We start from the raw sequence: 72,089 nt of genomic DNA, 5'->3' as shown, positions 1-72,089 counted from the left end.
CTCACTGCACTTTTTATTATAACCCCACGTCTATTCCTTATTTCTATAATACTGACTTTCAGCTGGACACACAGCCACACTCAGGTAGAAAGTACATTTAAAGCCTCTCTTCTAACTAGCTGCAGCCACACAGCTGAGTTCTCCTCACCGATGGAATAAGAGATACACGACTTGTGTCATTTCTCTCACACCCAGCCTTTTCTTTGGTCTTCCCTCAGATGAGAATGGAGGGGGAAGCTGAGTAAGCTTTGAGCACACAGAGAGGATATTTCTCTACATTGTGGAGAAAGATATGCAAAGGGGTATGGGCCTCTGAATGAACCGTGAGGCAGAGATCTATCTGCCCTCGGCCACTGGTCCACCTGTCACCTGTGCTCCTGACAGTCTATGACAATCGATGATAGACAAATCATTTTAGTCTACGATCTATCAACACACTCATTCCTAAAGTTAAGTGACCAAATTATTTGGTAACAAGTCAATGTGGAGTGTGTGTGTGTGTGTGCATGTATATATATTATATAATAAATTTGAGAGAGAACAAGGAGTAGTATATAGGAAAGTTAGGAAAGAGAAAAGGGAAGGGACAATGTAATTATATTCTAATAGCAAGATAAATAAATAAACATACATTAAAAAGATAATATCTTTAGAAAGAAGATGGATAGGGAGGCAGAAGGAGTCTAGGATATCCAGAGGTGAAACACAGAATTTGAAAGCAATTCAGTTATAGGGATTCTAGCACCCTCTTCTGTCCTTTAAGGATACCAGTAACACACATGATACACATACAGAGGTGCAGGCAAACACTCATCACAGAAAATAAAATTAAATACTGTGTAAACTGTGACTTTAGAAATAGTACTGTGGGTACTAAACAAGTTACCATACTGAAGGCTTAGCACTGTGTCTCAGAGTAAAGTTCCTCTGGAACTTTAGCTATATATTTTTTTCTTTTTTGGAAGAGCTTAAATTGCAATGATATTTTGTGTAAAACTGACTTTAAAAGTTCAAATATCCACCAGGTGTTGGCACACACCTTTAATCCCAGTACTCAAGGCAGAAGCAAGTAGATTTCTAGTCTAGGACAGCCAGGGCTACACAGAGGAACTCTGTCTCAAAAAACCACCACCAACAACAATAATAGTAATAATAATAATAATGATTTCTTTACTTAATAGGTGTCAAAAATTACCTAATTCTACAGTCAGTTGAATAATATGTAAACCATTTATACCTTGATTACATGGTAGTAGCTATGGACACCTACCTTGATGGTCCTGGTAAGAACTAGCCTAATTAGATAGATGTTAGAAATCTATCTCACAGAAGACATGAAAATTCTGTCACTTAAAGTCTGAAATTGCTCACGTTATATCAAAACAAAACAAAGTTTATATTTTAGTACCAAAGTTGATCCCCACAGAGGAAGTACAGCTAGGCTATAGAGTCAAGTTAAAAGCTGAGAGATGTTTAAATGGTTCAGCGAAGTGGCAGTGAACGTGGTCAGAGGCCAATGCTTGGGCAGACCTTTCAGCTAGATAACAGCTGACAATACAGTCCTTCAGCTGCCCACATTCATGATGGCTGTTAGCATTCTGATGATGCAAAACCACTCAGCTGTCCTTCTCCTAACCTAAAAAACCAAAAGTTCTGTTTAAGTTCTGATATCTGTTTTGATGACTGCTCCTAAGAAGAAATCAGTATGTTATATGTGCATCTTCACTGTATCTTTAATATATTCAGATATTAATGTATAACATGCTCAGGTTTCTAGCTCATCGTTTGCAAATATATACAAAAAGAATTGTTCCAAGTTATGTATACAAATCTGATAAATGTCACTGTAACTTCTTTGACAACAGTATTTGTTTGTTTGGTTGGTTGGGGTTTTTTGTTTTTGTTTCTCTGTATAGCCCTGGCTGTCTTGGAACTCACTCTGTAGACCAGGCTGGCCTCGAACTCAGAAATCCGCCTGCTTCTGCCTCCTGAGTGCTGGGATTTGACAACAGTATTAATGGGCTTCGGTTTGCTTATAGTAAAAGGACACGCATTTAGGAACTTTGGCTATTTAAAATGCTGAGGGTGACAAATTTCTCCCTGTGACAAAGGTTAAAGTGTCAGCCAGAGGATTGACAGAGGCATAGAGACTGGATACATCTAACATAGGAGGGCATGGAGATGTAAGGGACAAGCACACACTAAACTCTAGGCAATAATATTGAAATGTTAAACCATCAAGAATAAGCTCTTGCATGGCCCCTCCTATCTACAAATCAGAGATTTACTTATATTATGTTTTACTGTACACATAGGTTTTTTTTTTTTTTTAATTAGGTCTCTGAGGATGTGACATGTCTACTCCCATCGTTCACCATGTCCTTGATGAGCATTTTAATTTTATATTCCTATAAGTAAAAATATCAATGAAAGATTCTTGAGGACTATACAATAACTATGTCTGAGTCAGAACAAAAATATTTTCTCTCATTACTAACACCTCACCAAAATATTTCAGTGTACACACAAAAGAGGGTTAAATTTTAATATTCATTGGTTATGTTAACTACCTCTGATATAAGGAAGTATGTGTAAATTTTTTCAATATTAGACATGTGCATAAATGTTATTATCACATAATTGGGTAGTAGATAGATGTTAATAGTTTTATGACCTAAGCTGGTAAAGAAGTGAATGTTTTGTTTTTTAACACTATTTAAATATTCTTAATATATTGATTTTTCAAATGGAAAAATTTATTTTCACACAGAAATTGGTAAAAAAATTCAAAATTAAAAATTAGTTTTCTTTATGGCAAAAATTTCCCCCAATATATAATAGGATCATGTTTGTTGAGTTAATCTCAATATTAAAATTATTCATGGCTCCTTTTCCCTTACAATAAAGGCAAGTCATGAAGTAATAACATTTTTAAATTAAATATGCTATTTACCTAAGTAAAGATTCTCCCCTCTCTCCGTTATACAGGCTACAGATGACAGTCTATGTTTCTATCCTCCCACAGGTCAGAATTCCATGTTCTGAAGGTTAGAGGAAGAGAAGGGGCAAGGATCTCTAAGCATGAGATACTTGAATCTATGAGTCCATTTGACCCAAATTCTTCAGGATGCCTACACTTACAATAGCCAACCTAGAGATTATAATAATCAAAACCTGCAAACTAATTTCAAAGAGCAAAAAGTAATTGAATGTCAAATGAGTAGGTGTTTGTGACTTTAAGTATTTAGAAATATTCTACAGTGAAGATGTATCAGAAAGTCGACTTTAACTTGTCACACAGCATGGAAAGCGGACCAAGAAAATCCATCCTAAAGATAAGAAGGTGCCAGGGAGGAGGAACAAAGTCATCATGAAATTATCAATTCTTTGCTTTATTGCATTCCTTCCAACTCATTTTCCTTATCATCTTTTTGACTGGCTGACCACATCTAGCACTCGGGACACCATGTTCTCTTAAACTTTACTAAAAGATTATCTTTCTTTTCCTTAAACAGCGTGAATTTCAGTGGGAAGTGGGTGGTGCTATCCTTGAGAGAGAGACACACATTACTCAGTATTCTCTGTCTTAGTCTGCAGACTGCAACATCCACAGGACAAAGACATAGCCACAGAAAAACAGTATTGACAACTAAAATGGTGTCAAAAATTGGGAACTACAGTGTATCTCTTATTATAGCACCTTTCATTTTTATCAAATTAAAACGACTCCACAATCTATTATAACCCCAAATATCACAAGGATTTATCCTGTAGAAATGTCTCATAGTTTTACTGTAAATACAGAAGCCGGATGAATAAAGCCAGGCAACACCGTATAAAACTGCTGCTACATATTATTTTCAAGGCAGTGTCAGATCTATACATGAAACGCAAGGTATTTCAAAATGAAAGCTATTTGGTGCCTTTAAATTTCACAGAATTAATGTTGAGACATTTCCCAAATCCTAGCAAACCTACGTATCCACACCAAGATGCCATTCATGTAGGCAGTTCACGGCAAGCAGATGTATGGACAACCACAGAGATAAGCTAGTAAATAGTCAGTCATTCTCCAATATCATAGAGCACACACCCCGCACCCCGTCTCTGACAGTAAGAGAATAATCAACCTGCTCGAGCTGGAATCAGATTCATTTTCCTCTTCACTAGTGCCATCGTCCACTTCTGGTCTCTCCAGCCAGTGTGCACCAGCACAGCCTTCTGCTGTAAACTCAAATGCAGGGACATCTGAGGTGGATGCCATTGGCCAAGAAGGTGAATTCTGGAAATCCAGTTGGCTGGACCTTCGGTAACCAATGGAAGCCAAAGGCAATTGTAGGTTACACGGATCTAAAAACTTTCTCCCACCGTTTGCTCCGGTCTGTCCTCGGTTCCAAAATTCTCCCTGCTGGCTGTCAACTGAAGAGTTAGACGATGCTTGATGGCCAAACCACCTCCACCTGATTTTCAAAATCTGTTTCACGTCAAACTCTTTGCGAGAACCAGACATCCTCAGAGAAACCGAGTGATCGTCTAGGCAACGGGCAAAAAACACGGCGCACAGATTTGTGCATCCAACCAAGACAAGAGAAGTATATTCCCTGCTGTACCCAAAAAATAGCTTTAAAAGAAAACAAATCGTTCAAATATATATCTCCATTTACTTTCATCCCAATATATCAGACTATGAAGAACAAAGGGTAATGAATAAAGATGAACGCGGTGGAACACTCCGCTCGATCAGAGCAAACTCTGATCCACCTATCCTGAAGCAGCCCCAGCACTTTCCCTGCTCCCCTTCCCATCCAGACCCTGGGCTCGCACAAACACTGACAGCATTCATTAAAGTCCTTTCAAATGCAGAACACCACCCCCTTCTCTGAACCACAAATGACAGAGACTGAGAGCACTATCCCGGCTGCAGAATCGAATCGCAGCCTTTATGCTCGGTGCATTAACTCTTTTATGGCTGAAACAAGAGCCGTTAACCCAGAGCATTTCCCTTTGTACTTAAAAACCACTTTTTCACCAGCAGTGGTTCCTGCTTTTAAACCAAGTTCTTCGGTGAGATATCACAGAACACGTTTTTTAAAAAGCATTTTAAATGAGATTTGAGAATTCTTGAGCCGTGTTGGGTGGGGATGAGGAGGAGGGTCTAAGCTGGGGCTCTGGACTGGTGGCCCCTATCCTCCTGTCTCCTCCCTCTCCTCCCAGGATGCACAGTGACATCCTTGGGTAAGAGTTCATTTGAACAAGGGATAATGAGAAAAACTAGACGAAAAAGTTTGAAAACTACAATGGACCAAAATATGTCAGTACTAACTCTTTAAAAGAGATACCCTGACACCAATATCACTCACTCTAATTCAAACAGGGCTGCTTCCCCCAGTTTAACACTGAGATTTCCTATTGGAGAGGGATGGTGGGGCTCAAGGCTTAAGATTCCTTAGCTGCAGAGAGCACTGGACTGTGGCCTCTGTGGCCAACAAGACAGAGCAGTGCTGTGGACACGCTCACTGCAAATTGATAAGGAGAAAAAAATTAAAATTTAAAATACTAAATAGTTACTTTGAGTATTCTCGTAGGCGTGGTGGAAGACAGGAATATACACATACTAATGTCTAACCTCCAAAATGAGTAAATATAGTTACTGAAGTGAATAAAAGCACTGATTAGTCAAAATATAAAATATTATAATAGTGTAATATTAAGAATTTGTGATTTAAAAGTGCAGAACAGAATTTAGATTTTCAGTACTGAACCCCCTGTCAAATAATTTCACATAAAGCTGTTTTGACATTGGCTGAAAAGTCTGTTTTGGAGACTTTTGGCATAAAAATACCACGAGGCCTGTAGCTTAACCTCATGTGGCCCCTAGAACTAAAAACTGTTCAGAAAAACAGAATAAGAGGCATGAAAAGCCGCGTAGAGCTCTGTACTGCACACTGTGGGGGAACCTCCATTCAGTTCCCTTAGCTCCTGGGTAGGAATGGTTTAGGCTGAATGACGCTGGATTTACATAAGCTGGGATGTTAAAAGCAGGGGAGGAACACTGACAAGGAGGGGTTCAGTCAGCTAGCCATACCTGCTTAACTTTAAGAACAGGAGAAAGTTACGTGCAGGAAGGAGACAAAACGTCCTGAGCACAAGGTCAAGGTGACACCAAGTAGGGTGCCTGGGAGATCAATGCTTTGGAGCTTTAGTGTGGTGGGAGCATGCAAGCCGTGAAGTGACACCCCTGGCTCTGCTTTCACCTACGTCAGACAACTATTACATCACTGAGTCCATATGATGTCATGCCCTCTTCTACAAGGCTGTTTGAGTTCCAGTTCCCCTGGCTGTCAACCCTACTCCTCTCTCAAGGTTGTACATCTCGAGAACATTGTCACACTCCATTTCTCTGCGCTTGTGGTTCTTGATGCGGGCAGCAAATCTCCTTCCTGACAAAAGTTTCTGCACACTGGGGATGTAGCTGTCAGCAGCTGGGATGACCAGAGAGTGCTGTAAGCCTTGAGAGGACAGGTGCCAAAGATGACATCTTGGCAAAGCACAGTATACACTGCCACAGTGGGAAATGTCACAGCAGTGGTGCATACGGACTTTACCTTCAATTCATTCAAAAAGAGCCTGCCAACTACTTCTACACAAAGGACGCAAAGGAGAGATCATGGACATCTTAGAGCTCTCAAAGATGTTTTTAAACTTATATGCTGACAAAGGAAAGGACTGTTACAAAAAGAACAATTTGTGTGGTGTGTGTGTGTGTGTGTGTGTGTGTGTGTGTGTGTGTGTGGTGCACATGTGCAGGCCAGAGCTAAACAGCAGGTGTCTCTCTGCCATGCTCTCCATTACTGACTAAGACAGGGTCTCTCACTGACCCAGCTAGCTGGCTGGCCAGGGAGCTCTTGGGATCTGTGCCCATCCTCCTGCCCAGTGCCACTGTTCCAGTTATGACGCCTACAGTCATGCTCAGCGTTTTACATGGCTGGGGATCCCAACGAAGTCCCTGTGCTTACCAAACAAGCATTCTTACCAGTGAGCCATCTCTCCACAAAATAAATTTTAATAAATATGAATTTATATATGTGAAATTTTAAATTGAATTGAATCAATGTGAGAACACTCGCCAGTGCTCTGAATTCCAGGAAATGCTGTTTTTTTATAGGTAGAAGTGGTTTGATTGTTATCTTGTCTGGTGAGTCATTGAAACCTGAACTCAACAGTGGCTTTCATTAAGGACCACTGAGACATGAGCCATTCATTTCTCAAAAGTAATTCTCCATCAGGAGAAATTCAGACTTAAGGAGCCATGGATGTTAAACTATGAGGTCACACCCCTACTGCTAAAAGGATTCAAAGGGCCTTTTATCAGAAAATTGGGCTATACATTGAATGTATGCCTGCTTACAATAGTAGCTGTTCTGAGCAGGCTATCAGACAGGCTCCACGGTTTGAAAGGGACACCAGAATTGGGTTGCAGAAGGACAAACAGCAGCAGTTAACTGCTGCCATTGTGACCAGAATTTAATTCACCCCTCTCTCACTCATAATGCCACTGTCACACATTTATAAGAATTTTGATTATTGCTAGAAGAAAGATCATACTATATATATACAATTGAACATTTTTCTTTTCTTTTTGAGAATATTTTAAGTTATGTGTATGTGATTGGATGCACATTTGAGTGCAGGTGCCTTCAGAGGCCAAAGGATTCAGATGTTGTGAACCACCACCCTACCTGGGTCTGGGAACTGAACTTAGTCCGCTGGAAGGGAACAACAAGTGCTCTTAACCACTAAGCCATCTCTCTAACTCTGCATGTTGCTTTGCTTATATAATTTCATACACACATGGGGATACTAACTAATAAACCTCTTAAACGGTTTTATGATATTTCATAGTTGTAAAACAGTTCATTACTCTCTCTCTCTGAGGTGTGCATGGTGGATCAGACTGTACATTTCAGAACTAAGGAAGCTGAAACAGGATCACTGCCATGAGTTTGCGGCCAGTCTGGGTCACACCTCAAGTTCCAAGCCAGGCTTGTCTATATTGTGAGACTGTGTCTCACACCAAACCAAACCAAACCAAACCAAACCAGACCAGACCAGACCAGACCAAATCAGACCAGACCAGACCAGATCAGACCAAATCAGACCAGACCAAATCAAACCAAACCAAACCAAACCAAACCAAACCAAACCAAACCAAACCAACAGCACCCATCTTGCAAATAATAAGCTTTGAGTTGTTTTCAAGTGCTTGTTTGCTACTAAGGGCAACACTGAAGTAAGTGTCTTGGGAGGCTCTTACGCTGACACAGCTTAGTTCCTAGGAGAATCGCTGCATTGAAGGTATACGCACTTCAAATTTGAGTAGTTTAACTTTCCTCAAACCCACATTTCAACAGGAAAGAACCACCCTCCTCTCACCTCCCTCCGCAGGCCTGACACTGGCAATGAGACTGTAATTCTTTTGGCTCTAGAGGACGTATGGCCTTGAGCACATTTTTATAGGCCCATTGACCATTCCTGAACTGGCTACATCTATTTTTTTTCCTAGGTCATTTGTCTTTGTTTTACCATTAAGGAGAGACTTGCTATATAGTATACATTTTTAGAAGATATTGGTCTTGTTTTAGATTTTGTTTCTGGTCAATTTCCGGATGAACAGCAGCTAGGTTTTGTACCTTTAGAGGCATGCTAGAGTAACAAGAGTTTAAATCATAAGTAGAAGGCACAACGTATTTTCATGACAGGAACCAACCATGTAATTTTCACTAAGGTCCAGGGACAATGACAATTCATGCTCCTTCCCAAAGGGAGCCACAACCTTTGGCATAGGCTCCTTTTCTCAAACATATTCCTCTGTCCATTAGTGTCCTAAAATTAATTCATAGACTGGGGCTGGAAGTTTAGCACATGTGAAGGTTCAATTTCTCCCACTGCCTCCAAAAACAGTCAGTTGTCTGAGCCACTTGATGAATATATGAACTATGATATTCCAAACACACATACATATACATATTAATATAGTGTGCATATGAAACATAGGTTATATACATACGTGTGTGTGTGTGTGTGTGTGTGTGTGTGTGTATGACCACTAAAATCCCTTCTGTTGGTGACAAGACCATTGAGTTGTTCCTGGTTTTAAACATTTGTCAATACTGCTGCTATGTACACTCTTGTATATCATCACAGTTATGTGGGGGCTATTACATTATGGGAACACATGTGCTCCACTCTGGCCTTTGCCATCAGTTCACTCACCTAAAGCAGTGCCTGAAAACTCCGTCTATCCAGTCGACACTGGCAATATCAGTCTTTTTTTTTAAGATTTATTTTGTTTGTAATTGTGTGAATATGTATGTGCATGCAGTGTCTGCAGAGAACAGAAGAGGGTGTCAGATTCCTTGGAGCTGGAGTTAAGGTGCTGGTAAGAAGCCTACCGTGGGTCCTGGGAATTGAACTCAGGTTCTCTAAAGAGCACTGCACACAGGTTACCCCTGAGCCACATCTCCAGCCCATCAGTCCTTTTATTCTTGGTCTTTTTTTGTGGGATATAGAGAGTTTTGTTTTTACATTCCATTTGATTATGAGTGACAGTGAGTGGCTTTTCATTTGAATTTATTTTTCAGATATCAACATGGATGTTTAAGACCTCTTCCTCTGTATTCTTCCCATCTTAGCTCATCCCCCCTCTTTGTGGAAGCTATTACATCTCTCATATTCCCTTTATGATAGCCTGAGCACTACTGTTACTAGGCCATGAAAATCAGCATCTGTTTGCTCATGAGACAGGGTCTCACTATGCAGCCCTCGATGACGAGGAACTCAATATGTGGACCAGGCTGGCTTCTAACCCCCTGAGCTCCACGTCCCCCTTAGTGCTGGGATTAAAGGTGTGCACCACCACACCCAGCTGGCAAGCATTTCTGTTAATAATACTTTTGTTTCTGACCCATTGGCTTTTACTCCTCAACATAAGACTGTTTCAACCAAACATCCAGGTCTGGAGAGAAGCACTCACTAGGCTGGAGGAAGGGCTCAGGAGTTGAGCACTGGCTGGGCATATAGAAGACACTGGGTTCAATCACAAGGACTTTCCCCGATACACCTTAGCGTTGAATGATCAGAATGGGCTTCACTAATTAATCTATGTGCGTAATTTCAATCCCTTAAGCCCCATCCCCTAACTTTCCTATTTCGTCCAAGGCGCTCACTACTGCCTGGCATTGCTCTTTGTTTACAGTCTATAAGGTAACTCCCAGTAGAACTGTTTGTCTGGATTCATCACTATGGCCCAAGCACTTGGCAAGGAATCCTGCGATAAACAGATCTCCAGTGAATGAACCCAGCAAACACAACAACAGAAGCATGTGTCTAAGCTGCATATTGCAACTCTAAGGTAAATCAACAACCTATTATTTTAAAAATATGAGAGAAACATTTACCTTTGATGACAAAATCTTTTAAAGACTGTCTCAACTTGCGGGGGAAGTCACAGCGTGACGTTATAAAAATGTCTTTTTTCCTGTTTCATTCTTGAGGTATTACACTTTCATCTAACGGATTAAACTTTGTACCTCTTTTTACCTCAATAGCTTTGCTTTCCTGCAAGTTAAACTTGAGATACCAACATTGGTATATTGTTTAAAACAGATAATGAATCTATTATGAATACATTTTTCAAAAAGTAATTAAGGACCTGTCTGAAACATCTGCTTTAAATCTGCTCAACTGTCAGACTGTGAGTTCCTGTCTCTACCCAGTATTACAAGGAAAGCAAGAACATGTCATTAAGACAGAGTGCAGTGACCACTCTTGGAGGGGTGGCATTTGGAGCTCTGCATTTGGAGTCTTCCATGCCCGGGCCTTAGATGTGGAATAGAGTTTCTGTGTTCTTTTCCCATCATTGACTTGTTTTTAGCTCTGGTTGGAGCCAATCATTTAAATCACTAATATCTGGTCTCTAGCTTACACAGTAAATCATTATCATAAAAATCTCAAGACAAACAGTCAACTAACCTGATTCCTTGGGAGCTCCCAGAGATTGAACCATCAATCAAAGAGCATGATGGGCCTAGGCCCCCTACACATATGTAGCAGATGTGTAGCTTCGTCTTCATGTGGGTTCCCCAACAACTGAACAGCGACTGACCCTGACTCTGTTGCCTGCCTGTGGATCTTGTTCCCCTAACTGGGCTGTCTTGTCTGCCCTCAGTGGGAAAAGATATGCCTAGACCTGCAGTGACTTGAGGTGCCATGGTGGGTTGATGGGGGGGCACCCCCTTCTCAGAGATGAAGGGAGGAGAGATGGGGGGAGCTGCAGTTGGAATATAAAGTGAATTAATAAGTAAGCAAATAAATAAATGGGAAAAAGTCAAGTGGAAGGTGATCTCACATGAATGGCTTACTGAATACTGACTAATCAAAGACTGGGTCCTGCAGTTGGGTAAGGACTAGGATCTAAGGAGATGATTTAGAGACAGACCTCAAGATGATTTTGAGAATGGTGAAAATGGTTTTCAGAGGGAAGATGCAGTGAGCAGAGAAAACAGACCATGACAATGTGAGAAGCAGTTTAAACTCGGAAGCAAACAACAAGATTTGAAAGGGAGATGAATGTTAAAAACATAGTATTGTCGAGACTGGCTTAAGATGTTTGTGGCTAATCAAGAGAAGTTAAAAAAATTAGTATTTTCAGGCCTGCATGGTTGGGAAAAAGGATGCCGAAGACGAGAAAACTGGGAGGCAGATTTGGAACGACCAAAGTGTTGCTTATTTTAATTATAAATGTAGGAACTGCATCAGCCAGGGTTCTCTAAAGAATCAGAACTGATAGGATGAATATACACATATTAAAGGGAATTCATTAGAAAAGTTTGCAGAATGTGATCTGGAAAGACTGGGAACCTGGGATTTATGCAGTCTACAAGGTTGGATGTCTCGGTAGTCTCAGTCTGGTGCTAGAATGCGGGAGAGCTGCTGGTCTTCAGGCTATGCTGGAATCCAGAAATAGGCTCTAATACCAGTGAAGAAATAACCAGAGCAAAGGGACAGACAGACTTGGCAACAAAAGTGAGGGCAAATACTCCCAAAGCAAACTGACTTTCTCCTATGTCCATTTATCTAGGCTGGTCTTCTGGCTTCAGAAAATCTGATCAAGAAAATCTTTCACAGCTGTGCTCAGAAGCCTGCCTTTTAGTTGATTCCATATATAGGCAAGTTGACAACTAAGATTAGCTATCACAAGTCTACCACTTGCCAAGTTGACACAAATCACATCTTATGCCATGATAAATTTCCAATGAAAACAGTAACAGGACATAATTTTGCCTAGCATGGCATGCTGATCCCATGAACAACTGCAAAGGCAGCATGTGCTTTAGAACAGGTAGCAAAGCTTGAAGAATGCTTAGTCTTTCAGTCTCTCAAAACTTAAATATGGCAGCCAGCCATAGTGACACACCTTCAATTCCAGCACTCAGGAAACAGACAGACACGTCTCTGTGAGTTCCAGGACAGCCAGGGCTACATAGTGAGACCCTGTCTCTAAACGACAACAACAAAACCCTCTTAAATATGATAATATAGACTTAAAACATTTAACCACTGATATTTTCTCAATTGATGTTACATTATACAATAAATAGAGGGGAAAAAAGAAATAAGGAAAACACAAATATTGTCTTAATGTATGCATATATTCACAAATGTGTTTTTAACAAAAAATAGAACAAACAGTCTCATGTCAGTTATAGCTTATTTCTGCTGGCCTTAGCTGGCATTCATAACTACCTTCCTCTACTGCCTGTTCTTCACTTCCTCCACCCTTCACCTCAGCAGGTCTTGGCTCTTTCTCTGGAGAATAGAACAATGCCTTCATTCTGGAAGGATCCCTTTGCTGTTCTGCATGGATTACGCTGTAGTTTCCCACTGACTTTAATCACAGGACATGGTAGCACAACAGACACCCTAAAGGATCTCCTGTATTTCAGACACATCTTCCTTGCTTCAGTCACCTCCCCTAACACTGCTTATTCCTTTCTTAGCCTGTTGGCTTCCAGCATCAGAAGCTCAGAAGTGGCGGTGGGGGAGGGGGTGTTTGTTTTACCTTCTGACAGAAGTGCTCACCTGTCTGGAACCAAAACCTCTAGGCCAGCAGAAGTTAAGGTCACCGGAACAGGAAGCACAATTTTCCCAGTAGTCACTAGGGATGATAGTGAGCGGACCCATCCTTATTCCCAAGCCTTGGTCCCAGGACCTATGAATCCTGGCCATGAGAGAAACAGTACCATATATCACACACTGATTCAGAACATATACTTTTGGAGAACCATGCTTCAGCCTGCCAGGTTGCTGCCACCTCATTGCCCCTGTAAGTGAGTCATTAGAAGGTCATTCTGCCATTCTACCAAGGCAATTTTTTTTAGGGTGTTAGGGAACACAGTAAGACCAGGGGATTCCATGAGCATGGGCCTAATGTCACACTTTTCTGGATGTGGTCAGAAGTGATGCTATGTGGAATGCTAGGATAGCGGCTAAAGCATTCTCTAAGTCCATAGATGGTGGTTTTGGCAGAGGCATTACATGCAGGAAAGGCAAAGCCATAACAAGAATAAGCATCTATTCCAGGAAGGACTAAACATTGCCCTTCCCACAAAAGTTCAATGTAGTAACCTTGCCAGTAGGTTGCAGGCTGATCATCCTGGGGAATGGTGACATAGGGGCTCTGTGTTGGCCTCTGCTGCTGGTATATCTGGTACTCAAGAGCAGCTAGAGCCAAGTCAGCTTCGGTGAGCAGAAGCCCATGTTGTTGAGCCCAAGTTTAACCTTCTGATTGGTGCCTGCACATTGTACAGAGCCAGCCGGTCCCTAGTCTTCTCTTCCTTAGTTAATCACGGTAGGGCACATCCCATGAGGCCATAGGTGCATTCTTGGGAGCAGAGGCACTGCATCAGGAGTAGAAGAGGCATTTAGGAAGCTTCTTCATGTAGCTTGCTGGTGCCCTCAGAACCCACCTTGGCCCTATCATGTGTATCACTTCCATTTGATAATGGGTTGTTGCTGAGCACACCCTACTTTATGGCTTGGTGGATCAGATAATACCCTAGCTCATGGTGGACAGCTTAGGTCTCATTGTCAAATGCTGTTTCTACCGAGGCTCAATAGCTGGCTAAGAGCTGACCCTCAAATGGTTCCCTTTAGCAGACGGTGCTAAAGCTATGCTCCAAAATCCCAAGGGTCTATGTTTTGATTCACCTATAGGGGCTTGCCAGTGACTCTGAACAGCATTCCTATCTGCCTGTGACATGGCAGGTACCAGTAGGTCTCTTGGATGGAGCAGTCTGTACAACTGCCTGGGCCTGCTGAAGAGTCTTTTCCTGTTCCAGGCACCATCCATGGCTAGCAGCTTTCTGAGGCACTTAGTGTGTGCTGCCCCCAGAATCCAGAGAGACCCACTAAACACTGCTGCTTTCTTGGTGGTGGGAGGGGCCAAGTTTAACAACTTATCTTTCACCATAGAAGGAACATCTCTGCATATCTCACAGCACTGGCCTTCTAGAAATTTGACAGAGGTGGAAGCCCCTGAATTTTGGTTGGGTTTCTCTCAAAATGCACAAATGCACAAGTCTAAAGAGGTTGCTGCCTCCTGTTCACTTGGTTCCATCGGCATATCGTCATCAGTTATGTAGTACACCCGTGTGATACTTTTATGGAAGAGACAAATAATCCAGATCTCTCTGAACTAAGCTAGGACACAGAGATGGAGAATTAATATATCCTTGAGGTACAGTGGTCCAGGTGTACTGCTGGCCTCGCCAGCTGAAAGCAAAATGGCTTCTAGTGGCCCTTAAGGACAGGTACCACCAAGAAGGAAGGCATTTGCTAGATCAGTAGCTGCGCTCCAGGGAGTGGAGTGTGGCCTTTTGAATAAGAAATGTCCCCTACGATCGATCTCAGACCTTTGAACACTTGGTCCCCAGATGGAGGAACTGTTTGGGGATGTTTATGTGGCACAGTCTTGCTGGAGGAAGCACATCACCGAGCTTTAGATTAAAAGGCCTGCATCATTTCCAGTTCACTTCCTCTGCTTCCTGCCTGTGGTCCAAGATGTGAGTTCTCAGCTTTCAGTTCCTGCCTGCCGATTGGTGCCACGTCTCCCTGCCATGATAAATTCCTATCCCTCTGGACCCATAAGCCCAGAAAGATTTGTCATGGTATTCTATCACAGCAAAGAACAGTAACTAATACGACAACCAAATGGATACAGATTATAGGGATCTATAGTAGAACCTAGCTTATCTTTCAAGATTAACTGATTTAAGAAATAAAAGCTTCAGTATGTGCTTTTTGCTTTGCTGCAGAGCTGAGATTGAACCCAGGGCCTTGCACACACCAGGTAAATCCTCTGCTAATGGTCTGCATCCCCAGCCCTTGGTTTTTGACAAAACACCTTACCACGAAAGTGAAAGTGCCCTTCAACTTTCTGTGTAGCCTAAAGAGGCCTTAAACTCACAACTGTCCTCCTTCTTCCTCTCCTGTGCGCTAGAATTACAGGCCTGTGTCCAGATACCTTTGAAACACCAAATTAAGATTGATATTACAGTGATAAATCACCCCTGTTAAAAATAATTGGGGGATATTTCTCATTTAATCAGTAAATAAAAAAATAAAATAAATATGAACTTTTAGTTCTAAGGGATTTGGTTTTATAAGCTCCCTGGCACATCAAAAGCTCAGCAGTTAAGAGCCCTGAGAGAGAATGAAAAACAAAGTGTGGCTTCATGGTTAGGCCCATCCAATAAGGGATTTACCCAAATAAAAGCACTGTAACACATAACTATAAGGTTAGGGTGGAAATGGAAGTGAAAGAAACTTTAACCTTAAAACTAAATTATGCCCTCATGCCATATGATGCTGTCATATCCCATAATAGTTGCTCAATTACCAAAATTGCTTATTTAATACATTTTCTATGATGATGACAGAAAGGATTATAGCTTTCAAAGCATCTATAATTCAGGAGCTGGTATTTAATTTAAAAGTTGCAATACAAGGGATGGAGAAATGGCTAAGTGGTTCAGAGCACTCAATGCTCTTCTAGAGGACTTGGGTTCAGTTCACAATGGCTCACTACCTCTGTCTGTAACTCCAGTTCTAGTGACCCAATGCCTTCTTCTGGCCTCGTTAGGCATCAGGCTTTCAGTGTGGTACACACAAATGTGTGAAGGCAAAACACTGATACACATACAAATAAATGCATCACAAAGAATTGCAGAACAGTAGGATAAAGACACTCAAGGCATGCAGGAATATGCTAAGACAGTTGCCGGGGTCAGTGGTAGACTACTGGTCGACCTGAAGTCCTTAGTAGAGGGCAAGCTCCCTTACCAGATAAAGCTGATGGCTAATGCTTTAAATGAAAATGTCAGCTATCATAAAGCTACATTTATGTGCCATTAATGACATTGTCTTAATTTGAATGTGTAAATGCACACTCATTCACTAGTCTTTTTGTATAGAACTAATGCCTTGCATTCAATATTCATCTCATACTGAGAGTGGTCTTATTGCATAAGCCGTATATGATCTATTATGTATGATTTTTACTTATGGTTTGTATAATGGAGAACTTAAAAGTATTTCTGAAAGAATATGAATACAGAGCAACCTGGTCATTATGAAAAAAAAATCTCATGTCAGGCAATAAATTAAACTCAATGCTTCTTTAATGGAGACAATGCAGTTAGTGATGTAGTCCATTTGTATTCTCGTCTGAGCCCCTTATTCTTTTGACCAGGCAGCTTGTTCATGGTCTTTGACAGGGACAACTTGGGGCTTTGATGACTTTTCTCTTCATCATTTATAATTATCTAGCCTTCATTAAATTTGACAGCAAACTTCAAACAGCTCATTTATACTGAAACATCTCAAAGCACTCAACTTAATTTTTTATGGAATTCTTTTTACAGTCATTAATTTAGATGTTTACTGATGTTACCATTACTCTAACTTTGCAGCTACTAAAGACGAGCTTGTGAATGAACACAATCAACTTTCAGATTAAGTGTGTACCCAACTGCACAGCTAGGGGAGGAGGGTGTGTGTCTACTCAGGAGCAGCCACTGGAGCCTGGTGATCCCTGGGCCCTCAGGATCCGTGCACACATTTCCTACAGGACATTAGGTTGAAGCAGGGAGTCAGCTCAGCCTGTTATTTTCTGACATTATCACTTAATGGTAGACAGAGTCTGGGTCGATAGCTAAACCAGTCACTTTGGGCAACTTACTCCCTTGTTTCTTAGTGTGACTACAACTATCTCCTAAGCACCTATTTCCTAGAGTGTATGTGTGTGGGGTAAGAACAGGCATCCCCTCCCCATCTGACAGATGCAGCTGCTCAAGCGAGGCTGACTGGGTTCTGGTGAGTTGAGGGTTCCATGCTTTGTATTTCAAGTGGATTATGCTGTCACTTGCTGCTCATAGCTACTCCATGGGCAGGTAGTTATAAACTCTACTGTGTAATCAGTCCTTGGCTACTCAGTGGGCTCTTCTTTCTTCCAGCCTTCTCTGCCCCTTTTCTTCCACCCATTCAATCCCCCAACACTAGATAGGAGAGAAAAAAACAGCTAGAGGGAAAAGGGGCATCGCTATCATTAGACCACTCCCTGTCATTATTCGTTCCATGAGGCAAGTTTGATCTCTGCTATCAGGACATCTAATTTCTCCTTGTTTCTTCTTTGTGCACAACTACTTAATAAACCACAACCCACAACAACTAACCTCTTGGGCCTTATTTATATACCCTCGGAAAAGTCCCCAGAATCCCAAACATCACACAATCACAGAAACGATAAGCAGCTGGCAAAGCATGCAGCCCTGTGAAGAGCACAAGGCAAATCATAGTCACCTGCTGTGGATGATCTGAAGCAGCCCCATACCCCGCACCTGGGATTAAAATGAAAACTATTCCCATAATGTTTGTTTTTAAAAGTTCTCAGTACACGACTATACCAAACATGGAGCAGACTCAGAGTATGGCTGACTTGTTTAAGCTCTGTGTGCAGCAGAGGACACTAAACTGAACTGAAACTGGTTGCCAGTGCGATCAGGTTAAACTATCGGTAAACAAGGCAGTGTAGCCCTGGCTGCCCTGGCCTTGCTTTGTAGACCAGGCTGGTCTTGAATTCACCAAGATCTGCCTGCTTCTGCCTCCCAAGTACTGGACTAAAGGCTTGTGCTGCCACAAGCCTGGCCTTAGTTCACGTTTTTAAAGAAGAGGGAGAGAGAGACTAGTTTTCAACTGCCTGAAGAATGTATCATTTCTTAGACAAAAGCACTTATGCAATTCCTCACAGTTGCAATTAAACAGGAAATGGCACTAATGTCCAAACACAAGTCCTCAACTTCTGTTACCTTCTTCCTCCCAGTTTTTGGTGTTTGCCTATGAAACAAAGTGTTCACCCATACATCAGACTAGTTTCCATTATCTGTCTGTCCTAATGTCTGGTAGGAAAACAAGGAGCAACTCACAGAACTGGCTGTTATGTATCCCACTCCCTTTTAAACTCGTCTAGAAAAAAATCACAGCTGATACTATAATAACTGCTTAATTATAACAAAATATTTGGTTTTGAAAATACCCTTTTAAGGCAAGTGTGGTGACTCATGCCTGTAATACCAGCAGTTGAGAGGCTGAGGCAGGAGGACTGACATGAGTTCCAGGTCAGTCTGTGATTTGTCACCTAATGAATTTCAGATCAGCCAGGGCTACAGAGTGAGATCCTATTTCAGAGGACGAACAAGTCTGTCAGCCAAGCGTGCACTCCTTTAATCCCAGCACTCTGGAGGCAGAGGCAGGCGGATCTCTGTGAGTCTGAGGGCAGCCTGGTCTACAGAGTGAATTTCAGGGATCCAGAACCACACGGTGAGACAAGCAATCTAGCAGATGAAAAATAGTCTTTTATGGCTGGAGGTGTAGCTAAGAACATGTTCTTAGCACATGTGAGACCCTGAGTTCAGGTTTCAGCATTTGGAGAAGAAATCAGAAGAGTCTTGGGTAGCTGGTAAAGGGAATGGGTTTCCTTGGCACACACTTCTCTTAGTTTGCGCATAGACACATTTTCAGGGCACAAGGATGGAAGCTGAGAGGCCACCTAGATGGAGAGAAACATGGCTAACTTCTTGCCTGATCCATGATTTGGCAAATGTGCTGTGGCACCCAAATGTCTTATGTGTCATAAAAAGCTACAGCGTGAGTAACTGTGATTTTGTCTTTTACTGACCTGAACCAAATCCTGAAGTGTTTCTGTTCCCTTGAAGCTTTACAGCAATGGAGATGAGAAAGGTAATCAATCAATCAGCACCCTTCAGGCACAAACACAACACCAGGTGTCTGTGGTCTCTGAACACATAACGGGAAATCGCAGACAGACTTGAGCTGAGGCAGGATCAATCAAATTTTCCAAGTGCTTATGTTAGAACAGCATACAGTTGGTAAGGAAATGGGAATAAAGAACAATTTAAACAACAGAGGGGAGACAAATGTGATGGCACAGGGAGAGACAGAGAGAATGAGTGTGAGTTAGAACCTGAATGTGAGGATAGGGATGAACTAACAGAGCCCTCACCTAGGAAGCATGAAGCCCTGGGTTTGATCTTCACCTATTCATTCATTCATTCATTCATTCATTCATTCATTTATTAATTTATAGACAGCCTTGGCTGTCCTGGACTTGCTTTGTAGACCAGGCTGGCCTTGAATTCATCAAGATCCTTCTGCTTCTGCCTCCCAAGTGCTGGGACAAAAGGCTTGCACTGCCATGCTCAGCCTTAGTCCATTTTTTTTTTAAAGGAGGGAGGGAGAGGGAGAGGGAGGGGGAGAGGGGGAGGGGGAGAGGGAGAGGGAGAAAGAGAGAGAAACTAGTCTTCAAATGCTCATAATTACAAATGAGTTCGTTACTACAAATGTTAACTAAGCCAATGTCATTCAACAACTCTCTGGCTTGCCCTAACATGAAACTTAAAAGAATAGCAATTAAAAAAAAAAAAGCTGTTTTATAGTTCCAACTAAAAGCACAATTGGACAAGGGAGTGAATGAAATGGCAGATCAATGGACATCAGCAGTGACTAGAATCTCTCAGTGTTAAATGTATCTTAGGCTAAACTCAATGTTCTTTTTTTTTTTTTTTTTTGGTTTTTCGAGACAGGGTTTCTCTGTATAGCCCTGGCTGTCCTGGAACTCACTTTGTAGACCAGGCTGGCCTCTAACTCAGAAATCCGCCTGCCTCTGCCTCCCAAGTGCTGGGATTAAAGGCGAGCGCCACCACGCCCGGCTTAAACTCAATGTTCTTAAGAGGCTCTTCATCTGAGTGCTGGTGGCACACGCCTTTAATCCCAGCACTTGGGAGGCAGAGATCGGTTGAACTCTGAGTTTGAGGCCAGCGTGGTTCTACAGAGTGAGTTCCAGGACACAGAGAAACACTGTTTCAAAAATACAAGAGTCCCTTCAGGGTGGTCTTCTCAACCTCCAGCGGGGTCTGGGGGTGACAAGAAATAACTTGGACTAGCTAGTGAATGTAATCACAATACAGTGCATTTATGCACAAAACTGTCAAAAATTTGAAAATATAATGAATTAAAAAATAAAAAAGAGAGTTCCAGGACAGCCAGGGCTATACAGAGAAACCCTGTCTCGAAAAAACCAAAAAAAAAAAAAGAAAAGAAAAAAAAATAAAAAAAAAAATAAAAAAGAAAAGACAAGCTGGGTCTAGCCTCTTTGAAGGACTGCTGAGACTTTCCATAATTTTAAGGTCCTGTAAGATGCAGAATTGATTAGCCCGTCTTTCCACAAATAGCAGGAAGAAATGAAGTAGCCCTTCTCCAACCTCTCCACTCTAGCCTTCACAGGGCAATCACACCTTCTAAAGGACGATTCTTGACTACACCATTATAGCTAAAATCTTCATTCATTTTCAATCTCCTACTCAGTCATAAAAGCCAAATTGTTTGGCATGGCATTCAGAGTTTTTAATGTCTTAGTCGTCCCACCAGCATCATACCTTACTATCTATTCATCTATCTCATACTTCATCTATAATTAAAAATAATTAAACACATAGATCAAATCAAGGAAAATAAATACTATTGAATACTTCCAAACGAGCTCATACACTCACTACGGACATTTGAGTTAGCAAACCTTTCCCCTTGTACATTTAAAGTTAACTCTCTTAGCTGTGTCCCTGCAATGGCAATCTGTAGAATTAGGTATGTTAACTACATTCAAGGTGACATTGCTCCTAGTAAAGATGACTTCCCGGGTTACTCAGCTTGCATTTGGAGTCATATAAAGAAACCCCAGCTTTGGGGGGCTCTTATGATAATTCATATCCTTTCCACGATCCTGGAAGCTAAGTTTATGGAGCTGTAAGAGACTTCATGTGTTGAAGGACATGGAGTTTTAAAGCTAGTGGCTTCGGTGGCCCCCTAGTTGAGCCTCTTTTGAGATATTACTCAGATGGTACAAGCTGCTTGTACGGACTTCTGTGAAGATCACGTCTACCAATCGGGAACACCAGCACAGGCCTGCTGATAAGCTGCCGTCACTGTAGGACTGTCTTCTGAACAAGGAAGCTTCTGGTAGTTTCCTGCACCACACTGTTTAGATGAGTCCACACCCATCCTGCATTTACACAGCGACACAGGCGTGAGGACATTTCAGAGCCTCGAGATCCTCTGCAGTCTGAACCCAAGACCCTCCTTTAGCCTTTACCCCTGATGGGTCTTAGCTGTCATGCACAGCTAGTTATGCCTGTTCATATAGATGAGGTCTCACTGTAAGCCCTGGCTGATCTGGAACTTGCTACTTGGCTCAGGCTGGCTCCGTCAAACTTGCTTTGATCCTTCTGCCTTCAGCCTTCTAAGTGCACCTATGCACCACCATACCCAGTTCCTAAACCAAACACGTTTTTTTTTTTTTTCTCACCTCCCTCATGTTTTTCTGGTAATCTGCTCTTCCCGATATCACATATACCCACCCCTCAGCCGCCTACTGAAATGCAGCTATGGATACCTTTTGTCTGGGAAGAGACCTTGCTACAGAAGATGAGCACACAATGATAATAGAAAATACAAAGTTGCTGGGAATAAAAATGAAGTCGGTGAAGAAATGTAACAACAGGATGTTAAAATCTAAAATGCCCACATAGAAGCTGTCCTGGAGAGCAGTCTGTTTGGTAGGAAACTGCTGAACGAGTAGCATGGACTTTCTTTCTGCAGTAATAGCTTTGAGGTGAAGCCAGGGAGTCTCGAGTCAGGACTGAAGGACATGAAGGTAAGAGGCATACAATTCAGTCACCTATATCTTAGGAGAGGAAGAAATGAATGAAAGGATTTTTTTTTTAAAGGCATTTGCCTGTGTGTGGAGAGTGCATACACTAGCTACAAATCAACTCCAAGATTTCCTTCTCATCCTGATTATCATAATCAATCTGTCCCAGGACAACTTGCACACTGATGCTAATTGTCTTAGTCAAGGTTTCTATCCCTGCACAAAGATCATGACCAAGAAGCAAGTTGGGAGGAAAGGGTTTATTCAGCTTACACTTCCACATTGCTGTTCATCACCAAGGAAGTCAGGACTGGAACTCAAGCAGGCCAGGAAGCAGGAGCTGATGCAGAGGCCATGGAGGAATGCTACTTACTGGCTTGCTTCTCCTGGCTTGCTCAGCTTGCTTTCTTATAGAACCCAAGACTACCAGCCCAGGGATGGCACCACCCACAGTGGGCCCTCCCTGCTTGATCACTAATTGAGAAAATGCCTTACAGAAGGATCTCATGAAGGCATTTCCTCAAGGAAGGCTCCTTTCTCTGTGATAACGCCAGCTTGTGTCAACTTGACACACAGAACCAGCCAGTACACTAATCACACAGATTTTTTTAAGTGGCATCTCAGACTTCTTTAACCTCAGACTTCTCAGACGCTACTAGAACAGGGCCTCCTTCTTATCTACAAAGTTGCCAGTGACTTTGTTGTTGTTTTAGAGTCAACTCCATTATTTCCAAATTCTGACAGTGAGAGCACTTAAGCCTTAAGTGGTTCTCAACCTTCCTAAGGCTGTGACCTTTTAATACAGTTCCTTGTGTTTCAGTGACCCCAATCATAAAATTATTTTCGCTGCTACTTCAAAACTGTGATTTTGCTACTATCATTAATCACAGCGTAAATATATGATATGCAAATGGTATTGGGTGACTCCTGAGGAAGGGTCATTCCATCCCCAAAGGGTGGTGACCCACAGTCAGGAGCCACTGCGAACGCCAACCTCCACAGTGCATTGACAAAATGCTAGGCTTGGAGAAACTGCCAAAGTTCTAGCTTCAACCCTGTGAACTCTTAGATTAAAGCGCCCTTGTAAGAGCAAAACAGAGAAAGGCTAGTCAATAGAGAAACAGAGCAATGACATGAACATACAGAGAGAAGCTGGAAAGAAACCACACAGAGAAAGCAGCCCTGCTCTACTATCAGTGATGCCAAGGGCCTCGAGGCCCAACTGGGCTTCTGGTCTCTGACATCAACACAAAGCTACATTACTGCTAACAAAACATTCTGGTTGCTTAGACTAGTTCAAGTAATTTTATATAACTTGTTAGGAAACGAACCTTAAGAGCAAAACAAAGAGAGAAGAATACAGTGTTTGTGTGTTTGAGTGTGTGTGTGTTACACTCCAAAATTTGTTAATGCCGCCTTCAAAAGAAGGAGAGAACTCAAATTATAGCAATTTTCTTTTGGCATTAGAATCTCTCATTCACTATTTTATTTTCAGAAGACCTAACAGTGCCTTATACACATTTAACAAATGTTTATTGAATGGACATACAATTCAAAATGAAACTCACTTGATCAAAATAGTACATCTAATTGTGGGGTTTTTCAATAGCGTTTCATTTCAAATTAAGATGTTCTTTATAATCCTCATTACCATAATTCTATCTAAACACACGTGCACGCGCGCGCACACACACACACACACACACACACACACTCACACAGAAATGCTGTTTTCCAGTTTTTTAAATAGAAGACTGGAAATCATGGTGGGTCCAGCTTATTCGGATCCTGTGTTAACTCTCAGGGTTATGAAGTCTGCTCAGTAGAGTGGTCATTAAGACTGTTCACAGACCGTGCCAGGTCTCTTCCTTCTCGAGCAGGGTAAGGTAGCATTTCCCTACTTCTTTGAAGTTAGGTATAGCTATGAGTTATGTGGTCACTTCCAATGGGAGCCTTGAAGAGTCACTGTGCTGTTATTACCCAGCACATCCTTTCCTCTCTCCTTCCAAGTGTGGAAGAATGCGCTGAGATGCAGTCTAACAGCCTGGGGGTCAAGTGACCACCTGAAACAGAGCTTTTATGCTGACCCTCATCAGACATATAGTAGGACAGAGATAAACCTTTGCTGACTTAAACCACTAGGATGTGAGGATCTTCTGTGACCACAGCCTAACCTATTCTGTTTGATACTCAGCAAACATCTTTTTTTCACAAACAGGGTGAAGAGAATAAATAGCATTGGCTCTCAATTTTTCAGAACGGTAACATTTTGTATACCAGTGCCCCTTCCCCACCACCACCAAAAAATGTTTGTATAGAGTATTGTACTCCCATAGGTTAGCTCCAGATAAAATTTCAAACCAACTCCTCATCCTCTCAGCCCTCACTGCCTGACTTCTGAAACCCAGGATCAAGAATATCTGGATAAGATGTGAGTCTTGGTAATCCAAACTCTTGCCTCCTGGTCTCATTTGCATCCTCCAGGCTGTTTTACTACCAGTAAATTCTCAGCATTTATCCCACGAATGAACTGTTTGCTATAACCACACTAGTCTTATAAACTAGAATATAGATCCAAAAGGCTCATAAACTTGCTGGAAATAGCCCCAAACATTAATAAGTTCAATTATAGTTTTTGGGTTTGTTGCTGTTGTTATTGTTTTGTTCCAGATCTCTCTCTCCTTTTTGTTGTTGTTTTGAGACAGGGTCTCAAATCTCACTATGTTACCTTGGATGGTCTGGAACTTGCTATTTAGGCCAGGCTGGTCTCGAACTCATAGAAATCTGTATACCTCTGTCTCCAGAATGCTAGGATGAAAGGCCTGGACCACCACATCTAGCTCTTTTGCTCTTTCTACTATGTGGCATGTTTTCTGAGATCTTTGATAGCTACAGAATGTAGGGGTTTACAGTAAACTAATAGTACAAATAATGTTTGTGATAAGATAGCATGCAAATCACATATTTAAATTCTCTAGTAATTCAAGGATTTTTACTTGCCTAAACCTAATTCTAATTCTCAAAGAGTAAACATTCTGAAGCATGAATGGAAAGGCCTATAGGTCATGTGGTCCAAGAGGCAACTTGCTGAACATCTACGGAGTATGTGAGTAGCCTCTTCCTTTGATGTATGCAGTGTTAAAACCCTGACTTCTGGATTAACTTCATTTTGGTCCTTACCAAACTCACTAACTTCAAACACTTTGCTCTCCAGTTCTTATCGGTTCTCAAGCTATAAGAAAATATCCATGAAGAGCTGCTTTATTACATTTGGAATCGGTCACAACATGTATTCTTCCATCAATCAATTTTACAGCAGTATGGTTAAAAAAAAAACTTTCAAGAAACTCTGCGGAAAAAAAAAGCATCTATCTAATCCAGATATCTCGAGTTTATCTGAGCTCAGAATCTTTTCCCATCTCCCCTTGTCCTGGAGCTGGGACAAAGAGAACCTTGTGTAGAGCAGACAAGTGAGTCCCTTGCCACCGAGCACAGCTTGGGAAATACTAGTTCAGATCATCACAACCAGGAATTCACAGAACATAGACTTCTAATTTCAACATGCCCTATGTTAAGAACACTTTTTGGGTGTGTGCATATGTGTGTGTCTGTGTGCACACGCGCTTGTGCACGAGTGTGCGAGCCCGAATTTACGATTTTCTGCTGGGGATCTTTTAAAAATGTCAGTTTAATGTCACCATCTCTCTTCCTTTTCTCAGGGCCCATAAAAAGCTGTTTCTCTCAGGCCTCATTACTAGAAAATGCCTTGCTTATGCAGAAGAACTGACTTTTTAAACTGTGGCATCATGAACATGCTGTCGCTTATTGTGTTTCTTTCCTGGCTCTAAGGACGTTCAAAACCCAAAGCAAGCCTCAGGTGTAGCACAGGACCTGAGAGCAAACATTGTCTATTCCCCCCCCCCCAGCCTGGCTTTTTCCTCAACCTCAATATTCTCATCTAGTTTAACTATATTGTACACATCGACCCAAAACTGCTTCAAATATCTGGATATACATACCCTCTGTGAGTATCTATGTTCGTCTTCTTTTTCCTACAACTTTGTATCTATTTCTCTGTCCTTGTCACAAAAATATTAGTGTCTTCGCCTTTACCTAAAAGTGTTTTACATAAATCCCCATATGGAACATAAACATTCATTACAGGTAGTTAAACCTGTAAATGCTGAAAGTAAGAGGAAAAAAAAAGTTGTGAGTCCCTCCCCCCACCCCAACAGCGATCTAATTAATAATAAAAAGCCTTATTAAACTGTTTATTAACAGGAAGATTTATTACACTCCTTCCTAACAGAAAGGAGAATTAACATTTATTGTGCATCGGTTAAACTGGCAGATACATAGTATAGCAGTTCCATTTTCAAAACAAAGTTGGAGGGCATCTGCCAGCGCATAATTCTTGAGCCATGCAGAAGAAATTAACCTCTCATGGCGGTGGAAGGGGAGTGGGGATACACTCTGTATATCCCTTTTAGTAAAAGTCTCAAAACTCAGATGAGATAGTCATAATGACAACCATGTATAGTCTCTGACAGCCAAGTTCCCCCAGCAGCTTCTAATTGCGGAACACGCACTGAAGCAACTGTCTAAATGCCAAAGTTGTGACCAGTCAAAACCAAACCCAGGAAACTACAATCATATTCTCTATTTTTGAGGTTAAGGCCATTACTTAAAAACTTTAACAAGGTGTGTATGTTGTAGGGAGTCCGAAATAGTTTCCAGAGTGTGTGTTTTATTCTTGGGAACAATTCTGGAGATCAGCACTTGCTCCACCCGCCGGGCCATCTCAGTGCCGCGTGGAGAACTTTGAGCAACTCCAGGGCGGCAGGGCCGCGTTCCGGGGGGAAAAAGGAGGGGGGGTTTGAGAGGGAAACCGGGTTCGAGTCCCGGTTGCAGCTCGAAAGCCCCCAGCCCGGGCCGGCTCCTAAGGTGGGCAGGTCACCCTGGCCAGCGAGTCCTCGGACCCCGAAGGGTCGCATGTATGTAGGGAGCTGGCCTTAGCCCACCGCGCCGAGGAGGAAGTCGCACTTACCGCGGGGGGTCAGGAGGGAGGCCCGGGGTCACCGTGGCGCGGGGCGGCGGGCGGGGAGGCTGCGCGGGGCGCGGGTGGGCGCGCTCAGCGGAGGGATGCTCGGCCCCGCGTGCGCCCCCAGCCCCTTCCCCACAGCGTCGCCCCGCGCAGCGGCCCTCCCGGGCCGAGCCACTCCTCTCCGTCAGGCGACGCCAGGCCAGGAGTCAAACTTGTCCCGCAGCCCCTGAGGGGGCGGGCGGGCACGCGCGCGGGAGTGAGTGGGGGTCGGGCACACGCTCGCCGGTTAGTCCCGGCGCGGCCGCCCCGCCCCACGACAGCAGACCCCGCCCACCACCGAGTCCCGCCCGCTCCGCCCAGGCTGCTAAGCTCCGCCCCCTCGCAGCTGGGTCCAAAGACCGAGAATTCCGTTCTCCTGAAGGGGACAGGTCCCGGCTGGGAGAGCCTGGGCACCGGGGACATCCTCATACTGGGCGGGGCTCCGGCGAGGGGGCGGGGGCGGGCAGAGCGTACTCTGTGGAGCTCAGGATGGGCCAGCCCCTAGAAACTGGGAGCAGGGGAATTCTTGGGGATGGGAAGTGAGGGAGAGTTCCCTCTGCAGGACCGGAAGGCGACCAGAGGGAGATGGCTTCTATGTCTCAGCTTACGGGGAAATCAGCAAAAGTCAGCCTTGGCCAGTGCCTGAAACCTTTCTTCTTGCAGAAGTCTGATGTGTGCTAAGTAGTGGGTTTGTGCAATAGAAGTTATGGTGTACAGACCCTGTGGTTGTTTTACAATGCTGGGATATAATTTACTCCTGTATACAACATGTAACTGCTCTATACTCACTGCTGAGAAAAACAGTCATCTATCCAATACCTGTGCGTCAAGCACCAAACTGTGACACTTTGTTACCTCATCGATAGTAAGAAACATCTATGATCCCTGGGTAGAAGGAAGGCGGGGTCTCCGGTTCTTTCTTCCGAGAGTCAGTCATATGTGGATGAGGTGCCTAGCTGAACTTGGTTCTTAAAGTAATTCATGTATTCAGTGTTTTGTGTGTGTGTGTGTGTGTGTGTGTGTGTGTGTACACTTGGTGCTTGCGATTTTTACATGGCTGTCCTTCTTCCGTGGTGGCTATTGCCCCAAAATAGCATTTGCCCACGAGGGAGTTCTTAAATATGTCTTCATAATAAAAGCCCAGTGGGAAGTAGTTGTCTTAAAGACTAATACTGGAATAATATAACCTAATTGTGGTTAAGCTTGGGGTGGTTGGGAGATCTATTTAAGGATGTTTGTGAACTGAGGAAATGTTTCGAAAAAAGCAACAATGTAAAACTCGGAAGCACTGACAATTCCAAGAGAAAGAGAATCACTTAAGGCTGTTACAATCAGGAGATAGATACATCAAGAAACCTATGGTGCTGGCTCGGATCGCAAAGCGCAAGATAGTTTTTATCAGAGGCAGTGGAACAGGCACTCCGCATGCAGTGACACCTACACACGAAACCCCAGTAGCATTGTCTTTAATTATAGAACGTAATGTATATAAACCCACAGTCTGCGTTTGTGGAGTTTGGAACTACTCTGAGGGTTGATTCTTGTTTTCAGCATCAGTGTTTGTGCACTTTAACAGTGAATCGGATACAACAAAACAAAGCGGACCCCAATTTAGGACAGGCACCCTCACATCCCATTTCTTCTCCCATGCTACTTGTTCTATGCTGGAGTCTTTCTCACTAAATTTCCTAGCTGATTCTGATTTTCTAATTATTAGTTCCATCACTCCAGCAAAAGTCATCCACACATCTTTTGCAGTCGTGATCACTAACACTAGCCTGGGCTATTCTCACTTGCTCTTTTGGCTGTCCCCAACACATTCTCTGTGTGTCCACACACCAAGGGTCCCTTATGTGGCATGCTGTTAGCCCTTCACACAGCTGGCTGGCTCCTTCTTCCTTGTCACCTATGGATGTCTTCAGTCCTTGTTCAGTACCTCACTTTTCAGCACTAAGCACTCAGCGCCTTCCATCTCTGGTTCCCTATGCTCATTTGAATGTAAGTCCTGTGAGCTAGAACATTGCTTATTTATAACACTGCTACATCTCGCTGTCTGTTATTTACCATGTTCATCACAGAGAAGGTGAATAACAAGTATGTTTTTAGTAGAAGAATGAGTCCATATTGGAGAAATAGCTTATATCCCTTTTTATAACTATCGGAGACTTATGATCTGCCTAGGTAATAAGATTGTAGTATCTGGGCCGGGCGTGGTGGTGCATGCCTTTAATCCCAGCACTGGGGAGGCAGAGGCAGGTGGATTTCTGAGTTCCAGGCTAGCCTGGTCTACAGAGTGAGTTCCAGCACAGCCAGGCCTATACAGAGAAATCCTGTCTTGAAAAAACAAACAAACAAAAATAGATTGTAGTATCTGACTTGGTTGTCATACTTTTCTAGTTTTTCTCATAGTAACTCTGAAGAACAATATGGAGCTAGAACTACAAAACTGAAGTGCAGTGGTTATGAGAAGGAAAGAACAGTGAAAACAATGTCATTCCACAGAATCAGAAAGCAGCAATAGATCAATAAAAGCCCAGATATTTGTCCCCGAAATAAAACCATATAAGAACGATTAGAAGTGGAATAGTTGAACTTAGAATCTTATTGCTGACAACCGAGACAATATTAATGCAGTGTCCTTTGTAAGTGCTCAAAACATTTTAGTCAATAATTATAAAATTGAGGTTAATTGTTGATGCTCCAAAAAAAAAAATACTTCAAATGAAAACCTCAAAAGCAATCTCAGAGATGGACAGGTTTGTTTTTTCCTAGTCAAAGCAGTCCCATGAAGATACAGAAACGCTAAGACACACATTCAACCAAGGTCTCAAACTTGGGAGGAAGAAAGGCTACAACTGGCCCAGCAAGCTGGCTCAAGGAAGTAAGGGTACTTTGCATGCAGGCCTCATGGTCCACGTTTGTTCTTCAGAGCCCATGGTAAAGGGGACACTATGGCACACATGGCCACACAAATAAGTAATTAGTTAATTAATTAAAAGAGCTGAGTGTGATGGCACACACCTGTGACCCCAGAGCTTGGAAGACAGAGATGAGTAACTCTCTGAGATGGAGACCAGCACAGTCTGCCTATGGAGTTCCAGGTATGTCACTTGGGACAGCCTTTGAGAACTTAAAGCCTCACCCCACATCACTTTTGCTCTCTGCCAGCTTTTGAAGGTGCCTGCCACCATGCTTGCCCTGTCATTCCGGACTCTCTCTCTCTGTAATGTGAGACAAGATAAACTCTTCCTTCTTTAAGCTGCTTTGTTCATGGTGTCTCATCACAGCAACAGAAAAGTAACTGAGGCAACGTGGTAAGAGCATGGTCCTGCCTTTCGTGTGAGAGTCATGGAGCCTGCCCCCTGGCACAGGTAAAGCTAAAGCCCCTTTGTTCTCTAGACCATGTGGCCAGCAGATAGGGCCTAGTTTCCTGTCAACTCACAGAGCATCATGATTTGACCTCAGGCCCATGAGCGTGAGCTCCGTCTCCTGGGAAGACTCATTCTCTACATGTGGAAGGAAGATACTTTCCTCTCCTTCAGACCCTTACAGAACATTTACCTCACGGCTGCTCCACACAGACATGGGAGACAGTATGCATTCTTTTACAAACCTATTTCCATTGGCCATCTGTAAGTAGATCCCTTCTTCGAGAACACACTTTCTGACTTGGAGGTGGGGCTACCCGACCCTGTTGACTGCTGCTTTCATGTTTCACCACAGCATGGCTTAAGACCCCTCATGGTCTAACAAGCTGCTGCTTGCCACTCCAGCACTGTGCCCATTCTGAACCGTTTGCTTTGTCTATACCACATTATTTTTCCCACAGTCAGGCCTTTGAATCTGCACACACACACACACACACACACACACACGCACACACACACTCTTTTCTGATATTTGCTGAGCCTGAAGACAACTGCTGCCCTGGTGATCTTTATCTGGGCCTCTCAAAGCTTGCTGTGTTCTTCCTACATCTCCCACCCATAGTGCCCAGGGCACCTTTCTCTCTGTTGTGTTATGTACTGGCTATGAATATGGGTTTACTTGCCTGCCTCTCTGGCTGGTGGAGAATGTCTGCTACAGGAACTCATAAATATTTTATAAATGAATGAATGAAAAATACCCTTGTCCTATAAACCATTGAGAAATAAAGTAGTCACTCTGTTGAATAGAACTATTACCCCGCACCCTGAGCATGGCAACACATACAGACAGAAACTTTCTTCTATTTTACAGTATTATACCACAAGCTTCATGAAGTTTTAGAAGACTTTAATTATTCCATCATCTTACAAGAATGAGAAGATGAACAGGAAGTGCTTGTGTTTGTTTTCCTGTATTACGATAAGCAGTCTAACATCTCGATATGCTTGTTATACACTGCTGAAAAAAATGTTGCTAGCCTACTGATTAATTGTTGTTTCGTGATTTAAAGACTGTTCCAGCTCTGTGTTTGATATATCATTTCCTGATGGCTGTTTAATAACAGACAAGAACAACCCGCTTTGGTTTCTGTTGTGTTCTCTGAGAGCAAGCTCATAGCCACACTTTGTATGAATGTTTACAGATTTGCTGCTGTGAGTGCCAATGGTAGGCCTGCCTCGGATGCATCCATTGGCACCTGTCAATCATATGGGGTGATCCGCAGCCCGGGAGACACCACACTGCTCGTTATGGAAAAGAGAGTGAACAATGAATCAGAGCCACACAAACCCCACACTGCTCGTTGGTTTTCACGCTTCCTCTTTCACCCCCCATCTTGTTCAACTTTTAAGCACACATGCACCCTCTGCCTTCACACTTGTTCTGTGTTCGGTGTCTATTCTTGGCACAGAGCACTTGGGGAAAGATTCTGGCTGTTTAATAAGCAGCTGACCTGAGCTACAAAGACATCAGGAAGATGGCACAGTGCAGTCAGATACCAATCTACATGATACCGGGGAGAGAGGGAACAAAGGCCTCTCACACTCTGGGCCAACCCCAAGGAAGTCAAGAAATGCTGTTAATAAGATGCAGAAAGCCTCTCCTGCTGCAGTCAAGCTTTTGTTTTGGATGCTTTGAAGTCTGAGCCTGCATCTATGGGAATCTCATCTTTTTAGACTGAGCCATTAATGTTTTATATTATCAAACAATTGAAGGTTGCTATGTTGCTCTAGTGTTGTAAAGGATGTCTTGATCATGTATTTCCACTTCTATATGCACACATCTAAGATAAGGCACTTCCATATCAAAGGAGTTACCCAAAGCTTTGTGGCCAGAGGCTGGAATACCTCAGAGACCCAGGGAATTCATTACAGGCCGGTTGTCCCTTCTGAGGGCACTAGCTGAGAAGGCAAGAAAGCAGTTTCAACAGGTTCATTCCTGCACAGGCTGCTTATCTTAGTACAGCAGGGTTTGTTAGTTAAAACAAGTCCTTCCTTCCAGCCATAGGTGACTTGGGTGGGGGTGGCAGTGGCTGCAAAGTAGCTGGTAGTGTGTGGACTGGATATAAGCTTCCCTCTGAGGAAGTTTAAATAAGCAGGCCTGGGGTGGCTGCCCAGTTCTGAGCATCCTCAATCCAGTGCTGGCAGATCAAACCAGATTTCCTGCTCTGAAGAAGAAATAGATGGGGTGACACTCAGCCTGTGACCTGAGACAGTCCCAGTACCTTTCCTGGTTCTCTAAGGAGCTGGTTCTAGGAGCTGCTTATACTCCTAAGGCTGGCCAGCTGCCTCAGCCCACCACGGAAGGGGGATGTCCAGTGTACCCTTGTGCTTTGCCACAACCTTGTGGCAACCACGGGATGTGATGAAACATGTTGGTTGTCTCCTAGTAGCCTCCTCTGAGGTTCTGAATTTCTTGTCAGTGCTGTTTGAACTGCCCGGGGGATATATGCCAGCTTTGAGAACAACATTATAGCTCCTTTCTCAATAACCTCTATTTCTAAAATAGCAAAGAGACTGCACTAAGGGAGGGAAAGACTGTGGAGGGAGAATGTAATAATTTACATATAGTACAAAGCTACTCTTTCTAGTATATAGCTCCAGAATTTTAACTAATATACAGTTGCCACAAAACCCAACGTAGTCATGGAACATCTCTGTGATCTAACAATTCCCTTGCGTCTCTATGTTGTCTATCTCTAGCCTGTGGCAACCACTTATCTATTTTCTGTCCCTGTAGTTTAAGCCTTGTCCCACGTGGCATGGCAATGGGACCATAACAAGGCTCTCTTAGCATCCTCACATAGCCAGTTTGTGCCCAGCCCATTCATTCAGAGCAGGGACCATTGCCTGACAATAAGTTATTTTCATTATCTACTTGATTTCTTTTTCATTTGAGTATCCACTTGCACTAGGAAGTGAGACAGGGATTTTTGCCTGTCTGCTGCCGACTCTCCAAGGTTCACGAAGCAACCTAAATGTTCAGTAAATATTTGTTGGATGAAGCGCTATGTTAATGAAGAGATTGGGGAATCCTGGGGCCCTCCCCCCCCGGGGGGGGGGCTCAAACAGACCTTATTAAGAAGAGATAATTTTCCTTACAAAATGTGTTAATTGAAGGATTTGTCTGTTGCCTTGTAGGTTGGCTACCGGAGAGTAATACAATCAAGAGACACCGTGATGATGAATGGTTTCTTCAAATTCACCCGGATGGTGAGATTACCCAGAACAGAGCTGGCCTGAGGTGAGGACAGCGTTCTGGGGTTGTTAAGGCACTGGATGACTTAATGGGCATGAAGTGTTTACTGCAGTGGTTTTCAACTGGGGACCGTTTTGTTCCCCCAGGGGCGACGGCAATGTCTGCAGACATTTTTGTTGTCAAAAGTAGAACAGAGAGGACAGCTACTGGAATCTGCCGAAGATCACAGAATGTGCAGTATGGTTCTCCATGACAAAGAATTATCAGTAGGGCCCTAGCCAGAAACGCTGGGTGAATGTGTGGCCAGGCTTGATGTAAGGGGTGCATTTGCATTTGATGATGATGACATTATTATTATTATTATTATATCATTATTGTTAGTAGTAGTAGTAACAGTAGAAATATCCCCCACTGTGTGTGTGTGTGTGTGATGTACATGTAAGATGTGTGCAGATGTTGGACTACAACAGAGATTCTGGAGTACCACAGAGCCTTCCAGAGCTCTCAGAGTTACAGGCAGTTGCGAGCTGCATAATATGGGAGCTGGGAATCAAACTCTCATCCTTTGGAGGAGGGAATATATGCTTTTAATGGCTGAGCCATCTTTCCATCCCTGTGCTAACATTATTTAGAAATGATCCTTCCTAACAAATCCTCTCACCCAGGCTGACAAGTGAAGCTGTGCATTAAGTCTCAAGTCAGACTCTTTACGTTTGAAGCTCAGCACGACCCTTGGCAGTGTGCTCTGGAGCATGTTACGTGACTTTTCTATACGTCTCTGCCTATGAAAGGGGATTAACTAGAGTAATTGCCTCAGGGAGCTGCCAGGGAGTCGAATGCAGTAGTCCATACAGAGCACACCCCTGCGGTAGTACGTAGTAAATGGTCAATAAGCGTCATTGATTATTTTTTGTCTCTGATACCAAAAAAAGATCTTCCCATAGGATATAATGAAGGAATTAAGAATAGTTTCCACTAGGAAGGAGAAATAGAAAATATTGCTCATATAAAGTATACACTGGCATTCATTTCACATAATGATAGATAACTACATAGGATTAAAATTCAAATAAAACACCATAAGGCTATTTAGTGTGTGTATGGGTGTGTGTGTGTGTATGTGTGTGTGTGTGTGTGTGTGTGTAGGAAACTAACAGTGTTCTTCACACAGCCTCTGGATGTACACTTCCACCACACTGGCTCAGGAAAGGGAACAGTCTCTCTTCCACGGAGTACCCGCTGCAGAGCAGACTCTGGGTTGGATGCCTCATGGGAGGAGACCAGAGTCAACCTTCAAGTCTGGCTGAAGAAGAAAGACTATTAATTTGAGAATGACAAAAATGAGTGTTCCAGGATCGATCTAAACCCAAATCCTGAAAGTTAGCTTGACTCCTCATGCTAGATAGAGTAACTGTCTACCTCAGGACCATTGCCCCCAAGAGTGACTGCTACCCGTGGTGCTTCCTGATGCCAAAGCTCTTTCACAATACTATCACTATCACACTTGTCCCTTAAGAATCTCATGGTCACACATGGTTTCCTCTTCCTTTTGTATCTGGGATAGAAGGCTCTTTCCCTGTTCAAATTTTCTGAGTTCTAGTTTTGTTTCAGAAACCCATAAACATTAAAAAAAGAAAAAAAAAAAAAAGAAACGGTAGGGATAAAAGAAATGACGTGGGGTCTAAGAACCAGTATGATGTAGTCAGCAGTGTGGATTACACATCACTTCACCCTCAGCCACAAGGAGCCACTGCAAGGGCCACCACAAGATTATACAGTCGTTGTGTCTAACTGTCAGCCCACACCAACACCAAGGTTGGCTTCTCTCTAAAAGATAACCTGACGATTTCATCAATATAATTTGTGCGCAAGGCAGACTCTGAAGGGTCATATTTTCTCTAAAGAGCAGAGTAATGTCTAGAGCTGAAAGCTGAGCTATACATGACAATCAAGAACCCACTGAAGCTATTCAAACTTACTCTAGACTCCTTAACCTTTTCTGGGTACAGGCTGGCCAGACATGACATCCCAAACTTATTTAGCTTTTCTTATCGAAGCCAGCTAATGAATACTTCTAATGATTCTGGGTTATAGAAGTGACTAAACGGGGGCTGGCGAGATGGCTCAACAGGTAAGAGTACTAACTGCTCTTCCAAAGGTCCCGAGTTCAAATCCCAGTAACCACATGGTGGCTCACAACCACCCGTAATGAGATCTGCCGCCCTCTTCTGATGTGTCTGAAGACAGCTACAGTGTACTTACATTTAATAAATAAATCTAAAAAAAAAAAGAAAGGCCTCGTTGTTAGTATGTATGTATATATATATATATATATATATATATATATATATATATACATACATACATATATATATATATATACATATATATATATATATGTGACTAAACAGGCTGCATTAAGTTTTCACAAGGACTTTCCAGAGTTCTAGCCCTCCTCTGCATTCAGACTTGTAAGCAAGGCCCAGTGAAACTAGATCACCCTCCATGGTCTCTGCATCAGCCCCTGTCTCCAGTGTCCTGCCCTGACTTCCTTCAATGATAGACTATAATGTCCAAGTGTAAGCCAAATAAACCATCACCTCCCAAATTTGTCCTTGGTCATGATGTTTCAGCACATACAGCCACAGTAACTCTAACTAAGACAAACATTAGTTCCAGGGTAATGGGGTAATGATGTGATAGAGCTGTCTATTCTGTTTTGGGGAGAATTATGAAGGGGTTTGGAAACTTTGGGACTAGAAAAGTCATGGAGCGTTCAAAGCTTGGTAAACTGTTCTCTGAGAGCATAAAAGAAAACAAGAGTTGATAGAAATACAGAGGATAGAGGCCTGGCTTCTGAAGGTCCAGGTTTAGAAAGTTGGAGAGTCACTTAAAGACTCTATTGGGACCATTGCATATTTTGAGTTGAGAATCTGTAGTTCTGGTTAGCTAGGGCTGAAGAATTGGCTGTGAGAAACCAGAACCACAAGCACGAACTCTTTCCTTTGCTGGGATAATCGATGCTGGTTAGCTGGAGCTGAGACACTAGTGGTGATTAAGAGGAGACCAGCAGCACTGGGGTGAAATCTTATGGTAAGTGTTTCCTGAGAGTCTGCGCACAAAAGCAGTGTTCCAGAGGTGGCCAAGGTTGTCTCATTGCGCTGACAGCCACACTTGGTCCTGTGTCAGTCTCCCAGGAGGTACTGGTTTTGCAGACATGAAGGAATCATGGAGAGCAGCCGAGGCTTGGCACTGTGAGAGTCCAGGAGAGGCCACCGGTGAAGGTGCAGCCAGAGTAGCAATTGAAGGCCCAGGATTGATTGGGTCAAGCAGAGAAGTTGAGGCTTGGCACCATGAAGAGAGCCTGTGAGAGGCTGTTGGTGAAAGTGCTTGCTTCATGGTGCCAAGCTGTTCTCCGTGACTCCAATATTCTGGAACCTCTTGCCAGAATTTTGGAGATGCCAATACCAGGGGATGACCACCAAGGAGAGCAGAAGCTGTGGAATGGAGGCAGTCTGAACCTAGAAGACAAGCTTTAGATGCTGTTGATGGCCATCCAAGCCCTTTGGAGAATTCCAGGTGATCCTGAGTGGATCCCAGACATTAGACACTAAGTTATTCACGTAGCTGGACTTTGCTTTGCTTTGATTGGGACTGTGCCCTGGTTCTTCCCTCGACAATAATTCAGAGTTATCTTTTTTCTAACTTTTCTGTTACTTCAGCTTTTGTTTGCTTGTTTCTTTTGAGATAGGGTATCCTGTAGTCCAGGCTAGCTCTGAACCCACTAAGTAGCCGAGGATGACATGGACTCTTTCTTCCATCTCTGAAGCGCTTTGATTGCAGACATCCATTACCAACCTTGGCTTATTGCTTCAGTTTTATCTTCAAAATATAGAACGTCAAATAAATTAAAAATTTAGCATACCTGCATGTTTCTGAGGGACTCTCACTTAAAACTGAATTGATTATAAGAAAGTATAGCTTAAAATTTCAGGATTTCTGGTATTTAGCCTGCAAATGTATAAGGATGTACTTTATATATTTAGAAATTTCAGCTGAGAACACTTAAATGGATGAATTATGGCGGTCAGAAGAAGCAAGACATTTTGGCCTATTGTTTTTAATTCTTGTCATTGAGCATTGAAAGATAATTGTAAGAAAAAATGTCTTATTTTCTATCAAAAGTAGCTAGTCTGACAAGAGCCAATATTCTATACATTTTTCCACCTTGTAAAACTTTTATGCAAATCTTTTACTCTCTACCACCTGGTAAAATATTGTTTACACAAAGACCGGGCTACATTCCCAGAACTTGAGGGACTGAAGTAGCCAACCTCTCCCCTCCCTTTTTCTTCATTCCATCACATCAATTCTTTCCTTTAAATTATTATTTTACTGTTTTATATGTGTGGGTGTTTGGCCTGAATGCCCATCTGTGTGCCACATGTGTGCCTGAGGAAACGGGGGTGGTGTGCATTGTATCACCTGGAACATAAGTGACACCCACGTTGTGAGTTGTCATGTGGGTGCTGGGAACTGAGCCCCGATTCTCTGCAAGAGCAGCTAGTGCTCTCAATTGCTGAGCCATCTCACAAGTTAGCAAATTGTGAAAGATAGTGAGGTTGGACCTCAGCCCATTGGCATTATTTTCTACTTTGTCTGTGTTTTTAAAAATCTCTACCTCCCTTCTAATGCTTATTCTTTCTAACACTCCAAACCCAGGTAGGAGAGAAAGAAGGTTAGAGAGGAAAGGGGGTGTAGGTCTCTCTAAATGACTTCCTGCTGACTAAGAGCATTGAATTCCTTGGGTCAAGTCCAATCTTCATAGTCTGGATATCTTCAACTTCTTGTCTCTTTTCTTTCACCCATAGCAACAGCAGCATCAGGAGCAGAAACCATCAGCAGCCATTTTCTTCTTCAGCGTGCACCCCTTAGTCTCTGACATGCGTTCCCTCTCTAGACACATCAGAAGTAAACGATCTGCAGCTGGCAGGATCAGGTTCTTGCCCAAATACCATGAGGCAAATAGTCAGCTGCTGTGGATAAAACGAGGTTACCCCATGTCCTACAACCTGGATTAAAACAAAAACACATTTACATAACAGAACTGAGTTTTTTTTAAGTCACCGGAATTCTCACTACACCAGCCAGTTCTGGGGGTTGCAAGTTGCATCGTCTCCATCTGCATTAGAATAAAAACCAAGTGAAGTTCCTCTTCCGATGTGATAGCTAGTTTAGTTTTTGTTGTCTTGCTGCAGCCTTTTTCCAGTAAGAAATTTCATTGTTGTGGTGGTTTGAGTGAGGATGACCCTAATAGGCTCATATATTTGAATGCTTGGTCAACAGGGAGTAGAACTGTTTGAAAAGATTACAAGGATTAGGGGGTGTGGCCTTTTGGAGTAGGTGTAGCTCACACCAGGCCCAGTCTCTCTCTCTCTCTCTCTCTCTCTCTCTGTCACACACACACACACTTAGTAAAAGTAAAAATAGATTAATTGGATTAGCAATCTACAAGAATGATCATAGACAAGAACATTATTTTTCTTACTATTTGGTAAGTCAGAGATAGCACAAATATCTAGCGAGTGAGTTCCAGTTTGGCTGAAAGAGTCTGATCCCCTGTATCCTCAGAGCAGCCAGCCTGTGGTCTAGGATTTATGGGCCTTCTGTTGCTCTCCTGATAGCCACCATCTGGACACCACCAGAGAAGCCAGGTGCAGAGCACAGGATTGTAGCCAGGACAAAGGGCCTTTCAAGAAAATTGACTTTAAAGTGTCTAAAAATATGATAACCAGATTGAATCAGAGTGGTAGGAAGCAAGGTGGTGGTGGCAGCAGCAATAGCAGTTGTGATGCTGTGTGTGTGTGTGTGTGTGTGTGTGTGTACGTGTGTACGTGTGTACATGTGTGCATTGGAATGTCATTATGCATTATGTCAGAATGGTTTGATTGATTCTAAAAAAAAATGTTTTATGAAGTTTCCCGTGTTTGAGGCTTGGCTGCCAGCTGACAGATTTTTGATAAATGAATCAGAATGCAAAGCTCTGATTTAATTAATAGATTAATCCATGGGACTCTTAGCTGAATGAATTATTAAATGGGCTCTCATAGGGAATAGATTGCTGGGGGATCGCTTTTAATGGATATATTTGTTCCTATGTGACCTGTCCACCACGAGGTGAGATACGTTGCTCTGCCATGTTTTGCACCATACTTTGCCTCACCTTGCACAGACCCAGCAGCAGTGGAGTCACGTGACTATGCACTGAAGCCCCTCAACATTTGAGCCCAATTAATCTTTCTTCCCTTAAGTCGTTTTGCTCACATTTCGACACAGCAACTGAAAATGACTAATACAGACCTGGCAGAAATATTACAACACAGGAAGCCATTAAATCAATTTTTATATGGGTATAAGAATTACTGAGTATTTTAAGGTACTATTGCAACATTTATAGGCGAAAGAATAGACATTAAGATATCAAGGAAGGGGAAAATAGAATATAGTTTTATAAAGGGATAAAAGGGACGTTGTAATCAGAGGAATGATGGGGTAGGACTGGGAGAGGAGGGATTGTGCCAAGGACCATCAACACTAAAGGCCTTTGAGAAGTTGTATGGAATCCTACTACTGTAGAAGCTTTCTAAGATGTATATTTATATACAGAGTTTAAATGGAGTTAGCATATCATGGGGCAGGGGGATCAGTATGTCAACTAGACATCATATACTACCACATACAACTTCTAACACCAGAAGTGAGTTACATCATTTTGAATTATTGGCCAAAGGGATCCCATAGACCCCCACAAACATTGCAGGATATTGCTCCTCTACGACTGGACAGTAAGCCCCTATTGCTGAAGGCTACAAATATTTATAGAGTATCAAGGGGTCCAGATGGTCCTTAAGTGGAAACTTTACTCCTACTGGCTAGTGTTCAGATAATCCTTAATGATATTCTCAAAATAAAGTATACACTTGGGAATTCTGTCCCTATTTTGACTGCTCAGGTCTTACAATCAATCCCCTTACTGAGGATTCCCATGTGTATGTAAATTGTAGTATCCAGTGGAAAGACAAATCAGTTCATTCTTGGCGCATCGAATCTTTGTCCCTTCCCTCCCCACCCACCTGTTGTTCCATAAAGCATAGGAGTGTGTGAGAGAGAACAAAAGAGAGGGTCAGCGGAAAGGACTGGTTACAGAACTGCAGCACTGATCAGGGAGCAAAGGATACATTTGCTCCAAGTACAAATTGAAATACTGGCTACATTTTATTGTAACCAGAGGAGGTGTGTGGGGTGGGGTTGGGGTGAGGGGGAATGGAAATGCTAACTACTTGCATTTTCTAGGTAAGAACATTTGCTTGCCATGTATGCTGTCTGTATTCATCAAAGTTTTCCCCTATCCTTCATTTACACTCTAAAACAAATGTTTTTTTTTTTTTTCTTTTGCAAGGAGAACAAGAATGTGGATTGCGTCATAGTAAACGCTGTTTATAGACGTAACATAAACAAGTTCCATTCGGCCACTTGCAGAGACAACGGGTAAAGCAGAAGCCCAAATTTTCATAAGTCTCTTGTTTATGCTCATATCTTGCACTGTTTACTGTCTTCCAAACACCAGAACCCAGCACAGTATCTGGCTTTCAGAGAGATTAACTATCATTTACTAAGTAAATGAGTGAACGATGCTTATAAACTAGGGTGGCACTGCAGTACATTCGTCCTTTGGTTTTTGGTTATTATGTGGTAGGTTTACATGGACCATGTTGTTCTTACACATTGGTAAACATGAGAAACAGATTCAAATCTGGATGAAGCCAGACCCTCTGTGTTTCTTAAGATCATTTCCTCATCTTTTGTGTTTATCAGTTAGCACAACAGTTCTAGTTAGAGAGTGGCTTTATTAGGCAAAGTGACTCAAAATGAAGAAGTCTCAGTCCCGGGTAACTTTTTTTTTTTTTAAAGTCAGACCCAAACGGAAGTGAGTATGAGGTGAATCTCAGGAACTTGAAGTAGAGCGGAGATGAGAAGCAGGAAGCAACATACTATCAAGCTACCGATGGGAACACATTTGTGTCATGTGAGTAGACATGACAGAAACAGCTTTCCTTAAATTATTTGTGGCAATAGTGATCACCTTCATTTTAGTCCTGCCAGAATTTTTCAAGACACCAAAAGGTAAGTAAATCATTGCAATCCAGCTCTCGTTTCTTACTTTAGAGTACATTGTCAGCTAGCGGTGACAGACGAGATCTTTTTGGGTGTATGCAGCATGAGCTGAAGTTCGGTGAGTGAACTGCCTTAAGTGAAATGAGATCCCAATTTTTAGTTGCCTGTTGTCTAGCATAGTGGCCTTAGGACTTAGTTATGTTACAATTGAAAATGTAAAGAAATATTTAAAGTCTGATTTTAGATTCCAGACACGGGACTTAAGAGAATAGCATTTTATGAGTTTGTTCTTTGAAACTGTTTCCTTCTTTCAAAATAATCATATATGTCTGCCTTTAGATTCTGGAACTTACTAAGGGAACGGACATTTATTTATTTTAAAATGAGCCATTTGATCACAAGGTGAGACTAATAATTTCCTGCTGATTTTAGAAAATAGGAGTAAATTTTAGTATTTTTAATACACAGTACAAACCAGATGGGTACAAATATAGGCAGGAATGTATGTGTTTGGGAGCATTGGGAACAAGGCAAAACCCACCCTGAGAGCCCTGCAAAGAATTGTGATATATCTGTTGAAACTTCAGGGTAGAGAAACAAAAAAATAAGGGAATTCAAATTATTTTTTATATATTATTAAAAGATTGGAAAACATGTTATTGTGGGTGTTTAAGTGATAATTGTGCTCATTAGCCTTTAATAAGAAGGTTTAAAAAAAAACTCCACTGTTCTATTACTAAATAGAAATCATATAAATTTTCTAAAACTAGAGAAAAACTTATATTTGATATCTCGCTGCAATGAATATTTATTGTCGAATATATGCAAAGATATGTATTCAGATAAAAATACTTTTGCTAATTATATTTGATGACATACTGCAATGATTATTTAATGTCGCATATTAAATGATGCTAAGTAGCCAGATAAAAATATTTTTGCTAAATAAACACTGTAACTGCAATTTTTACGAATGATCGAATTTAAATTTTTTTCTTTTGATTTAGTTTTTTAAAATATATATATATTGGGCACATATAATGTATATTTTTGATACTTATTTTCACCCGCTGAAAATGTGTCCTAAAGAAAATAGAATAAAGACAAGTTATTTTTAAGATATTTTGGGCTGAGAGTAGCAACATGTTTTTAGCTATCTAAGCTAGGCCTTCTCTGTGTCTATATTCCTATTACTTTGACCAATTAGTTTGAATCTAATGAATATCAGGTAACTGGCACACACTGTTTGCCAAGTTGGTCAGTGCTTTAAGAGTCTATTAAGGATTGTGAGGAGGAGGGAAAAGACAGAGGCATTGTTCTTTTGACCACTAGTTCTTGCTAGAGGTGACACCAGAAGACCAGTGTGGCCCAGGAAAATTCAGAGAGGTGCATGGTGGGCACCTCAGTGGGCCTTTGATTTTGTAAGCAGAAGAATTTGGTTTTTTGTTTGTTTGTTTGGTTGGTTTGGTTTGGTTTTCAAAATACACTTCAGCTGAACTTGCCTGGCCCGAGAGCCAGTCTGTTCTTCATGTTAACAAGAGCCATTTATAAGATTTGTTTTTCTCAGCTGCCACTGTGCTTCACTGCTTGTCCTAAACCAGAAGGAACCACTTCTGTTTTCTGGTTGGAGCGCAGCATCAACGGTTGTTTCCATTCTTTGGGATGATGAAATTATTTGGCTATTTTGTTTCAAAGGATCCTTACTGTGGAACAGCAAACAAAACTGCAAACCATGGTCTTCTGATGTCCTTCAGTGGTGGAAGGAATTTTGCTCAAAGCCACCACAAAGTGTTGATTATTGGGTTAACTCACACACACAATAGTATAATAATTATGCTTTATAATAGTCTGTGGGTCATCAGGATTATTGCTATAACCTCAACATGTGTAACCTTATATTGATTAAATTAAGGGGATATGGATTTAACTATTTTGTTACTTAATTTGAAGTGTGAGAGCGGGTGCAAGGTCTCCCCATGTCGCCCTGGCTGTCCTGGAACTTGCTATGTACGCCACGCTGGCCTTGAACTCACAGAAATCTGGCTGCCTCTGGCTCCCAAGTGCTAGGATTAAAGGTGTGTGCCACCATACCTTGCCATTAATGTCAGTTTTCAATCTCAGTATGAGTTAGGTTTTGAAATGAATTGAATGGTCAATCAGTGAATCTCATAAAGAAACTTCTTGCGCACATCAGACTCGACCAGCAAGAACGACGCTGCAACAGGATCCTTCTGCACACGTTTATTGGGAGAGCTTGATTGTAGAGGCGAATAGACCCCGAGCCCAGCACTGGTGCTGCTTTATATAGGCCTAGGAGAGGCGTGTCTCACACCCAGATTGGTTGTGCTTGGTTAATGCTTACCACCTCATTTGCATGCCTACATCTGATTGGTTAATTTCTCTCACCTGATTGGTTAACTTCTCTCTCTTCTGATTGGTTAACTTTTCTCTCATCTGATTGGTTAACTTCTCTCTCATCTGATTGGTCAATTTTGGTTAATTCTCAAAACCTCATCTTGGCAAAAAACTTTCCTGCCTATGTATGCGTGGTGGCCAGCAGAAGCCTGTGCCACTCTGCAATGGCACATGTGGCTTCCCACAGAAACTGGTACAATTAGATGATGAAGTGAGACATTCTCAAAGCAGAGAAGTGAATTTTAAGACTCTCAGGGCTAAGGCCTGTCAGGCATTTTCCTTTTCTTCTTCCAGATTGTATTGTCTTTAATTCTAAAATAAATATGACAAAATTATTCGACTTCTAAATTACTTACCAATACCCTGTTTTTGGCCATGTTAAATAAACTCAGAAGGAATCTCAAGGTGGATCAATGTATACATCAGGTTTAATATATTTATTTTCAAAGCAATAAACTCTCTAAATCCCCAAGTTGAAAAGACAGCATCATATCTGATCATATTCTATCAAGAATGCATCCAAATCTTTGAAAAATTATTATCAGGAATCTTCTGTTGTTACAATTATGTAGCAATAGCTATTTGGTCTAATTTTAAGAATGAGAGCTTCTTAGATATTACTTGCCACTAAACAAGGGGGCATTGGCAAGATGACCTATTGTCCAACAATGGTCTGAAGCCCCCAGTTATTTTAGAAGGTATTCAGAACACAGCAGTTGAACAGCTTGTCCCACTTCAATTGCTTGTAGAGAACAGAAATACTGATTCCATTTCTTGCAACTGAGGAAGCAAGGTTGCTCCCAACGACAAAATCACCAACCTGCTTTTGTTGGATGAAACCTTAAGATGGAGACTCAGGAGGCTGGAGAGGTGGCTCAGTGCTCAAAAGCACTGGCTATATTCCCAGAGGACCTGGGCTCAATTCTCAGCACTGCATGGCAGCTCACAACAGTGTAACCCCAGACCCAGGGGATCCTACACTGTCTGCTGGGCTGCACAGTAACCAGGTATGCACATGGTGCACAGAAACACATGCAGACAAAATACACATGTAAAATTTGAGAGGGAGACTTGGTTAAACCTTAGATAGATCCCAGTGGTCTGTAACTTATTCTTTCACTTATCCATGGTGTCTCTCTGTGCTGGGAAGTTAAGGCTTACAAAAGGAAAAGCAAGTCTCTCTTAAGGGGTTTTTCAGCCACGAAGAGGACCAGTGGTGGAGCAATGAAGTACGACCCCATAAAGAGTAAAACGGGATGTGGAAGGAGTTACGAGAATATTAATGTTGTTTCCAGGACTATGCTGGGAGGTTTCCTCTGTTCCCAGTTGCCAAAAAATAATAAGTTGGCAGAATTCAAATAATCCCCCACTATTTTTCTTGCTCACAGAAGCACTTTCTAGGAGAAGTTCTGATTCTTATTGATTTTCAAATAAAATGTTCGCATTTATCTTAAAACTTTTCAAGAGCAGACATGGTAGGGCATTACGAAGGCTTGCAGCAAGCAGGACAAGAACAGGGCAGATGAGTACACTGCGGCGAGTCTCATTATGTCCCGGTGTTTTGATGTTGCTCACTTTGAAGAGTCAAACTCGCATAAGATAGGTTCATTGGCTTTCATTTCTCTTCCCCGTCACACTTTCTGGTGGAAGTGGTAGTGTAATGAGCAGTAAACAGAGGCAAACCAAGGATGAAGGACCTTTCCTTGGGAATTATAGGACAAGCCCTCCTCAACTCTGCAGTGTGTCTCCACTGTGTTTATGTCTCTATTACAAAGGAAGAGTATTGACACAGTTGCAATGAATGAATGAAATGTCCTTGTTTTCAAACTCTGGGCACTTTACTTTCTTCTTATTGACTCCTTCATAAAAATTTAATCAATATCCCTAATAAGGTTTAGGACATATGACTATTTAAGTTTTGAGCTGGCAGAGGTCAAATTGTCTTGCCCAGAATGCTCTCAAGTGATTCTCTCACTTCACCCTCCCAAGTACTGGGCCTATGGGTGCTCACCACTGCATCTGGCTCATTTAGTGTGTGCGTGTGTGGGGGGGGGGGGCATGTAGCACATGTAGCAGCCAGAGGTCAATGTTAAGCATCTTTCTCTTTTGCTTCCACCATAATTATTTTAGGCAGTATCTCTCATTGAACCAGAGCTTATGAACCGGCGTGACTGGTTCCTGGTAACCTCTAAGGATCTGCCTGTTTCCAACCCCCAGTCTTTAGGGTTACAGATGTGTGCCACCATGTCTGTTATTTTTAAGTGTGCTGGGGACTCAAAGTCAGGTCCTCGTGCTCATGTGGCAGGCAGTTCAATGACTGAGTCGTCTCCCTAGACCTCTGGCTCAACATTTGTAGTAACTCTTAACAAATACGTGCATCTACATATACCAGGCACAGGGCTAAATATTTTTACATGGAACTCCTTGTTTTCTTTTCTTTTTTTTTTTTTTTTTTGGTTTTTTGAGACAGGGTTTCTCTGTATAGCCCTGGCTGTCCTGGAACTCACTCTGTAGACCAGGCTGGCCTCGAACTCAGAAATCTGCCTGCCTTTGCCTCCCGAGTGCTGGGGTTAAAGGCATGCGCCACCACCCCGGCTCCATGGAGCTCATTTTTAATGGATTCAATACTCAACTAATCTACTGGGAATGTAGTTCAGTGGTAGAACAAGTGTTTGGCAGGTATAAAGCTCTAGGTTTGATCTTGAGTAGCTGCTGGCCCATGAGCGGATGGGAACTCTACCTTGATCTCCTATTTTGCCAAGAGTGCTGGGATTGCTGACAAGCACCACCATGCCAGGCTTTGGCACAAGTTCAGGGACTCAGAACTGGGGCTGTCAGTCTTGTTTGGTTACACTTTCACCTACTGAGTCATCTCCTTAGCTCTATTTTTAGTTTCTTGAGAAACCACCTCACAACCACTTTGGAGTGGTTGCACCGGTTTATACTCCTGCTGGGAGTGCGTAAGGATTCCTCTCTCACGGTGTCCTCCCAGCACTTGTTATCATTCGTTCTCTTGATGGAGGGCAAGCCACTCTGACTGCGCTAAGATAGAATCTCAACATAGTTTAACCTGTATTTTCTGATGGCTGGTGGTGTTGAACATAAATGTTTATTGGTCATTAGGTATTCTTCTGTTTTAGAACTCTTTGTCAAATACATTTACCTGTTTATTGGTTAGATTTGTGTGTGTGTGTGTGTGTGTGTGTGTGTGTGAGAGAGAGAGAGAGAGAGAGAGAGAGAGAGAGAGAGAGAGAGACAGACAGAGTTTAGTTTCTTCAGTTCTTTACAGATTCTGTATATTTATCCTCATGTTAAATGCATAATGACAAAGCTGCTTCTTTTCTGCAGGCTGTCTGTTTATTCTGCTATGCAGGAACTTTTCAACATCATGCAGCCAGGATATCATGTGGCTGGGTTCTAGTGAGGGTCCTCTAGATACAGATGTCTAGTTCCCCTGAATATTCATGGGGCAGAAAGGAAGCAAGTTATCTGGTTTTATAAAGCACAATTCCTATTCTTTAGAATTTCACTTTCATGAATTAATTACCCCACAGACTCCACCTCCAAATATCATCATATAGAGACTTGAGTTCACTAGATGAGTTTTAAGAGGATACAAACAGCACATTGAGTTGGTTATTTAATTTTACAAGACAGTGCCAAATAGTTTCCCCAAAAGATTATATTAGCACTGTTCCTAGTAGCAAAAATACTATATACTGGGCTTTCACTGAGTATCATGAAGCTGCACATAGAATACATAGACTCTTTTTTTTTTTTTTTTTTTTTGGTTTTTCGAGACAGGGTTTCTCTGTATAGCTCTGGCTGTCCTGGAACTCACTCTGTAGACCAGGCGGGCCTCGAACTCAGAAATCCACCTGCCTCTGCCTCCGAGTGCTGGGATTAAAGGCGTGCGCCACCACGCCCGGCTTTACATAGACTCTTATATAATCCATATGTTCTTTACAAAGTTTACTGACAGCTTGCTAATTGAAAGATAACTAAAGCATTAGGGAAATAAGACTAAGAGTAGTTATCTGGCAAGCAGTGGGGAAAATGTCTGGTTGTGGGGAAATTTTTGTTTGTTTGTTTGTTTGTTTCATCTTGGACGAAGTGAGGGGGAAGACCTTATCGAGAGTTTATACATATCTGCCATAATTTGGATACTGAGGTCTATTGTGTGCAAGGTATAAAAATCTCAGTGCAAGAAATGAACTGAAGGCATTTTGGATCAATGGTGCCATTAGACACACAGCAGAGGGAAATACCAATATTCTGTGGAGGAAGAAAAAAAACTTCAAACCAGTTCTCAAATAACTCCCAAAGAAAATAAGCTATTAACCAAAACATTATAAAACACATGAAGACTCAACAGACGAGAATCAACAGAAACAGCAGACAGCAGAACCTGATCTTGAAAGAATATTATATTACATTTGTTAATAATTAAAGCAATATACATAAATACTTAATTGTTTCAGTAGATAAGAGGAACCTTCAAAATTATAAATAATAGAAGCATATGTTTGGATCTTTATTTCATATCGCATATGGAGCTAACTCAAAACACATTTAAAAGCATTGTAAGATCCAAGACTGTCAAACTGTTATAAGAAAAGATTCTTGATTTGTTGGTCCCTACCATGACTTCCAGAAATGTCATCAAAAGCAGAAGGAACAAAGATTTTAAGATAGACAAACAGAATTGCATCAGACTAAAAAAAAAATAAATAAATCTAAGCAACAATCAACACAGCTGTGGACAAGAGAAGATATTTTTAGGACACAGTGTAACAGCTATAGTCACCAATTTGACTACCACATTGTAACCACAATTAAGAGGTAACTTTCCATCTTCCCCAAAAGTTCTCTCTTGCTCCAACCCATAAGAACCCTTCCACTGCCAAATATTGTGCATTTTCCTAAATCTCATATAAACGGAACCATGTGATGCACAGCCACCTGTGTGGCTTATTCGACTGCACAAAAACACCATTGTGATCAGTCCATGTTGTTTCTTATAGTTCCTTCTGTTTGTCCTGAGTGCTATTCCATCATATGCCAGAGGTTGTTTTTAGATTCACTATTTGCTGGAAATGTGGATTGTTTTCAGTTCTTGGCTCTTACAACACTGGAAAGCTACCATAAAACTCATGTGCAGGTAAAATAGAAGCATCTGATCGTGCGGATGTTTTTATTTGTGTGTGTAAATTCCTAGGAGTGAGGTTTGGCGACCATATGGTAAGTATATATTTAACTTATAAGAACATGAAATCTGTTCCCCAATGGAGTTGTGCTGTTTTGCATTCCTATCAGGAATGTATGATGTAACACTTCAAAGCATCATTAGTTTGAACTGCTAAAAATGGAAACAAACCAAATGTTCACTGTCAGAAAATAGATAAATTATATAATAAATTCATTCATAAGACCCAACAATTTAACTACAGTTGTGCAAAGCCAACATGACCACAACATATTAAGGAAAAGGAGTAAGCCACAGAAGAACACATATGGTAATGCTATGCATTTGTGGGCTTCTAAAATGTGCTGAGATGCAGGGGGCTGCTGAGAACGCTTCAAAGGTGCTGGCAACAGCCCACTTCTTAATACTGGGATAGGAATACTAATATTTGCCTATTTTCATTCTCCCTGCCCCCAGATAGGGTTTCTCTGGGTAGCCCTGGCTGTCCTGGAATTCACTCTGCAGACCAGGGTGGCCTTGAACTCAGAGATCTGCTTGTCTCTGCCTCGTGAGTGCTGGGACTAAAGGTGCATGACACCACTGTCTGGTGTTATTTCCACTCTTCAATGTGCACAAAGCATCTTGTACAAGCATATGTGTGATCTGTTCTTACAGTAAAAGTTAAGGAAGGAAAATATAGTTCTTTAGGGTTGTCCTTCGCTTCTCTTTGAAAAGGAGAGAATAATTGGCCTGCCCCTTTCTCCAACTCTGTTTTCCTAACTCTATTTAGTATTCAGCATACCTCCTCAGGGAAGGTGCCAACTTGGTACTGAAGTCATTCTGGGATGCATTTGCATCTCTCAGGGTGGGCAGGTAGAGGTCTGACTCCAGGAATATTAATGGAAGTAGTTAAATTCACAAAGCCCTGGTTATGGAGGTGGGAATACGGCCCGCCCAAGGCCTAAAGCTGTTGGGAAGAAGGATTTATTTTTAAAAATTATACCAAGAAAGGCTGTGTCCTCTACTTATTCCTTTTCCAATAGAATTATTCAAAATTGAGGTTTAAAAACCACATAAAACAACCAGATAGTCAAATATAGAGGGCATTCCATCCATTCTGGAAAGCTGGGCTGGCCACTTAATTGAATAAGACTGCAATGTTGACAGCAAAATTGTCTCCCTCTCCTTTCTAGGTCATGTCATAGCAATATAAATTCAGGATGTCGAAAATCTCGCAAGATCAAAGTGCCAGTGAGCGAGATGGAGAGGTGGCAGGAAACACAGGCTTCGTGTGTTTTAGTAATATTGAGAGAATCCTGAGAGCATTCTGTCAGTGTGTGCATGGCCCTCCACCTCCTTTGATTATTGCTACTAAACAAAATAATCTTTTTAAAGATTTATGTATTTGTTTTATGTATATGAGTACACTGTAGCTGTCTTCAGACACACCTGAAGAGGGCATCAGATCCCATTCCAGATGATTGTGAGCCACCATGTGGTTACTGGGAATTGAACTCAGGACTTCTAAAAGAGCACTCAGTGCTCTGTTACAGTTATGAACTCTTTACAATTTTTACTATAAAATATTTATAACATCATAAGATCTATTTGAATAAAATTCTGTTCCCCCAAGGAAAACTTTTATTAACAATTCAATTTTGAAATTTCTTCACCATTAGAAATTACATGTGAGTTATTTGAGAAATACTTTTAAATACAGAGGGCTAGGACATGAGCGTTTACATGATTAAACGACAGTACAAATCACTAGTAATCAGACGCTTATGGAATTACTATTAAAATATAGACTCCGTTAATTAAAACTGTTTTAAATATTAGTCACTAGTTTGGCTTCCTTTTAAGCCTGAGCCAAGGTTTTGAAGTAAGAGTAACTACTTTAAAAGTGGAGCGCAGTTATCCGTGGCGCTCAGAGATCCTAAACTACACGGTAGAGAGGAGGCGAAGGAGCCACAGAGGGGTAGGATTGGCATGTCAGTTATTTCGCATCTAAAAAAAAAGTTGACGCTGTCTGAGTCACTGGAAGACGCATTACCTAGTCCTTGATAGGCCACACTGCTAGACGATTATTCTCAATTACGCAATGAGCTCAGATTTGTTCATATTAATTAGATCACAGGTAAGCCCTAGCCTAGGCAAAGGAGGCATTTAAATTTTATTCATTTTTATTTTGTGTGCATTGGGGTTTAACCTGCATGTCTGTCTATAAGGGTAGAAGATCCCCTGGAACTGAAATTATAGACAATTGCAAGGTGCTGTGTGGGTTTTGATCAGCCTGGCCCCTGTGCATTTATTTTTTTTCTTTAAATCTGGAACACAGGATCACATTTTAAAATCTGAAGGCCAGAAGAGGATATTGGGTGCCCTGGAAGGGGAATTAGAGATGGTTGTGAGCCACCATGTAGATGCTGGGGGCCCTTCAGAAGAGTGGCCAGTGCCCTTAACAGCTGAGCCATCTCCCCTGACCAAAGGCCTGCGTTTTAGACAGTTCATTGTGGTAAGGTAGAAACCCGTGATAGGAAGGAACCGCTCACCCACGGCTGGGAACAAAACAGTCAAGTCTCTTTGTGGTGGATTTGGTTTAACTCTTGTATTATGTTAACTGGGTTCCCAAAATTGCACGAGATTCCTCGCAGGTAAGACACTGAGGGTCCCTGGCTCTCGTTGGCTTTGATTGGTAAATAAAGTTGTCTGAGGTCAATGACTGGGCAGGGAGACAGAGGAAGGACTTTAGGACTTTTGGGCTAGGGGACTGGGAGAGGAAGGAGGATTTAGAATCACCAGGTCGGGAAAGATCCAGGCTTGAGAGCTGCAGAAGAGAGAGCACACCCATCATGTAAGAGCGGGGAAGAGCAGCCCCAGGGGACCCTGATTGGGTCTATGGTAGCAAAGATGGAATATAGATTTTAGTAAGTAATAACTCGGGAGTATTGGAGGGGAGGCGTTAGCAAGGTGGAAGTTTGAGAGTTTTTGAGCTGTTTAGGGCATATTAAAATAGAAGGCTGTGTTTATGTGTCTTCCATTCAGGAACTCAGAACACTGGGGCAGGTAGGGAGGAACTTGCGCCATGCCGCCCAGTGATTTGAGTAGAGGATAATCGCCTATGGCAACATCTCTTTGTCTACTTGCTCTCACTCTTTCTGGCAAGTCCATTCCTTCATTCGAGCCTACTCTTTTGGGAATTCCAGCAAATACTGAAGATCCACTGAGACGCCAGCCTTGTGGACTGAACAACTGCTGGATTCTTAGACTCCCCATCAGTAAACAGACACTGTTGGTCTAGCTGGACTGCAGCCTATAAGCTACTCTAATAATCATACATATCCATATATGTACACATACATATACACACATGTATACAAATTATATATATGTGTGTGTGAATATACATACATACATACATATATGTGTGCACACACACACACATATATATATATGTATATATATATATATATATATATATATATATATATATATATACACATTTCACTTATTCTATCAGTTTGTCTTTCTAGAGACCGCTGACTCTACAGAAGGGGCTTTGACAGAGCAGCAGAGCTGGGAGAGTAGAAAGCAGAGACACAGAGGAGAAAGTACTATGACTATAGAGATCGTGGTATGCATAAGCCAAGGCGCACAGGCAGCTACCAGGAGTTAGGAGAGAATCAAGAAGACTCTTCTAGATTCCCTAACGCTTAGACACTTCAGGATTTCTAACTACTGACATTAACATTGAACTTCTGGCCACCCATTCTTCTTCCGAATGACCAAGGTTGTGGTACTCCTTTCTAGCAGACTTAGGAAACAGACACAGAAAGGCTGTCCAGGTTTTGGTATCTTTTCTTCAGATCCATGCAATTGACTTTTTGAACATAGATCGATTCAGGCAAACCTAAGATTTATCTGTTAATTTTTCCCCAGCGGCTGGAGAGATTGGCCGGTGGTTAAGCGTACTTACTGTTCTTGCAGAGGACCCAAGTTCAGTTCCCAGTGCCCATGTCAGGGTGCTCTAACTCCAGTTCCAAGGGTTCCCACACATTCTTCTGGCCCCCACAGATGCACACGTGACATATATCACACACACACATACATGCAGGCGCACGCACACTTGATGCACACACACACACACACACACACACACACACACACACACACACACAAATCCTTTGAAAATTTCCAGAAGGGATGGCTACTGTTTCTAATCACTTCTCTACATGGGTATTTGTTCTCTGAAAACTAACACGGAATGTTGACAAGTTTAAAAAAAGAAATGCTTAAAGGGAAACAAAGCCTTGTCAAGGACTAGCCATCCTCTGCCGAGGAACTATGAAGAGCTTACTCTGTGTTTATTCAAATGTCAAAAACTCAGGAATCCGCAGCTAGCTAACGAGAGTTTTGTCTTGTTTCTCTGCAGAAAGAACCCGTGAGCTCTCCTGTCTGGAAGTGTGTTTCCTGCCTAACTTCACCTCTCCGCTTTCTTCCTTCAATTTTTCTTCTGTGGCTTTTCTGCAACCGGCAGAGGAAACACAGACTATTATGGGAATTTCTCCAAATCACTCCAGTTTCCAAAGTTTCGCTGAGATTTGCCGAGGCATCACAAGTAGATTGCCGATGTGTTCCTTGTGTTTGGTTTGTGAATCCAAAGGAGTCATGGATTTCACTTCTCAGGAACAAATATCAAAAGGTAAACACAAAGGAATAGACTGACATTTACCAAGTCTAAATTAAGTTGTTCTTGGGGGTGGGGGAAAGCAACCATTCCAGTACTGGAGAGCTAGCTCAGTGGGTAAAGTGCTTTTTGCCTTACAGTGTAAAGAACTGAGTTCGAACTCTAGAACCCATATAAACACTGGGCCCTGAGGCTGGAGGGATGGCTCAGCATCTCTTTCAGAGGACCAGCATCCACGTGGAGCAGCTCACACCTAGCTGTTACTCTAGTGCTGGGGAATTCCACACACTCTTCTGGCCTCTGCAGGCACTGGACTGGTGTGTACATGCATGCACACAGATGTACAATAAATATCAAATAAATATTAAAGAAAAGAAAAACCTGACATGCTGGAGAGCCTACTTGTAATCCCAGAGGTGCCAAGTGGGAAGCAGAGACAGGCAGGTCTCTGGAAGCTCACTGGACATACGGCATATGCTACTTAGTGGAGCTCTAGGCCAATGACCGACCCTGTTTCAAACAGAAGTCAAATGGCACCCGAGGAAAGACACCCAAGGTTGTCTCCTGACCTTCAAATGCCTGTGCTTGCCGGAGTACCGCGCATCCTTCCCCCCAAGCATTCTGGTTTAACCTCTGGTGACACTGGGGACACAGTGGTGTGGCTTCTAATGAGTGATTTCACAGGGCTTTGTAAACTTGATGAATTTTAGTTTAACCTATTGAAAACAAAATACTCCTTCATAAAATCTATCCAAATGCCAGTGTAATTCACATGTATTTGCTAGCTAAAAGGTCAGCTGTGTGTTCTTTCCAGATAGTGATTGTTTAGAATAAAATTAAAAAACAAACAAACATGACACTTCTAAGTAAATGCTTAACAGTCACCCACCGGGTATGAGCTGTCTTCTGTCTGTCTCTCCAGTGGGCCTCTTGAGGGCAAGACCTTTGTCTTCTTTTCCTACCATATGCCCCTTTCAGCATCTCGCCTGTTGTAAATCACAAGAGACGCTCAATAAATACTTGTGGAATGAAGGAAGGAACGAACAAAAGAATAACTGTATATTCTCTGCAGTGCTTAATGGGGCATTGTATATGATCATAGTTATCTTCGACTATCAAATTGACATATATCTAGTCACATGGGAAGACGGAATCTCAGCCCAACAATTGCCCAGATAAGATTGGCCTGTAGCCATGTCCGTGAGGCGTTTTCTTAATTACTAGTTGATGTGTTGGGCCTAGCTCACTGTGGGTGGTACAGTCCCTACTTGGGAGGCCTGAGCTATGTAAGAAGGGCAACTGAGCAAGCCAGAGTCATCCAGCCAGTCAACAATATTCCTCCACACTCTGTTTTAGTCCCTGCTTTATGCTCCAGCCCTGGCATCCCCCAGTGATAGACTGTATCCTTGTAAGCTAAATAAACTCAAGTTGCTTTTGGTCATAGTCATGCCCACATTCAAAAGCAATAGAAAGCAAAGAAGAACATATGTATTATGAGATTCTCATATGTGACATAGCTAATTGAACTGAATCAAATGGATCACTGAGAAACCAGGCAGTTCATTCACAAATTGTGGAATATGCTGGTAGCCTCAAGCCTCAATATCATCATCATCACTACCACCATCTTCATCACCACCACCATCACTACCACCGTCACACTCATCCTTTATTTAGCAGAGGTGCTCCTGTATCTGAACTTTTTTTTTCATTCTTTGAGATTCCTTGGCATTGCTTTGGACAAAATTGTTATTCCTGTAGTTTTATAACCATCTTTAGATTTTGCCCCGAATCTACAGAAAACGAGTTGGGGCAGTGCCTCTGTGATGATGGAAGGCTAGGAAGCATTTTAAAAGCAGGTGGTTGGCAGCCATCACTGCTCTGCCGCCTCAGACATATGTGAATAGGGCTTTGAAATATGACCGTCATCCTGGCCATGTAACAAATCACCCCACCAGCAGTGGCTTGAAACACAACAATCCCCCTCCCTTCTTAACTAAAGATTTATTTAGTTCTATTGTGTGTGTGTCTCTGTGTGTGTGTGATTGCTTGTATCTGTGTACCATGTGTCTGCAGTGGCCTCAGAAGTCCCCTGGGATTAGAGTTGCAGAGGATGTGACCTGTCATGTAGGTGCTGGGAATTGAACAGGGTACTCTGATAGAGCAGTGCGGTCTCTTAACTGCTGAGTCATCTCTTAACTGCTGAGTCATCTCTCCAGACCCCATTTTCTTTAGGCATTTGCCAGTCAGCAGACAGTCAGGTGGTTTCCCTATTTCCATTATTGTGAACTGTGGGGATACGTCTTTGAGAGTCTGAGTTGAGCTGTTTTGGATGCATATGCCAGAAGGTGAGATTGTTGGAGTAAGTGGAGATTAGACCGCTCAGTCTTTGAGGAACTTGTTTACTATTTCCCAAGCTGACTGGGCAGTAGTGTCTATCCCACTATCAGAACAAGGACCCCACATTCCCCCACTCTCAACAGCACTCTTTATTCATCTTCTCCACACGGGGCACCCTGACAGGAGTCAGGTCGATTCTGATCATGGCGCAAACTTGGATTTTTATGATGACAAGTGGATGTTGAACGTGTTTGCCTACGCCCATTGGATGTTTGCATACACCCACAGGACATGGGTCTTTTAACAGATGTAAGAATCTGTTCAGGTTCTGTGTGGGTTTGTTTGCTCTGAGACACGGTTTTCTTATGCTACCCATGATGGCCTCGAACTCCTAGTATCCAGCAATCCTCCTGTCTCAGCCTCTGGAGTAGCTGAGACAGCAGGCATTACCATCATACCTGATATTTGCCCACTTTAAAATCAGGTTGTCTGTTTTTCTCCGTACTCCTCCTTCCTCGATGGGAATTCCTTACATGTCCTGGATATGCCCGTTTATCAGCTATACCCTGTGAATCTTTCCTCCCATCCCATAGGCTGGCTCTTCCCTCTGTGGATGGTGTCTTTTTGTTTTTTGTTTGTTTGTTGTTGTTGTTTGTTTGTTTGTTTGTTTTCGAGACGGGGTTTCTCTGTGTAGCCCTGGCTGTCCTGGAACTCACTTTGTGGACCAGGCTGGCCTCAAACTCAGAAATCCACCTGCCTCTGCCTCCTGAGTGCTGGGATTAAAGGCGTGCACTAGCACGCCCGGCAGATGGTGTCTTTTACGTTGTCTTTCCACTTTCGTTCACATAGGTCTTCCTTGCAGCAAGTTAGCCATAAGGTGGGCCTTTTCACAGTGACTCAAGACTCTGGTCTTTGTGTCCCAAAGGATCAAGTGGAACTACTTCACCTTTTCCTGCTTGGTGATGCCATTTTTTTTTCTTCTTCTGCATTTGACTATCTTAAAATTAGGTCTGGAGTCTTGAGAAAATGACCACAAAATTCAAAGTATTTCAGCAAGGCAAAAAGGTTTGCTTTTACAGAGGCGGGTGTAGCCAGCCTTAATCAAACAAGCAAGTATGCCCTCCAGGAATCTCACTGGGTTTTTATTACTAACTCCAAGGGGTTCTGTGCCTCACTGGGAGTGGCCAGGGCGCTTAGCCTTGCATTCTGCTGCTGGCTAACTTAAAGCAATGCAGCTGAGAACTGCTGATAACTGAGACAGGATGCAGTGTTGAGGTCATACTTTGATCTTAGAAAACTGCTGACTGGGGAGGCATTTTTTTCTTTTTTTTCCTGAAGCCGTACCTTTACAAAGTTCTTTAAAAACAGAGAGCCAATCATGTCTCCTTTAAATCATTGATAGAATAGACCACGTGTTTCATTTATATGCCCACAAGGGGAAACCAGTCTAACTCTCCAGTACTCTATGGGGAGGGAGCTAAATCCCCCTATTTGTGGGAAATCAGTAAAGTTTTGGGGTAACATGGTGTAGACTGAAATGTATCCTCTCAAATTTTAATATGTTGAAGTATTAACCTTCTTCAACACTGAGGCTGTGACATTTGGAATAAGATTGTGGTACATATAGTTTTCTTAAGATGAGATCACTGTCCTGGAACCTAGCTCAGTGTGACTGATGTCCTTTTAAAAGGAGACCTTTGGGCTAGGGAGGTGCTCCTTTTTAAAGTGCTCCCCAACCAAGAAAAAGGACCCAAGTTAGATCCCCAGAACCAGAATGAAAAGCTGTGTGTGTAACATACACTTATAGTCCCTGTAATGGGGAAGTGGAAGAAGGACTCTTGGGACTTGATGATCAGCCAGTTTAGCCAACCAGCAAGCTCCAGATTCCTGCAAAATAACAAAGGTTCATGTCTGCCCCCTACAGGTGTACATGTAGGCACACACATCAGTTTCACTGTATACACACTATGCCAATATGTCGACATAGAGAAACACACACATGGAAAATACCATGTGAGGATGAAGGAAGTGACTAAGGCGGTGTTTCTGTAAGCCAAGGAAAGCAACAATTTTAAAGTTACAAATGTGATAATTATGTCCATAGCTTCTTTTTCTATTTTAAGAGATTTGGGTCTTTGGTTGGTTGCTTGTGATTGTTTTTGTTGTTGTTGTTTTGGCTTGGTTTGGTTTTTGAGGCAAGGCCTTGCACTGTAACCCTGGGTGGTCTGGTACTGTCCTCCATCAGCAGCCCGAGGGTTAGGGACATCATAACTATGTCCAGTGATACTTAGCTCTGAATTATGTTTTCTTATTAGATATCACCACTCTGCAAATAACCCGTTCTCAACCTCTCTGTAGGTCTTGTCATGAGGGGATCAATGGAAGTGAAGGCACGTGACTTGTACTCACCCTGTCAGTATTTTAATATCACCGCCGCTCTTATAGCTGACCCTGTGAAGGAAGACAACACTACTTGCACTCCCAAAACCCGTCCTGGAAAAGCCTCAGCTGTCGATGAAGATCTAGCCAGGAAAAAGTCTCTCAACCACACTTGTAGATTTATGAAAAGTACGAACAATTGCGCTCACATTTTCTTGCGCCTAGAAACGGGTGTAAAATGTAAGTTTGAAAGGAGGTCAGAGGGGATGGGAGAACTTTGGTATCTATACAAAAAATGAAGAAAGAGCTGTGACATTAACCAAATGTCACCGGAAGTTGAGTTGCTGAAGAATCCCGTTGCTGAAACAATGCAACCTGAAAGGGTACTAACCTTTCTATGTGTTTAGTTTTCCTATCAAAATGTATTTTTTATGGGACTCAAGCATAATCGGAGATAGAGGTGGTATGTCTGGGTTGTGAGAGACATGACTTGGGACACTAGAAAGGGACGCTAGAAAGATTCTGTCCTAGGAGAGCTGTAGTATGTCTGGTATCTGTGCTTGATGAACAGCCGACAAACCTCAGAATTCAAAGGTGGGAGGGTTTTTTGAAAGGTAAATATCCATAGAGGATTAAAGTTGGTTTTTAGCCAATTCAACCCATCCTCTCTCAGAGCTGACACAGTCCAGGTCACCGGTTGATTCTGAGGGGAAAGAAGGTCGGATGTATGTAAAGTCTGTTCAAGGCTGATTAAGTTCCTAACACCCTGTTCTGAACCCCACAGTTAATACTTTTTGCTAAGCACTGTGCCCCCACCTCACCAGTAAACTTATTATTAGAAAGCATCTTATGATGCATCCCTTCAGCGAGCGCCTTCTGTATGTCAAGCCGTGTGCTGGGACGGGAGCCCAGAGACAGAGGAACAGAAAACTAGAGAACTCAATCACCTGTAAGCAGTGCCTCCTGGAGCTGCTAGTGCCACGGGGGACTCTTCCCTAGACATTTTGGTGCTCCAAGAATATGGGCGTTTTCCCATTACTTTAGAATGCTTTTCTAAAGCTTAGCCATATTAAAGGTAATTATTTTTTAAAATTATGTTTCCAGCAAACATAGATATAGAAGGTGCAGCCTCCCCAAATGTTCCTTCACACGAGTCTCTGGGGATATTTTCTATCCAAACTGTTTTGTACCAGACTTTACCTGGCAGATCAGGATTTGATCCTTCAACTCCCTGGCCACCCATCCAGCTCAGCAGGGTCCTCTGTCTGCACCAGCCTTCACACAGTTGCCCCACCTCCAGGGCACCGACTGGGCCTTTGTTAATTTGAGGGCATATTTGGGGGGCCATGACCAAGATGATTAATGGCACACAGCTCTGACTCTAGCGCCACTGCCCTGTGGCACTCTTGATGTACAATAAGAACATTGGTATTGGCATCACCTGGAAGTGTAATTAAATGCCAGGGGTTTGAATTGAATGGATCCCTGGGAGCCACTTGGCCAATTTCCTCATTTAGTAGCTTTATTTCATATAGTGGAAAGACATTCAGGTAAGCAAGGGACCCTGTTCCAGTTAAGGCTGCAAATGCCTTCACCATTAAAGGCATGTGCCACAATATTGCCTCTTATCTGAGGTACTATCTCATTGTGTAGAGTGTGTGTGTGCACACGCACACACATGTCTGCCATAGCACAAGAGTAGAGGTCAAAAGACAGAAACCAGGAGTTGGTTCTGTCCTTGCTCCCTGTAAGCTATAAGGATGATAGAACTGTGTGTTGTTGAGTACTTACGCCTGCTAACTAGCTAACTAATCCTTTATTGGTTTATAGTGTTTAATATATATATATTTAATTTTTACAGCTGTCACTTGTTCCATGAAGATCACTTGGTACATTTTAGTGCTATTAGTTTTTATGCTAAGTATCATCTTTATTATCCACAAAATACTTGAAGACCACAGGAGAGTGCGGAGACGGCAGAGTGAGTACTAAGAAAGAAACCCGTTGCAGGGACTGTCTCTGTGAGGGCATCCCTTTGCCCAGGAAGACACATACAAATACCTGCTTGCCCCCTGATTTTCTTTTTAGTTCAGACGGCCACTTATTGTGTACCTACTATGTGTAAATGCTGGTTCTAGATACTCTAAGAAAGTAGCAAGTCAGCTAGCAAGCAGCAGCCTCTGTGGGGCCTGCTGTGCTTCCTGGCTGTGAAGGGAGTTTCCAGGTGGAGGGGGCAGCATGCAGAATAAGAGTGATCAGGACCGCTCTGACTTCCCTCAGTGCCAGACTGTTACCAGGAAGTGTAAGACAAATAAGTCCCTACCCCAAGTTGCCTCCGGTTTTGGTATTTGTCATAGCCCCAGAATGAAACCAGAACAATATGTAAACAGTACTATGATTTTCGTTTTGTGCATGGAAAGGGGAAAAAATGACCAAACTCAGAAAAGTTCATGGTTTTGTCCAAAGCTGCACAACTAACAAAATTACAGTATAAAGACTTGGTATTTTATAGGCATTGAAATCTTTATTTTAAATAAGTGTATGTTATTTGAAGATAATTTTCATAGTTCTATGTTTCTTGAACTATTTTCCTATGTGAATACAATTAAGAAAGAAAGATACAAGGTAGTAAAATGCTTAGAAAGACATGGGTAGTGGGACATTACCCATTACAGTACCCATTACATTACCCAGTACATTAAATTCTTTCAAATACCTATCCAGATGACAAATTTGATGGCTTTCAAAAGTTTTTCTTACAAGTCTAAGCATATAAAGTCATGAAAAAAATCACAGTACTCATGCCATTACACATAATTAATCTGAAATGTTTCCTAGATACTCTACATATCATATCAATGTAGATAAAAGTAGTATTTTATAAATAAGGGTTGATACTTTTCATGAGCAGATGGGCCATAATGATATTTATGGTAGTGGAGAGACCACCACTTTAGAAAGAGTCTGTGGGTTTTTGTTGTCGTTATTGTTTTGTGGTTTGTTTGTTTGTTTTGAGACAGGGACTCAGTATGTAGCTCTGGCTGGCCTGGAACTCACAGAGATATATCTGCCTCTTCCTCCCCGGGGCCGTGCTAAGGTTAAAGACTTGCACCAACAGGCCCTTGTGTTTGTTAATGAGAGAGGACTTAACAGTAAAAGTCCTTCAGTGCCTTGTTGCTCCAGACCCCTTTCAGAACTCCTTGATAATCCTTTAAACTAGAACCAAGAAGACAGCAAGAATGTGATTTTGGAAGGGAGGGGCACTGGGGTCTTACTATGTAGTCCAGGCTGACTTCAATCAGTATCCTACTGCCTCAGCCTCCCAAGTGCTGGGATTAGAGGCATGGACCACCACAGCTAGTCAAAAGTGCTTGTTTGTCATCTAAATGTTTAATTTCTTTTCTTGGAACAGGTCATAAGTACAAATCTACATCTGGTCTCTTAAGAGGGGGTGGCTCTGCCAAGGTTATTCCAGGTGAGTCCGCGGCAGCCTATGGCTAGGACAGGAGATCCCAAAGCTGCTGTATCAGTTCAGAGCAAGCTCAAGATTGGAGTTCATTTTCAGTAGCCTTGGGACTGGAATAAAGGAACTGTGGGCAAATAGAATCCAGCTTAGTATGTCTCATTATCAGGGGACAGTCATGATCAAAGCCACCTCCCTAAATAATGGAAAGTTTTCCTAATTGGCAAGAAGAAACTCCTGTGAGTAGGCAGGGGAGAGAAAGCCATAGGGAACATGCCTGGGGTTTATTTTTAAATGAGACAAGATACCATTATTTCTCAGAATTGCATGAAGTAATTGTAGAGTGGGCAGAGCCTCTGCCGGAGCCTTCACTTCATGGGGTGTCTTTGTATAAAGAGAACTCCTAATAGCCTCAATTAAAAAGCCCCCTGTCCTCTCCGGAGAAGCCGGGAGGGACTAAGGGGATCCTAATTAGAGCAGCTAAGAAGGCCGTGGGCACAGATGCTCTGGCTCCAGCCTCATCTCTTTCTGACTGTGTGGCCTCCTGAATTCCTACTGTCAAGTCACATTATAAAGAGAGACTATGATATGGACAGGGGGATGTCCTTTTCCTTCACTGAAAAGAAATGATTTAAAAAAAACTGGAAATCCAATCTAGGGCCTGGAGTGTATTAGGCAAGCACTCTACACAGCTGAGCTGTGCCCATCCCCTCTTTCTAAATTTTGAGACAAGATCTCATTAAATTGCTCTAATTTATAGCTGAGATGGTCCTCATACTTGTGATCCTCCTGCCTCAGCCTCCTGAGTACCTGGGCTTAAAGGTTTGTTACAAGGTCTGGCTTCTGTTTAGTTTCCATTTTAATCTCCTCCAGTCTCTCTTTCTTTTTCCCTCTCCCCCACACCCTCCTGTGTGTGTGTGTGTGTGTGTGTGTGTGTGTGTGTGTGTGTGTGAGAGAGAGAGAGAGAGAGAGAGAGAGAGAGAGAGAGAGAGAGAGAGAGAGAGAGAAGGACTTACTACATAGCCTAGGCTGGCCCTCAAGAATTATAGTTCTCCTGCTTCAGGCCCCCAAGTGGTAGGATTATGCTCATATGCCTGTCAAGAAGGAATATTTTGGACTCCTTAAAAAGCCACAGAATTGAGTGAGGTTTACTGATATTCTTTGTCTCGAGTGGGTGGACAGCTCCTCTGCACTTGTGAGAAGATACAAAAGGAGGCTTCAGGTCTGATGTGTAAACTCTTTTTTTAAAACGACAGGAAACTGGACAATGCTCTGTCTTCTACTGCAGGGCAACAGCAGCCACCTAGAGACCCAGCCAGCCTTTCCCCGGGGGATCATGTGCCTAAGGCTTTTGTTAGCTACTGAAACAAGCAGTCACCCAGACCCTTAGTCTGGGAAAAATTAGACTGTGTGCACCTAAGGACCTAAATTTAAATAATCCAGACTTCCTAGTTGGTATTAGCAAGTTATTAAGCCATGTTTGTTTAGTTAGCATTAGTTAAACAATATTTAGTGTCAGCTATATATGAATCAAGTTAATAGAAATTTTGTGGTTCATGAAAATTTTGCTTAATTAATAACATATTTAAAAAAACAACCCACAGTGTGGTTTTAAGGAGAAAAACCGATTCCTAAAGGGAGGTAGTGATGATTTGTCTGTCTGTCTGTCTTTCTGTTTGCTTATCTAGTATACCTGCTCTACCCCAGGAATGGTTTAACCCAGCTCTGCAGAGTTTTGTAGCTGCCTGAGGAAGCTTGGCCATTTCTGTTTCCTGGCCATAATTTTGAACACAGCAGTCTTGTCTGAGAACAAGTCAGTTGTTCCCTTGTCACCTCATATAATTGGAGAAGTCACAAATTTTAAGTCCCGGCTAGCCACAAGATGAGCCTCACAAGTTATATTTATGAGCCCGTGGCTTTCCTGCATCCAAAAAAGCCTGTCTCGGGCCTGCCTTCCCTCAATGGCTCTCAATAAAAGGCCCCTGGCTTTACTACCAGGCATATCGTTTTAATGTTCGGTGCAGAGCCAGGGTGATGACCTTTTTAAAAAGACCAACAATCCTTTTGAAGCTTAACATCTTCACAAGGAGAAGAGGTGGATTCCTTTTTATTTATATTCCTCTAACCTAACCGCACCACCCCACCGCCACCCCCATTCTAAGTTGCTCTTTCTGAGAGAAGTGGAAAGAAAATCACGTCTCCCCTGAGCGCTGTTTTTAAGGCCGCTCTTTGTAATGATGGATTACAGGCAGCAGGGAGAGGTAAGGGAGAAAAGCCTGCCAGTCTGAATCTCTGGTAATGCTGCAGCATGAGATATAGAAAGGGAATGGAAAAAGCAAATGCCGGTGCGCCGCATTCAACAGTCAGGTGTGGGTGCTAGCCACGCACTCCAGAGTGGCTCTGTGGCTCATGAACGACAATACTAGTATTGTCACACGGGTGCCCACTGCGTAGGGAGACTCACACGTCCTCAAAACGCCCACCCTCCAACAAAAGAAACAAGGAGAGCTCACCCGGACCCTTCTTGAGCCTGATACATGTTAGAGCCACGTGGAGGAAGTGGGCCTCTGATACTCTCCTTCATGCCCGAGAAACAGGGCGGATCATGTTGTCTGTCTTGGTATTAATTTTCTTACTTTCTTATTCACTCAGTTATCATCGTCACCTGAGTGATGACTTCCTTTTACCCATCCTTGTGTCCCTCACGGTAGCATAGCTTTTGGTAGGCCAGCACAGCTCTAGGGAGAGAGAGGCATAGGAAAGCGGAGGTGAGCAAGACATGAATCCTGCCTGGTGTAATGGCTCACACCTTTAACCTCAGCACTCAGGAGGCAGAGACGAGCTGATCACAGTGAGTCTGAGGCCAGACTGGTCTACATAGTGAGTTCCAGGACAGTCGGGGCCACATAGTAAGATCCAGTCTCAATCAATCAATCAATCAATCAATCAATCAGATCCAGTCTCAATAAATAAATAAAAAAAATAAAAATAAACTTTAAAATAAAAAACTTAATCTTAAGAGTGGGAAAGATGAAAATGAACATGCAGAGTAGCAAGGACTCTGAATCACTGAGCCATCTCTCCAGCCACTGCCTTCTGTGTTCTCAGAGATAAATGGGAGACATCCACTTGCGTGCTGGGCAGCCTTTGTGGAATCCTGCATTAGGTCTCTGATAGCAGTGTTTCCACTCGCTCCAGCTGCCGAGCGGGAGAAGGTGTCATTCCAATATCTTGCCCAATGGTGAAACCATCCCAACCGAAAGCTCTCCGTCTTTAACTCTCTGTACTGAACACTGCGGTACTACCTGCCAAGGATCCCAGCAAACACAGGTGCCATAGCCATGGTGCTTCCTGCACAGGGCCCCAGCAGGTACAGAGAATCTGCTCCAGGCTGTCTTAGGATAAGGGAAACCCCTGTTGAATCAAGTCCTGGTATCTGTGCTGTTCTTTGACACACATCAATTTACTTAATTACTTTAATTTTTTCTGCTAACGAGAAAATGGAATCTAAGAGAGTTTAAGTAACTGGTTTACTGGTCAAAGCCACTGAAGGCACACAAAGCAAAGACAATGGGATTTTGTGATACTTGGTTGAAGTTACTGATTCATAGGTAGTTTCTAGAGTCAGGGTTCATTCAATCAATTCTGCGCAAACAGTGTAGTCTGAAGCACAGTTTTCAACGGGAACGAGGACCTGGGGATCAGGCTGGCTCATATCAAAACTCTTCTTGCTTTTTACATCTAACCCTGGAAATGGAGATGAAACCTGCTCCCTCTAAAACGCTGTAGCAGCTTCTGTGACCCAGTGAGTTCTCCGAAGAGACAGGTTAGCACTGGTGGAGAGCATTTTCTTTCCTGCAGTTAATGTGGGCGGGTCCTAAGGTAATGCATAGAAGAGAAAATTGACTTTTATTGTGAAAGAGGCTTAGCGAATGTCAAAAGTGGGCGGATGGCCCAATTCATAGTTATTTATTCCCCAAATAAAACCAATGGCAATGTAAAGTTATAGTTGCCAACATGTCTATGACCAGGGTAATAAAGACTATGCAGGGTTCAATTTCCTGCAGAAGAGAAGATACATGACTGGTGCCAGATGTTTTGCAACTAAGCAAGATAACATGAAATCCTAATTTTTACTTGCTTAACTATTACCCATAATACTGATGACTCTTAAAATGCAGGTTGGGTTCATAAAACAGGGAAGGTTATAGCTATCTGCTTGGTTATAGACTAGCTAAAAATGCAAAGGATGGCTCTTTCTTGGCAGGAAGGAACTCATAAGTGTGAAGAGTCCACGGCTGGAATGGAATGATTTATTCTAGGCATTCACTGAATGTCTTTATGTGACAGCCATTTGTACTAGCTCTGAAAGAAAGGGACGGCAGAAAATATGCTTCGGACGTGTCCTCCATCTTTGCCCAGATGGTCCCTGCCTGAACCCTCTGCCTCCGTTGCTACCCACTGTGTGCATCCCCTTTCTATCTAACCCTGACTTTGTCTTATGATCTGGGCTTAACCAACACTTTCCAAGACAAATCAATCATTACAACAAAATTAAGTCAGTCGGTTGTTTGCAAGTAGGAGGACCTGAATTCCTGAATTCAAGAATAGCCAGAACCTTTTTTTTTTTAAGTCAGCAGTGGTGGCAAAGACAGGTAGATCTCGGGCTCACTGGTCAGGGAGCCTAACTTACTTGGGTGAGCCCCAAGGCCAGTGAGAGACCCCATTTCAAAACAGCAGCACAAGGAGGACAGGGCCTGAGAAGAAATGTCACCTCTGGTTTCTACATGTATACACACATGTTCACTTGTGCATGCACATCTATGCACCTGTACACATACACAAGCACCCACCCCAAACTCATTTCATGTAGAATATGAACATATATACATGTACCATATATATACATATATATATATATACACACATACATATCTATCTCTATATAGATATGTATGTGTGTGTATGTATATGTATACATATATTAAACAAGTAGTAGTTTGGAGACAAGAACATAAAATAATTGGTGGGGAAAACAGGCTTTCCAAACATGAGGTGTAGATATTATCCCCTGTGGGAGACAAACTGATCTTGGACTGAAAACCCACCAGGATTAAAGTGATGTGAAAACCCCTGGCAGGTTACACGGAGGGAACACAAAATTACCTTGGAAGGAAGAAATGAGGTTAGAGCCCAGATGTCCTAGATGCAAAGGACCTTTGAACAGTGATAGAAATCTCTTTGAAAAGAAGTTGGAAGCATTGCATGCAGGGCAGCCTGGACATGGTCACAGGCAGTGTGATAGGCTTTATTCTACTGCTGGAAATCCGTCCTGTTTGTGAGATTCAGCCAGGCTGAAATCCACACTGGGGTTCTTTTTAATTTTTAAAAGCTCTTTGGAGCTTCCTGAAAAATGTCAAATGTTTGGGAGAGAGAATTGACAAATTCTTGAAAAGACATTTGTGATGTTTTCAAACATTCCTGACAGCCCTTGTTGCCTTTATGAGCATTGGTGAATTCATAGTATTTGAAAGAAACTCTATTTTCCAGTGTAGTGTGATAGGAAACAATTCCACTTGTCTTAGCTATGCTGAAGAAGGAATTACAATGGCATACACGTGACTTCAGGTGTTTTTTAAATCAAGTCTTAGAAGCTTTGCCATTAGCATATGAGTTGCCTGTCTTTGGATCCCAGGAGAAACCAAAGATATTGTAACACTAGAGAATATTCCAGACCAGCCATTATTTTGACAGGTAATAGCTTTTGATACTACATTATGGTTATTCTCTGCTGTAAAACATCCACAAACTGAATCCACGAGCTGACGATGAGCAGCTGGCTCTCCAGTCAGAAGAACTTTACTAATTCTCCTTGATATTTATTTCAGTTTATGAGTAGGCTCCTTTGATATAACCTTTAAGAGCGGTCTTCAAATCTCAAATTGCAGAAGGCCGCCCAAGATGTCTAAGGGTTGTCTAAGCAATTATTTGCACAGAAAATTTATTCTGAAAGCTTTCATGTAACCCAAGTCAATTTGGAAGTCTAGAACATCCAGGATCCCAGGCTCCTGGGAAGGGTGATTCAAATCTAATAGATCTTAGACAGAACCCAAGAATTTGTAATCATTGCCTCTGGTGAAGTTCAGGCTGACACACTATTGGTCACTATATTAGTTTCTGTGGTGTAACCAATTATCCCAAACAGTGGCTTAACACAATACATGTGAGTTATCTCTGCTTCTGTGAGTTGGAAGTTTGAGCACTCCTTAGCTGAGGATGGCTTAGCTCAGAGACAACCAATGCTAAAATAAAATGTTGATCATGCTGCATTCTTATCCAAAAACCCTGCTTCCATATTCATGCCTGGCAGAATTTACTTCATATTGAGGACCTTGGCTTCTTGCTGGCTGTATACCAAAGGCCAGTCACAGCTCCTTCATGGCACCTACAGCCCCACATGACTGCTGCTTTGAGGCAGCTAGAGTCTCTCTGATCTTGGGGAAGACCTGATTTCTCTTTAGAGAGCTTTATTAGTAAGTCAGGATCAGATCCACTCAAAATAATCTCCCTTTCCATCAGCTCAGAGTTAAGCAATCTGGGATGCTGATTACATCTGTAAAATACCTTCATCTTTATCCAGTAATAGAAGCTAATCTCGGTGGCTGGGAACTTTGATGTGAGACTGGGCTGACAGAAGGGGTACCCTAGAGGTGGCTGGTATTTACTGACCATGAAATGAAAATCAAAGGATGTTCAGGGCCTAAGTACAAGGGTTCTGTGAGGAAGTAATGGGGACATGGGGGCTCCAGGCCCAAGCAGAGACTCTGTTTCAGGTCTCATTTGTTCCTCTTGGTTGAGAAAGTTTTGCTATCTTCTCCTTTGGAGGGTTAAACATGAAACAAATGTTACCTTTAATGACGACTTTAGCGGGGGCTTCAGGTCGCAGTCTCAGGAAACTGAAAAATGAAGGCACAGACACAGGGTTGAGTGAAGCAGGTTAAAAGTATTAGAGCCATTGGAAGGAAATCGAATGAATGATAGAAACTGCCCAAACCTTTTTTTAGACAAAGGGCAGGTTGTCTTCCAAAACATCCATATTGCAAGTTCCTTTTGCCTTGCTATTGACTGACACAGCTCTCTGTCTTGAACTGTAGAGTCCACTCAACGGTTACCCTTAGTGCGGGTCATGGAAGTGCTCCCCGCAATACCAGAGCTTGAAGTCGCTTCTGCTGTGTACCAGCAAGATCAATATACACCGTGAGTGATGCTCAACCCTATTGACTATTCGACTTGTGCATTAGAAACCTGGATGGATTCAGAGGTCTTCGGTTGACCCTCATCAGCGTTTCTGTTTGGGTGGAGGACACAGACATGATAAACTTGAGAAGCCAGCCCATTGGAATTGGGTGACAAGAGCTAAAGAACCTATTTTCTTCAAGATTTAGGAAGGATCAGCAGACTAATCGCTCAGTCTGTTAGACTAATCTCTCGGTCTGTTCAGCTGTCCCTGAAATGTCAGCTCATCCCTTGGCACCCCTTGTCTTGGAGTTGAGCTGTAAGTCAGAGCAGGAGAAAAGGGAGCATGGGATTTGCTTAGTTGAGCCCATCTACCTGGTCACTGAAGTAAAACTGTAAATTTAGTATTAAATAGTCTCGACGAATGTGCCTCGACTTGATATATTCTAATCTAAAAGGATGCTCAGGAGTGCCTTAGAGATGATTCTCACTCACTCAGCAAATATGTGGCCAGAGACTACAATGCCATACAGTCATGTACGGTATATAAAGATGGTAACAGGAAGGAAGAGGGAAAGAAGCTCTCTCTGGAGACCTCCCGTTGAACACTATCATGTCTGGCTATGTCACAAATTCACAGTACTTGAGATATTATCAGACCAGGTTCTAGCTGGAAACCGGCATTTTATTCAAATTGAATCAAGGAGTCAAAAATGTTGAGTCAAGAAGAGTTTGATAAAAGGGTCAATTAATGTGGAAACTCTGGAGGAGGAGAATATATTTGTGTGGGAAGAACTGTCTGATAAGAACTTTGACCTCAAAGGCTACCTTAGCCTTTGGATGTCCTGAAGAGAGAAAAAATGAAAGCCCTGGCGTTCCCTTTCTCAGCTGTGCCAGTGTTCTCCACTGGTCAGGGCCAGCCAGGGATAGATATGCTAAGCCAAGCTGAGGTGGCTTGTGTAGCCTTCTGGCAAGGCAGGAAGCGGGTGGAAGGAATCAGAGAGCAGATTTGGAGATGTAGTTGGGGATCCTGCCCAAATGGTCAATATGCAAAGTGGAAACCCAGTGACGTGGATCCATTTGTGTTCCAGAAGAAAGTTGGGGGCAGGTGGGGCCGAGTTAGTGCTGTCAGGGTTTGCTGTTGGCCAGAAATGTCTAGGTTTGATTAATGAGTGTGCCAAGGAAATATTCCTGAGCTCTAGGTCTGACACCTCCCAAGCTGGTCCTCATGCAGGGACCAGAGTTCAAGCTCACAGATAAACATGCTCCGATTTGATCATTCAACCCAAACATGGGCTTTGTGTCAAGAACTCTACTCGATGGCACAAGTAACAAGGGAGTTAGCGGGGAGGTTAGAGTAGAGAAACTACATGTTTGTAAAGTAACGAATGTAACCTAGCAGGGTCTAGAAGCACTTACTGTGGAGACAGAAGTCATAAGACAAGATGCCTAGTGTTTGCTAGATCCCTAATAAACACAGGAAATGGAAGAGTCATTCCACTGCTGTCCTACTGTTACTGTGGGCTGTCATAACAGAGAGAGAGGCCTGAACCAACTCTTACATTTCCATTAAAAAGAAGACAAAGGTCCTGTGGTGAAGGAGGCAAGGGGAACTCTAGGTTTCTTTTGTCCTGTGCTTGCAAGTCTCTCATTGTTTCAATGCTGTCTTTGTAGGGATAGAGTAGGGGCATTGTATAGCACGGTGGTGGATAGAAGACCTAGTCACTGACAGAGGGATATTATAAGAATCAGCATTTGAAATGAATGACTTGAAATTACTCTCCACTCATTCTAATTTAGACAATACTTTAAAAACTATTTTGGTAAATAATATTTGATTTCATTTAAAAACAAACTTTCAGGCTATCCTTGGACAATCTGGACTGAAGACGCTGAGGAGTAATGAGAATTTTATTTTGGGACTGAGTGGGCTGATAAACGCTTGGGTCCAGCTGAGGAAGTACTTGTAGGTGAATGGCGGGGCTAAGACCCTGGCTGAGGAGAAGGAACTGGAGAGCGTCTATCTGAACCATGAGATCAAGGGAACAAGAGCGTGTCGAGAGCTGCTGTGAGCCGTGGAAGACAAGCCCATGAGAGAGGAAGAGGGTGCTCACCGTTACCACCCGTCTTCATGTTGCATTGCATGGGCCTGAGGTCTTC

The 72,089-nt window shown here is 42.5% G+C and overlaps 2 protein-coding genes across 4 annotated transcripts in view; one reads left to right on the top strand and one right to left on the bottom strand.

Annotated features, from left to right (window-relative positions):
- Klhl5 (kelch like family member 5) overlaps positions 1 to 27,693 on the bottom strand; it is a 59,911-nt gene extending 32,218 nt beyond the window's left edge. Inside the window, exon 1 of one of the 3 annotated variants that reach the window (XM_021163073.3) lies at positions 27,390 to 27,693. Coding sequence is in view for 2 of the 3 variants with exons in the window: in XM_029477760.2 (XP_029333620.1) it covers positions 4,131 to 4,510 (380 nt within the window). In the remaining variant the exon portion in view is untranslated. Of the gene's footprint in view, positions 1 to 4,130; positions 4,889 to 27,389 lie in introns of those variants that run through there. The other 2 variants (XM_029477760.2, XM_021163071.2) reach the window with 2 other exon arrangements.
- A 5,946-nt stretch (positions 27,694 to 33,639) lies between these two features.
- Tmem156 (transmembrane protein 156) lies at positions 33,640 to 70,023 on the top strand. The gene is made up of 9 exons (XM_029478082.2): positions 33,640 to 33,810; positions 33,992 to 34,094; positions 41,509 to 41,597; positions 42,021 to 42,233; positions 54,257 to 54,526; positions 59,210 to 59,470; positions 61,092 to 61,211; positions 62,643 to 62,705; positions 69,848 to 70,023. Exons 4-9 carry the CDS (start codon positions 42,146 to 42,148, stop codon positions 69,952 to 69,954), a joined length of 909 nt encoding a protein of 302 aa, XP_029333942.1. The 5' UTR covers positions 33,640 to 33,810; positions 33,992 to 34,094; positions 41,509 to 41,597; positions 42,021 to 42,145; the 3' UTR covers positions 69,955 to 70,023.
- Positions 70,024 to 72,089: the final 2,066 nt, after the last annotated feature.

The sequence above is a fragment of the Mus caroli genome, unplaced genomic scaffold (assembly GCF_978045245.1).
Source record: "Mus caroli unplaced genomic scaffold, Mus_caroli_1 scaffold_4, whole genome shotgun sequence".
In the NCBI taxonomy this organism is placed as follows: Eukaryota; Metazoa; Chordata; class Mammalia; order Rodentia; family Muridae; genus Mus; species Mus caroli.
The sequence above is the reverse complement of the archived record's forward strand: the minus strand, read 5'-3'. Positions and strand labels throughout refer to the sequence as shown.

What these genes read in the sequence shown, in the direction of transcription:
- Tmem156 (XM_029478082.2), top strand. Translation starts at nt 42,146, where the DNA reads ATGACAGAAACAGCTTTCCTTAAATTATTTGTGGCAATAGTGATCACC. An exon ending in CCTAGAAACGGGTGTAAAAT is followed by an intron (nt 59,471 to 61,091) that starts GTAAGTTTGAAA and finishes TAATTTTTACAG; the next exon opens with CTGTCACTTGTTCCATGAAG. An exon ending in GAGAGTGCGGAGACGGCAGA is followed by an intron (nt 61,212 to 62,642) that starts GTGAGTACTAAG and finishes TTCTTGGAACAG; the next exon opens with GTCATAAGTACAAATCTACA.